We start from the raw sequence: 71,258 nt of genomic DNA on the forward strand, positions 1-71,258 counted from the left end.
TATTTATACATTTGAGAGAGATAATCGACTTGTATTTGAGATCCTGGCTAAGGCCGAAATTCAGAAAAATGTGCAGCCAAAATAAATAGCACAGATCGCCGTCAAGCATAATAATCAGAGGGGAAACCAACAAACTACAAGTTTCAAATTCCTTCCTAGGGTCAGTCAAAGAAACATTGCCCTCTGCTGGGCTCGAAGACTATTTTTATGTCCCAAATTTGGATAGTAGAATACATCATAAATATATTGCTATAAACAAATATTTTAAACGAATCTGCCATGAAATAAAAGCTGGTCTGCTTACAGGAGACGGTGCGTTCTCTCACTTTTAAGAACATAAGAATTAGGAGCAGGAGTCGGCCATTCGGCCCCTCGAGCCATTCAATAAGATCGTGGCTGATCTTCGACCTCAACTCCACTTTCCCGCCCAATCCCCATATTCCTCGATTCCCTTAGAGTACAAATATCTATCGATCTCAGCCTTGAATATACTCAATGACTGAGCCTCCACAGCCCTCTGGGGTAGAGAATTCCAAAGATTCACCGCCCTCTGAGTGAAGAAATTCCTCCTCATCTCAGTCCTAAATGGCTGACCCCTTATTCTGAGACTGTGACCCCTGGTTCTAGACTCCCCAGCCAGATAATCCATATTATTATCTAAGTCCTTTCAGACACCACTCCAAACGCAAAGCACTCAATCTTGTGTACTGGAAATGGGCAAGGCATTTGAAACATAGAAACATAGAAGATAGGAGCAGGAGGAGGCCATTCGGCCCCTCGAGCCTGTTCCGCCATTCAATGAGATCATGGCTGATCATCCAAATTCAGTACCCTGTTCCTGCCTTCTCCCCATATCCCTTGATCCCTTTAGCCTTAAGATGCTTTCCCCAGAAAGGTCTTCAAAATGAGCTGGAACCGTTAAATATTTATGCATGCAAACTGCGCGTTTTTTGGATAAAAGTTGCATCGCTCAACCACTTCAGATCAATTCCAGTCTCGACGTGAGCTGGGGGCGGGGGGGGGAATCGCCCAGTGTTCCTGCTCCTCATTGAAGCCCAACCATTCATGTGGGAAGCGCAGTTATATGGACATTGGGCGAGAACAGGAATGGCTCACACGCACACCCACTCCTCACCCCCACGGCCCCACCAGTTGAAGCCTCTGCCAACATTCAACCAATGTGCTTTACCCATGGGAATCTACCCTAGGAAGGAGGGGAGAATAGACAAAATTATCCAGGAAAATTCAAGGAAGGGATCAATGTCCTCGGGAGAGGAGGCAAAATTATCCGGGAGAAAGCATTTTTCACAGTAAACAGGGCTGTTTGTCTCTGCAATAGGTAGCACTAGTGCATTAGTAGCTGAGGGTGGCCCATAATACTAGCATCACTATCATCATTTAGTGGCTTTAATTTAAATACTTTAAATACTCTGGAATTCCCTCCCTAAACCTCTCCGCCTCTCTTTCCTCTTTAAAACCTCTCTCTTTGGTCATCAGCCTGTCTCCCTATGTGGCTCAGTGTCAGATTGGTAATCGCTCCTGTGAAGCGCCTTGGGATATTTTACTACGTTAAAGGCGCTGTTTAAATGCAAGTTGTTGTTGAAATGAATGGCGGTGTTTCGCAATAAAGAAGGCTGTGAAATGTTGTGTCTGGAGGTAGTGTGTTCAACCCCAGGAATGACTCTTTACACTCAATTTTTCCTGGATTTTTTTCAACGCCAAGGTACAGCGGTTGATTCTTGGATCTGTTCTTCCTGCACCTGTAATATTAAAAAAATTGCACAGTATTACATAGTCATTAAGGACAGAGGGCTGGATTTTCAATGAGGAGGCGGGTAGGAGGCGGGACTACAACTTTCGGGGTTGTAGTCCTGTCTCCATCGGGTTGTGGCCAACCCACGTGATTTTGACTTGATTGACCTTGTTGAGCCCGCCCAGTGGGCTCAGCAGGCCAATTAAGGGCCACCTGGCAACAGGTGATGTCACAGATTGACATTTCATCTGTCAAGAGCTTTTGACAGATGAAATATCAGCGTTTGACAGCTCTTTGAAGCTGTCAAACACTGACAATCTGCACTCTAAGTTAATTCCTTCCTCTCAGGATGATTTAGAGATCTCTCCAGAACAGAAAGCTGAATGCTGGAACTTTTGACAGATCACGGCCATTCTGCTTTCTGTGCCGGTGAGATGAGGGACTCCCGAGACCTGAAGGAAGGAAGGCTGTAAAGGTAAGTACATGTAAGTAAAACTTCTTTAAACACTTTACACACACCAAACACACTTACCTCTGCACTCATGCACCCATCACTCACCTGAACACCAGACATCTCGAACCCTCTAAGCCCTTCAGCCCGACGGTCCGCCTCGCTAACTTGGCGTGGTTTGGAGCCGTCAGGAATCCCACACTTCAACAATGAAAATAGGGATTAGGCTAAAAACTGCCTGTTAACTACCTGTTAACAGGCAGTTAATTGGCACTAATCTCCTTCCCGCCTCGGGGAGGTGGGTCCCAGTGCGGGGCGGGTATCCGCCTCCTTTGAAACTGGCATGGAGGCGGGTTGGGGGCGGGATGGGTTCGTGCCCCCCGATTTCGGGATTTTAACCCCCCACACGCCTCCAATCCCGCCTCCACGGCCCAATGAATATCCTGCCCATTGTGTATACATATAATAACTGCTGTCTGTGTAGGGTATTCAACTGGGGTGAAGGGGATGCCCTTGCATGAACCTTTGTGCATTGTTTTTCACAGAATCATAGAATAGTACGGCACAGAAGGAGGCCATTCGGCCCATCGAGTCTGCACCGGCTCTTTCGAAGAGCAATCCAGTTAGTCCCACTCCCCCGCTCTTTCCCCAGATCCCTGCAATTTTTTCTCCTTTATTGATCCAATTCCCTTTTGAAGGCGACTATTGAATCTGTTTCCACCGCCCGATCAGGCAGCGCATTCCAAATCCTCACCACTTGTTTTGCCAATCATCTTCAATCTGTGCCCTCTGGTTATCGACCCTTCAGCCATTGGAAACAGTTTCTCTTTATTTACTCTATCTAAATCCTTCATGATTTTAAACACCTCTATCAAATCTCCTCTTAGCCTTCCCTGCTCCAAGGAGAACAACCCCAGCTTCTCCAGTCTATCCCCGTAACTGTAATCCCTCATCCCTGGAACCATTCCAGTAAATCTCCTCTGTACCTTCTCCAAAGCCTTCAGATCCTTCCTAAAGTGCGGTGCCCAGAAATTGGACACAATACTGCAGCTGGGGCCAAACTAGAGAAAGAACTTGCCAGGAAGTTACGCTAAACCTTTATAAATCACTGGTTAGGCCCCAGCTGGAGTATTGTGTCCAATTCTTGGCACCACACTTTAGGAAGGATGTCAAGGCCTTGGAGAGGGTGCAGAGGAGATTTACCAGAATGGTCCCAGTGGATGAGGGACTTCAGTTATGTGGAGAGACTGGAGGAGCTGGGGTTGTTCTCCTTAGAGCAGGGAAGGTTAAGGGGAGATTTAATAGAGATGGAATGCGAAAGGGAGGAAGTTATGCTTCAGTCGTATAGAGTTCTGATCAGACTCCATCTGATAAGGAGAATCAAGAACAAGGGGACATAATCTTAAAATTAGAGTTCGACCATTCAAGAGATGAAGTCAGGAAGCACTTTTTCACGCAAAGTGTAGTAGAAATCTGGAACTCTCACCATTGGAGCTTTCAAGACTGAGATGAATAGTTTTGGTCAGGGAAGAGTATCAAGGGATACAGGTCAAAGGCGGGTAAACAGAGCTGAGGTGCAAATCAACAATGACCTGAATGAATGGCAGAGCAGGCTCGAGGGGCTGAATGGTCTACCCCTGTTCCTAATGTTCCTATGTTCACAGGCCATGAAAAAGTTTTAATCAGTCTTCCCTTTGATATGTATTTATACTAATAGATACCAATCGATCTTTTATTCTCGGGATGTGGGCATCACTGTTGATTGCCCATCCCTAGTTTCCCCTTGAGGTGAGCCGCCTTCTCCTTGAATCGCTGCAGTCCGTGTGGCGGAGGTGCTCCCACGGTGCCGTTGGGTAGGGAGGTCTAGTATTTTTTGACACAGTGGCGATGAACGGCCGATATATTTTCCAGCCAGGATGGTGTGTGTGTGACTCAGTGGTGATGGTGTTCCCATGCAGCTGCTGCCTTTGTCCTTCGAGGTGTTGGAGGTCGTGGCTTTGGGGCAACAGCGCTAAGAGCAGCCCTTTCTAGACCCCCTGGCCCATGAAATTCAAACAAGAGAGTATGAAATATAAGCCCCAAAAGAACTGGCTGTGTGCGTCAGACTGCCGGGTTTATGTGCGAGATGTAACCCACAAGCTGTAATTAGGATGCCCCTGCCCAAAACTAGGGGCCATCAATATCAGACAGTCACTAATAAATCAAATAGGGAATTCAGGAGAAACTTCTTTCCCCAGAGAGTGGTGAGAATGTGGATCTCGCTGCCACAGGGAGTGGTTGAGATGAATAGTATTAATGTATTTAAAGGGAATCTAAACAAGTACATGAGGGAGAAAGGAATAGAAGGATATGCTGATGGGGTGAGATGGAGAGGTGGGAGGAGGCTGGTGTGGAGCATAAACACCGGCACGGACCAGTTGGGCCGAATGGCCTGTTTCTGTGCTGTAAATACTTTGTAATCCTTCAATTTTTCTGTGTGCACAATTAAACAAAGCAAGGCATTGGTATGTTCTAGATTTCGAAGACTGCACAAAATAAATATACCGCATGTAGATCAAGTAAGAGGCGATCAGCAAGCCCACGAGAACAAAGAACGTTACAGCCACTGTCAGCGCCACATCCTCCTCACTCATTGGTTGCTCTACCAGTTCAAAGTGCATACATCTGGCACCGCTGTAACCCTTCGCACACCTGAAGAAGGAGAATGTGGAATTAGCCAAAGGTGTGAAGGTGTGCATGTCTGTCGCACAAACACCTCTGGCTCCATCCGTAGGTACCAAGGCGGGTGGATGGAATTAAGATACAGATCAGCCGTGATCTCATTGAATGGCGGAACAGGCTCGAGGGGCTGAATGGCCTCCTCCTGTTCCTATATTACAGGCTCGAGGGGCTGAATGGCCTCCTCCTGTTCCTATATAACAGGCTCGAGGGGCTGAATAGCCTCCTCCTGTTCCTGTGTAACAGGCTCGAGGGGCTGAATGGCCTCCTCTTGTTCCTATATAACAGGCTCGAGGGGCTGAATAGCCTCCTCCTGTTCCTGTGTAACAGGCTGGAGGGGCTAAAAGGCCTCCTCCTGTTCCTATATAACAGGCTCGAGGGGCTGAATGGCCTCCTCCTGTTCCTTTATAACAGGCTCGAGGGGCTGAGTGGCCTCCTCCTGTTCCTGTGTTCCTAAGTACTAGAGGATTATAGTGCCTCAAAGCGAGAGGGCATCGGAATAATGAACGATTTCATGGACATTACAATGTGATAAAAAAAATAAGACATTCAGTAATGACAGCTTCATGAGGCAATGTGTTAGACCAGGGCTTTTCAACCGGGGGGGGTCCGTGGCACCCCAGGGGTCCAGGGGAAGGTTTCAAGGACTCCGCTAGTGCCTCCCTGTCTCCACCGCGCAGACACTTTAAAGCTGATTTAATGCCGATCTCCGGAGGTTACAGTGACGGAGGCACTGAGTTTTACCTCCCGCCCCCCCCCCCCCCCGAGCCACCGGTAAAGGACACTTGAGTCCCCAGTCCCACACACAGGACGCGAGGAACCAGAAACCGCCGCTTGGCCCCAGAGGCTCATGATCATGGGCCCTCCGTGTTGTCAAGGAGATGGTGTCCAGTCTCAGCGGGCGCGCTCCGCCCGGCCCATCGGTAAGAAACAAGAGGTGAAGCGAGAGCTGGTACCACCCTCAACACCATCGGTCAGCTCCAGTGACACTTTACCAACCTCACAGACAGGCTCAACTTCATGATAATTAAGCAGGTAAAACAAAAATAATTATAAATATATATGTTTATAGAGTCATAGAGTTATACAGCACAGAAAGAGGCCCTTCGGCCCATCGTGTCCACGCCAGCCATCAAGCCCTGTCTATTCTAATCCCATTTTCCAGCACTTGGTCCGTAGCCTTGTATGCTGTGGCGTTTCAAGTGCTCATCTAAATGCTTCTTGCATTGTTGTTTAATTGTATAACTAATTTTATACGGAAAAAATACTTGTGTTGTGTTACGGGGGTTCGGTGGAATTTTCGTAACACGGGAGAGGGCTCCAGAAGCAAAAAGGTTGAGAGCCCTTTAATTGTGGTAAGTTAACAGCAAGTTACAAGGATAAATGTTACGATGCTTCTCTCCTGGTGGGGAGCCTTACTGGACAGGCCTGGAGGTTGTAGATCAATCACATCACAACACGGGCTGATTCTGCAAGCCATGCTCTCATCGATCAAGGATCACATCACAAAATTTGCCCGTTGGTATTTTTCCACGCAAGTGAAATAATCTTCATCATTCAACAATCCCTCGGTGGAGAATTACCTTCTCTTCTGTGATTGAGCATTCCCTAGAACTACCTCAACTCCCCAGAATATCACGTCTGCGTACTTCCTATCTACAGCACTTTACCTCCTGTTGTCACGTCTTTGTTGCGCATTTGTAACAACTCTTTTTTCATTTAAGACGCTCTGACGTAAGAAAACTACTAGGCACTTGGTCTAAGCGTTAAACAAAGCTTTAATCAACTGTTTTACAACATGGAGGTCTGGTTGTGTCCTTCACTAGTTCCTGTTAAGAATGTCCTGCGCAAGCTGGGCCTGTGCCCGAGTATTTATACTCTCCCTGGACAGCGCCACCCGCAGGCCGCTCAGTGTTATTTCATAAGTCTTTCTTTCATGAATGACTGATTCATGTCACTCTCCTTAAAGCCCACCTACATCTGTCCTAATATCTCTTTATGTGGCTCGGTGTCAAATTTTGTTTGATAATCGCTCCTGTGAAGCGCCTTGGGATGTTTTACTACGTTAAAGGTGCTGTACAAATGCAAGGTGTTGTTGTTATGAATCCCTATATCTACATTTATTGGGAACGATCTATTTAATCTTTTTCTGCAGCAATTACAACCAACAACAACTACTTGCATTTATACGGCACCTTTAACATAGTAAAACATCCCAAGGTGCTTCACAGGAGCAATTATCAGACAAAATTTGACACCGAGCCACATTAGGAGATATTAGGGCAGGGAGGTAGGCTTTAAGGAGCGTCTTAAAGGAGGAGAGAGAGGCGGAGAGGTTTAGGGAGGGAATTCCAGAGTTTGGGGCCCAGGCAGCTGAAGGCACGGCCACCAATGGTGGAGCGATGGAAATCGGGGCTGCTCAAGAGGGCAGAATTAGTGGAGCACAGAGATCTCGGAGGGTTGTGGGGCTGGAGGAGATTACAGAGATAGGGAGGGGAGGCGAGGCCATGGAGGGATTTGACAACAAGGATGAGAATTTAACCTCCCACCAGTGGTGACGCTGCAGTGTCTCAGTTGTTGTGAAGCCCCAGCTCCTTCGCCTGGACTCAAAAAAACTCCAATGAAAGAACGGAAGAAAGACTTGCATTTCTATAGCGCCTTTCACGACCACCGGACGTCCCAAAGCGCTTTACAGCCAATGAAGTACTTTTGAAGTGTAGTCACTGGTGTAATGTGGGAAACGTGGCAGCCAATTTGCACACAGCAAGCTCCCACAAACAGCAATGTGATAATGACCAGATCATCTGTTTTTGTTACCTTGGTTAAGGGATAAATATTGGTCAGGACACCGGGGAGAACGCCCCTGCTCTTCTTCAAAATAGTGGCCCTGGGAACTTTTACTTCCACCTGAGAGAGTAGACGGGGCCTCGGTTTAACGTCTCATCCGAAAGACAGCACCTCCAACAGTGCAGCACTCCCTCAGCACTGCACTGGGAGTGTCAGCCTAGCTTTATGTGTTAAAGTCCCTGGAGTGGGACTTGAACCCACAACCTTCAATGCTCCAATCAACTCTACTTCATCGCTTCCCAAACTGCCATCAAGTTTTGCCATTTAACTATAAATAATAACATAAAATCATAGTGTTAAGTAAAAATACAAACAGACTATATGAATTTAAAATGGAGACTGATAAGGGTCTGGCCATCCTCGGTCAATTAATCCCCATCCTTACCCCACTTCACCTGAAGGCTACACGATCTCGGCTGCCTCTGGGGAACAAGAACATAAGAATTAGGAGCAGGAGTCGGCCATTCGGCCCCTCGAGCCTGCTCCGCCATTCAATAAGATCATGGCTGATCTTCGACCTCAACTCCACTTTCCCGCCCAATCCCCATATCCCTTGATTCCCCGAGAGTCCAAAAATCTATCGATCTCAGCCTTGAATATACTCAACGACGGAGCCTCCACAGCCCTCTGGGGTAGAGAATTCCAAAGATTTACCACCCTCTGAGTGAAGAAATTCCTCCTCATCTCAGTCTTAAATGGCCGACCCCTTATCCTCAGACTATGACCCCTGGTTCTAGACTCCCCAGCCAGGGGGAAACAACCTCTCAGCATCTACCCTGTCAATCCCTCTCAGAATCTTGTATGTTTCAATGAGATCACCTCTCATTCTTCTAAACTCCAGAGAGTATCGGCCCAATCTACTCAATCTCAATGCCACGGGGTATCAATGAGTGTTTCTTAATGAACACCGAGGTTGCTGTGAAATGATGGTGTGGAACAAAAGAATAACAGGCGCTGCGGACAATGAGCGCACACATGTCGAATGCTGCACCTGCCCCAAGACCACTTGGATTAGCAAAATAAAAGCGCACATAGAAATCTAAGCCCCAATTTTAACCTAACCCGCTCCACGAATGCCTGTCTTATACCCAGTCCAATTTTACTCTTTGTTAACTTCAGTAGAGACTGGGGTGTCAAACGGACCTCCAACTCAAAACCAAATCAGGGCTCGAATTTTGAACCTAGGCATTGGGAAGACCGAAGCCATTGGGGGGGAATTTTCACCTGAGAAAACGGGTGGGGTGAGACCCGACCCCAACCCGCCCACTTTCACCTTTTACTCAGGTGGGACGGGAGACGGGCAGCTAACACTTCAACCTCTCCGCCTCTCTCTTCTTCAAGATGCCCCGTAACACCTCCCTCTTTGGCCAAGCTTTTGGTCATGTGGACTGGTGTCAAATTTTTATTGTTAATGTTCTTGTGAAGCGCCCTGGGAAGCTTTGCTACATTAGAGATGCCATATAAATACAAGTTGTTGTTGTTGTTGAAATATACGCAAACTTTGCCATTTAGAATTTCTCCCTCCTGTGTGTGTCTAAGGCAGATGCCCACAAACTGTTATGCCAATCTAACAAATACCTTGAGGCTTTAGACAACTTCAGTTTCTTCTTATATTTTAATGGACTGAATTTTCAGAAGTGTCACAGCTTCTGTGACTTCATTTGCCACAGCTCCATGGTAACCACAGTAAACTATAGGGGACAGGACTTCAGCACCCCTGCTCTACTTTTTAAAAACATTTTTATTCGTTCACGAGATGCCCATCCCTAGCTTGCCCTCAAGAAGGTGGCAGTGAGCCACCTTCTTTAACCGCTGCAGTCCATGTGGTGAAGGTGCTCCCACATTGTTGACTTTGTCGTCGTGGCTTTATTACAACTAAGTGGTTTGCCGGGCCATTTCAGAGGCAACCAGACAGCAGATTTCCTTTCCTAAAGGGCATTAGTGAACCAGATGGGTTTATTACAACAATCCGATAGTTTCATAGTCACCATTACTGACACTAGATTTTTTAATTCCCCAGCTGCTAGTGGGGGGATTTGAACTTGTATTACCAGATCATGAGTCCAGGCCTCTGGGATTACTAGTCCAGTAACATAACCACTATGCTACTGTAGCCTGTATAATAGACACAGTAAAATACAGGGGACAGGACTTCAGCTGTGGCTCAGTGGGCAGCACGCTTGCTTCGGAGTCAGCAGGCTGTGGGTTCAAGTCCCACCCCAGAGACTTGAGAACAAGGCCCCGATTTTCGGCTTGTGTGGGAAATGGTCGGGTTTCCCCGAATGTGGGGTTTCTGACACACATAAAAAAGTGTCAGCCAGCTCCACGCAATTTTCCCTCAAGTGGCCAATTAATTCCCAGCATGTGGGCAGCCTTGCTAATTGTCCAAATCGAGTCAGAAATCCCCACAGTATGATGTCATCATTCGTGGTGCTTTCAAGGTCCATAGCAAGCACTGCATCCTCTGAAGGCTTCCAAATGAACCATACAGGATGGCAGAGGAGCCTGCAGCAGCTGTGGCCAGTGCCAGACCCCGAGCTGCCCCCAAATTCGACGAGGCTTCACTGCAGGCATTATTGGATGGGGTTAGGGCCCACAGGGAGGTCCTCTTCCCTAGGTCAGGGAGGAAGAGGCCTCCCACTGAGACCAATGCTGCATGGATGCAGGTGTCAGCAGATGCCAACTCGCTGGGAGTCACCAGAAGAACCTTGGCATTACATCTCTAACTCCTTCCTTTACTCCCCCACAGTACCATCCAGAGCCCCCGTCCTCACTGTGGAGGAGGAAGAGGCTGTGCAGCCAGACTCCTCAGAGGAAGCTCCAGCCTCTGAGGGCACAGCGTCAGCAGAAGTAAGTGCACCCAGCACCAGCGCAGACACTCACACCTTGGGGGGACCTTCGGGACATAGAGTAGTGTTGTCACCTGGTGTTTCACAGCTCACAAGTGAGCCTCAGCAGATTCTGGAGACAGGGACAGCAGTGGAGAGTCCTCGTCGGAGGGCGCAGGACTCTGCCAGCTCAGCTCAGCTGCGCTGCATGTCGACCCTCTGCCTCTGGGTCCATCCGCAAGAGAAGAGGTGATGGATCTCCATGCACAGATGCAGGAGCCTCTGGCAGGTTTTGTCTCCAGGGTCGCTGCGAGTGTGGAGTGAATGGAGGAGTCCATAGCGACCATGAGCAGAGCCTTAGTGGAGTCATTGGCGCATGAACGCATCACCATGGAAAAGTTGGCAACCTCCATGGAGGAGATAACTCGCCAGGGTACGAAAAACATGGTGAGTGCTGATAAGAGAATGACATCTCTTGAGGAGCGTTGGCCATCTGTTGAACAGAGAAACCAGATCTTCATGGAAGTCCTTCGGAGTAGGACTGCCAGTGCAGAAACGGGTCCCACTGGCCCCCTAAAGCGCAGCAAGGTGCTCTCAAGCCACTTCCAAGCGCTGGCCCCTTCTGGCCTGTGCAGCTTCAGGTGAGTGAGCAGCAGCCTGGTGCTCCTGGTGCTCATCCTGCTGTTCCTGGTTCTGCTGCTGCCGCCTCTGCTGCTGGAGATCCTGTAATGGCAAGAAGGGAAGGAAAAAAAGGCGTCCCATGCTTCTCGTAGATGCCTCCGCTGAGGAAGCGCTGAGTGAGGGTGGCGAGAGGGGCTTCCCAGGAGATCGCATTGGAGAAGTGTGTGAGGCTCCAACCTTCCACAGCTGTGCCTAAGCCTTGAAGAAGTAGCCCCAAGCCTGCAACAACAAGGTCCTTCAACATACAAATGCTGTCCCTTTAAATCGCAGCTTCTCCGATTGACCTGCAGCTGACAGCAAGCAAGCCGGCAAGCTTCACGCCAGGTCTCATCAGCGGGTTCCCCGCAGGCGTGTTTGATGTGGGGAAAGCCCCAAAGTCGCAATGGCCCCGGAAAATCTACTTCAACAAGATAATTATTGGTCATTAGTGTGCCGACAACCAGTCCCGCCAGCGGCGGCCGGGACTGAAGCGGGTCGTGGAGAAACGGCGGTCCAAAAGTCGGACGGGGCGGGGAATCAGGCGGTGGGGGGGGGTCCCGACCCGCTTTTTTGGCGATTTTCGGCCCCCGGCCGCATGAAAAGCCGCCCGACGGCTGCCAGAAAATTGACCCCCAAGAATCTAGGCTGACACTCCCAGTGCAGTACTGAGGGAGTGCTGCAATATTGGAGGTGCCGTCTTTCAGGTCAGACGTTAAACTGAGGCCCCGTCTGTTTGTTCAGGTGGATGTAAAAGATTCCGTGGCACAATTCAACAGACGAGTAGAGTCGTTCTCCCGGTGTCCTGGCCAACATTTGTCCCTCAACCAACACTGGCAAAAAGCAGATTATCTGGTCATTTATCTCATTGCTGTTTGTAGGACCTTGTTGGGTGCCCATTTACCTACATCATAACAGGGACAACACTTCTAAAGTAATCGTATTAGCTGTGGGTGCTCAGTCGTTGAGTATACTCAAGGTAGAGATCGATAGATTTTTGGAATCAAGGGATACGGGGAAGGTGGAGTTGAGGTCGAAGATCAGCCATGATCTTATTGAATGGTGGAGCAGGCTCGAGGGGCTGAATGGTCGACTCCCGCTCCTGATTCTTATGCTCTTATCATTCATCCTTTCTTACCTGCAGTAGTGTAAATTTTCATGTGCAATATACACACAGTCTCCATTAAGACAATAGCTTTCTATTGAAGTGGGGCACTTCAATCTCCTCATCTCAGCTGCCTGGGGAATTACAACTGTGGCCTCTGTTTGGAAAAGAACACAGTTTAACAGCATGGTAAAGGACTTTGAAGTAATACATCCTAAATATTTGAAATTAAGTTGCAGGTGAAAGACATTTATATAAATGACTAGTCCAACTGTACGAGCATCAGGAAACGGCCAATGTCTTTGGCGTATATTTCCCACCACAGGTTTTCTGGGAACGTAGCAGTCAATTTGTGCACAGCAAGCTCCCACACCAGCAATGACAGGGGTACGGTAGCATAGTGGTTATGTTACTGGACTAGTGATCCGAAGACATGAGTTCCAAGCCCACCACAGCAGCCGGGGAATTAAAATTCAGTTAATTAAATAAATCTGGAATTAAAAAACTAGTATCAGTAATGGTGACCATGAAACTAGTGGATTGTCCTAAAAACCCATCCAGTTCACTAATGTCCTTTAGGGAAGGAAATCTGCTGTCCTTACCCGGTCTGGCCTATATGTGACTCCAGACCCACAGCAATGTGGTTGACTCTTAAATGGCCCTCCTAAATGGGAGCAAGCCACTCAGTTGTTTCAAGAAGGCAGCTCGCCACCACCTTCCCAAGGCCAATTAGGTATGGACAATTAAAGCTGGCCTTGACAGCGACGCCCACATCCCGTGACTGAAAAAATATGAGATAATGAGCAGATAATCTGTTTTAGTGATGTTGGTTGAGGGATAAATATTGGCCCAGGACACCGGGAAGAACTCACCTGCTCTTCTTCGAAATAGTACCACGGGATCTTTTACATCCACCTGAGAGAGCAGACGGGGCCTCGGTTTAATGTCTCATCCGAAAGGCACCTCCGACAGTGCGGCACTCCCTCAGCACTGCACTGGAGTGTCAGACTGGATTTTGTGACAGGCGGAGAGGTAGCCAATGAGACAGGACGGAGAGATAGCCAATGAGACAGGGCGGAGATATAGCCAATGAGACAGGGCGGAGAGATAGCCAATGAGACAGGGCGGAGAGATAGCCAAGGAGACAGGGCGGAGAGATAGCCAAGGAGACAGGGCGGAGAGATAGCCAATGAGACAGGACGGAGAGATAGCCAATGAGACAGGGCGGAGATATAGCCAATGAGACAGAGCGGAGAGATAGCCAATATGACAGGACGGAGAGATAGCCAATGAGACAGGGCGGAGATATAGCCAATGAGACAGGGCGGAGATATAGCCAATGAGACAGGGCGGAGAGATAGCCAATGAGACAGGGCGGAGAGATAGCCAAAGAGACAGGGCGGAGAGATAGCCAATGAGACAGAGCGGAGAGATAGCCAATATGACAGGACGGAGAGATAGCCAATGAGACGGAGGAAAGATAGCCAATGAGACAGGGCGGAGAGATAGCCAATGAGACAGAGCGGAGAGATAGCCAATGAGACAGAGCGGAGAGATAGCCAATGAGACAGGGCGGAGAGATAGCCAATGAGACAGGGTGGAGAGATAGCCAATGAGACAGAGCGGAGAGATAGCCAATATGACAGGACGGAGAGATAGCCAATGAGACGGAGGAAAGATAGCCAATGAGACAGGGCGGAGAGATAGCCAATGAGACAGAGCGGAGAGATAGCCAATGAGACAGAGCGGAGAGATAGCCAATGAGACAGGGCGGAGAGATAGCCAATGAGACAGGGTGGAGAGATAGCCAATGAGACAGGGCGGAGAGATGGTCTGTGCTTTGGCAGTTCCAGATCCAAATTGCTTTCCAAAGGGTTGTACTGGATTCTTCTATCAAAGGAAACTATGAAATGAATGAGGAAAAAGAATTGAGCTAAGCATAACAATGTGGCAGAATAAATTTTTTTACCTGTGGTGTTGCATTCACTATCCAGCTGTCCTGGGACACATCGTGTGACTATTGTTGTACTTTCACTGGTGTGATATATGCAAAATTCTGTTGAAAAAAGGGGCAGGATTGATGATAAGCTTACTTTGATACTGTACCTGATCATGTCCTTAGCATATCCCAAAGCACTTCCCATAGAATCTTACAGCACAGAAGGAAGCCATTTGGCCCATCGTGCCTGTGCCGGCTCTTTGAAAGAGCTCTCCAATTAGTCCCACTCACCCCTGCTCTTTCCCCGTAGCCTGCAAATCTCTCCTTTTTAGGTGTTTATCCAACTCCCTTTTGAAAGTCACTATTGAATCTGCTTCCACCGCCCTTTCAGGCAGCGCATTCCAGATCACAACAACTCGCTTCGTAAAAGAAATTCTCCTCGTCTCCCCTCTGGTTCTTTTGCCAATTACCTTAAATCTGTGAGACTTGAACCCACCAGGGGAGAAATTCGGTGGGCTGTGCCACCAGTTAGCGCCTAAAGAGGGCACTCAGTGGCTTTAGTGCCACTGGCCGCGCCTCCCGCGATATTTAGCTGGGGCGCTAATGGCGGCGTTAGCCTGTTGCGCTACGCCGCCACCGATGACGTCATCGGTGTGCGCCGCGCCCCGCTACCGCCCCGATCGCGATATTTGGCAGCGACCGCCTCTGTAGCGCCGCTCGCTAATCGCGGTTCACGGGGCCTACCTGGGGCGGCAGTGGCGCAAATTAAGGTGGAGGTGCGGGGCGGCCGTTTTTTCCGGCGGCCGCCTGCCAGCACCTCCGTCCCCGGCCTCCTGTTCTCTCCTCGCGGCATTGCCGGCTGTTTTCCAAGAGCCCGGCACTTCTCCTCGGTGCCGGGCTCTTTTGCCGGCACTCGCGATCGGTCATCGTGCTGGTGCAGGCCCCTCCCCCTTAAGAATGGGAGGAAGGCCTGCAGTACCGCAGCGCGCCGTGCCGCAGCGTGTGGCGCTGTGGCACGTTGCGCTGCGATATTCAGTTTCAGCGCCCTAAGAGGGACGCGGAGCGCCTCGAGCCTCGCCCCGTCTCCCTCTTGGGGCGCTCAAGCTGAATTTCCGGCGATCGCTGCTGCTCCGATCGCAGCGCTAAATCTGGCGCCCAGGCGAGCTTGGCGCCCCGTTTGTGGCTCCACCCAATTTCTCCCCCACCATCTTCTGACTCAGAGGCGAGAATGAGACCCACTGAACCAAGGCTGAGCCGGCACTCCCAGGTAAATGACGGAAGTAAGGTTTGAATGTTACAAAATCATTTCACTGTCACAGGCCGTAATACTAAAGCTGCTTGGAGATACCACAAAGTATTTGCATACAAGCAGTTTGCTTACAGCTGGCCATTTATGATTCAGCCTATGACCTGCCGCATGATACTTGCTTCGTGTTTTTAAGACATGCCTGTAGGAGGAGAAAGTCTTAAGTCTCAGTACTAGTCACATACCAGTTTATCCAGTCATGTGGCCTCAATTCATAAGAACATAAGAACATAAGAATTAGGAGCAGGAGTCGGCCATTCGGCCCCTCGAGCCTGCTCCGCCATTCAATAAGATCATGGCTGATCTTCGACCTCAACTCCACTTTCCTGCACTATCCCCATATCCCTCGATTCCCTTCGTTCCCCAAAATCTATCGATCTCAGCCTTGAATAGTCTCAACGACTGAGCCTCCACAGCCCTCTGGGGTAGAGAATTCCAAAGATTCACCACCCTCTGAGTGAAGAAATTCCTCCTCATCTCAGTCCTAAACCCTTATTCTGAGACTGTGACCCCTGGTTCTAGACTCCCCAGCCAGGGGAAACATCCTCCCTGCATCTACCCTCTCAAGCCCTGTAAGGATTTTACATATTTAGCCCCCTGAAATAACACGTCCTGTTTCTTTCAAAGGTTCCAGTTCAATGCATCTTCCTTACTACAGCGCTTCCAAATGTAGCGTCAAAACTATTAGAACCAGATATTGATGTTTGTTTTATTACAGTTTGCAATGAGGGAAGCACCGCCGGTAGTAACCGACACTTTGGGAAGAAAATGATGGAAAATTGGTCATCATCCCATTCTGAGCTGGAGCAATTCCTACATTACAACAGTGACTACACTTCAAAAAGTACTTAATTGGCTGTAAGGCGCTTTGGGAAGTCCTGAGGTCGTGAAAGGTGCTATAGAAATGGGAGTCTTTCTTTTAACCACTTACAGCGCCTTTAACATAGCAAAGCGTCCCAAGGCGCTTCACAGGAGCGCTTATCAGACAGAATTTGACACCGAGTCACGTAAGCAGATATTAGGGCTGGTGACCAAAAAGCTTGGTCAAAGAGTGAGGTTTTAAGGAGCGTCTTAAAGGAGGAGAGAGAGGCGGCGAGGTTTGGGGAGGGGAGGCCCGAGCTTGGGGCCGGTAAATGTACACGTAGAATTGGCTGTTTTGAAATAGTTTGGGAAGTCATCCACAACTGGAAGAGATGCTCTAGCATGTAGAGAATTGTCGCAAGAATGTGTCACTATAAATAAACACCCACAAAAGATTTCCTGAATTCTGAAAGAGAGTTTTGAATAATTGACCTATATAGTTAGTGAAACCCTCGAGGCATTCTGGAATGCAAAACACAATGGGCCGGATCTTGCTGGAAAAGCACCAGCATGTTAACAACGCATGGAGGTCGGTTTACGCAGCTCCGACATTTGCTTTGTGCAAACGGCTTCTCGTTCTTAGCCTCCCCGTTACTTTTAAGAACTTTCTGATTTTCCACATGAAATTGCCCAGTATACTCGCCACAGAAAGAAGCTCGACACCATCCAGGGCAAAGCAGCCCGCTTGATCGGCACCCCATCCACCACCTTAAACATTCACTCCCTCCACCACCGGCGTACCGTGGCTGCAGTGTGCACCATCTACAAGATGCACTGCAGCAACTCGCCAAGGCTTCTTCGGCAGCACCTCCCAAACCCGTGACCTCTACCACCTAGAAGGACAAAGACATGGGAACACCACCACCTCCAAGTTCCCCTCCAAGTCACACACCATCCTGACTTGGAAATATATCGGCCGTTCCTTCATCATCGCTGGGTCAAAATCCTGGAACTCCCTCCCTAACAGCATTGTGGGAGCACCTTCACCACACGGACTGCAGCGGTTCAAGAAGACGGCTCACCACCACCTTCTCAAGGGGCGATTAGGGATGGGCAATAAATGCCGGCCCTGCCAGCGACGCCCACATCCCATAAACGAATTTAAAAAAAAGAAAGCTAGGTCCAGTAATTAAGAGCCTAAGTACCTTTTTAACAATGTCATAATTGTAATACAATGCCAATCAACCTCTCGTAAATTAGTGCAAGCGAGAATGAGGGCTGCAGCGCTTAGGATGAGCTGAAGGTTGTTCAGAGAATAGGACCGTGGAAGTGTCCAGCAGAGGAGAGACACTGGGGAGGATGGAGAGGTCAATGGTGTTGAAGGGGGTAGAGAGGTCAATGGTGTCAGAGCCTTGCCTGCTGGGAGTGCGCATCAGAAATTGTGGCTGCGCCTGTTTTTTCTGACAATTTCCGATTTGCGCGTAGAGTGACCCCAAAAATCTGTCAATTGCATTGACCGGGAGTCGGCAGGAGCGCACATCTGGAGCTGGTTAGGGTTGTAATTACACAAACTCGGGTTGTATTCCCTGGAATTTAGAAGGTTAAGGGGTGATTTGATTGAAGTTTTCAAGATAGTAAGGGGAACAGATGGGGTAGAGAGAGAGAAACTATTTCCGCTGGTTGGGGAGTCTAGGACTGGGGGGCATAGGCCTAGAAATTCAGTGGGCTGCGCCACCAGTTTGCGCCCAAAGAGGGCACTCAGTGGCTTTAGCGCCACTGGCCGCAACCACCGCGATATTTAGCGGGGCGCTAATGGCGGCGTTAGCCTGTAGCGCTGCGCCACCACCGATGACGTCATCGGTTTGCGCAGCGCCCCGCTATCGCCCCGATGGCCATAGTTGGTGGCGCGCGCCTCTTCAACGCCGGCCGCAAATAGCGACCGGTACACAGGGGCCTACCTGTGGCGGTAGTGGCGCTAGTTAAGGTGGAGGTGCGGCCGGCCGTTTTTTCGGCGCCCGCCTGCCCGCACCTCCGTCCCCGGCCTCCTACACCCCCCCCCCCCGCGGCATTGCCGGCTGTTTCCCGAGAGCCCGGCACTTCTCCTTGGTGCCGGGCTCATTTGCGGCACTCGCGAGCGGGGATCGCGCTGTTGCAGGCACCTCCCCCTTAACAGTGGGAGGAAGGCCTGCAGTACCGCAGCGTGTGGCGCTGCGGCCCTTAGCGCGCCGATATTCAGTTTCAGCGCCCCAAGCGGGGCGCGGGAAGCCTCGTTTAATGGCCCGCTTCCATTTGGGGCGCAGAAACTGAATATCCGGATGGCGCTAGTGGCTCCGCACGCAGCAGTAATTCCGGCGCCCAGGCGAGCTTGGCGCCCCAAACTGAATTTTTAGCCCATAGTCTATAAATTAGAGCCAGACCTTTCAGGAGTGAAGTTAGGAAACACTTCTACACACAAAGGGTGGTAGAAGTTTGGAACTCTCTTCCACAAATGGCGGTTGATGCTAGATCAATTGTTAATTTTAAATCGGAGATTGATAGATTTTTGTTAACCAAAAGGTATTAAGGGATATGGGGCAAAGGCGGGTATATGGAGTTAGGGCACAGATCAGCCATGATCTCATTGAATGGCAGAAAAGGCTCGAGGGGCTGAATGGCCTCCTCCTGTTCCCATGTTCCTCTGGTGGCTGGCCACTCCACCTCAGGCACATCGACAGCATCCGCCAGTCCTAAACTGACACAAAATTTGGCGTCCGCATTAGACTCCTCATCCCCACCGCCCGCCCCACAGATCCCCATCCAGCTACCTCTCAGGGGAGATTCATTTCTCTTAAAATAAACACTTTCCTGTTCTTTGGATCTCCGCCTCCCCCGCACCCACACACCAATTTAGCCCATCTGAACCCAGTAAAGACTCGCATTTGTACAACACCTTTCACCACATCAGGACGTCCCAAAGCGCTTTACATCCAATGAAGTACTTTTGAAGTGTAGTCACTGTTGTAATGTAGGAAACGTGGCAGCCAATTTGCACACAGCAAGATCCCACAAACAACATTGTGATAATGACTCAGATAATCTGTTTCATAGTGATTTATGGTTGAGGGATAAATATTGGCCAGGACACCGGGGAGAACTCCCCTGCTCTTCTTCGAAATAGTGTCATGGGATCTTTTACATCCACCTGAGAGGGCAGATGGGGCCTCAGTTTAACGTCTTATCCGAAAGACGGCCCCTCCGACAGTGCGGCGCTCCCTCAGTATTGCCCCTCCGACAGTGCGGCACTCCCTCAGTACTGCCCCTCCGACAGTGCGGTGCTCCCTCAGTACTGCCCCTCCAACAGTGCAGCGCTCCCTCAGTACTGCACCTCTGACAGTGCGGCGCTCCCTCAGCATTGCCCCTCCGACAGTGCCGCACTCCCTCAGTATTGCCCCTCTGACAGTGCGGCGCTCTCTCAGTACTGCCCCTCCGACAGCGCGGTGCTCCCTCAGTACTGCCCCTCCGACAGTGCGGCGCTCCCTCAGTACTGCCCCTCCGACAGTGCGGCGCTCCCTCAGCATTGCCCCTCTGACAGTGCAGCGCTCCCTCAGTAATGCCCCCCTGACAGTGCGGCGCTCCCTCAGTACTGCCCCTCCGACAGTGCGGCGCTCCCTCAGTACTGCCCCTCCGACAGTGCGGCGCTCCCTCAGTACTGCCCCTCCGACAGTGCGGCACTCCCTCAGTACTGCCCCTCCGACAGTGCCGCACTCCCTCAGTACTGTCCCTCCGACAGTGCGGCGCTCCCTCAGTACTGTCCCTCCGACAGTGTGGCGCTCCCTCAGTACCGCCCCTCCGACAGTGACGCGCTCCCTCAGTACTGCCCCTCCGACAGTGCAGCGCTCCCTCAGTACTGCCCCTCCGACAGTGCCGCACTCCCTCAGTACTGTCCCTCCGACAGTGTGGCGCTCCCTCAGTACTGCCCCTCCGACAGTGCGGCGCTCCCTCAGTACTGCCCCTCCGACAGTGCAGCGCTCCCTCAGTACTGCCCCTCCGACAGTGGAGCGCTCCCTCAGTACTGCCCCTCCGACAGTGGGGCGCTCCCTCAGTACTGCCCCTCCGACAGTGCAGCGCTCCCTCAGTACTGCCCCTCCGACAGTGGAGCGCTCCCTCAGTACTGCCCCTCCGACAGTGCGGCACTCCCTCAGTACTGCCCCTCCGACAGTGGAGCGCTCCCTCAGTACTGCCCCTCCGACAGTGCCGCACTCCCTCAGTACTGTCCCTCCGACAGTGGGGCGCTCCCTCAGTACTGCCCCTCCGACAGTGCAGCGCTCCCTCAGTACTGCCCCTCCGACAGTGGAGCGCTCCCTCAGTACTGCCCCTCCGACAGTGCGGCACTCCCTCAGTACTGCCCCTCCGACAGTGGGGCGCTCCCTCAGTACTGCCCCTCCGACAGTGCGGCGCTCCCTCAGTACTGCCCCTCCGACAGTGTAGCACTCCCTCAGTACTGCCCCTCCGACAGTGCGGCGCTCCCTCAGTACTGACCCTCCGACAGTGCGGCGCTCCCTCAGTACTGACCCTCCGACAGTGCCGCACTCCCTCAGTACTGCCCCTCCGACAGCGCGGCGCTCCCTCAGTACTGCCCCTCCGACAGTGCGGCGCTCCCTCAGTACTGCCCCTCCGACAGTGCGGCGCTCCCTCAGTACCCCTCTGACAGTGCGGCGCTCCCTCAGTACCGCCCCTCCGACAGTGCGGCGCTCCCTCAGTACTGCCCCTCCGACAGTGCGGCGCTCCCTCAGTACCCCTCTGACAGTGCGGCGCTCCCTCAGTACTGCCCCTCCGACAGTGCGGCGCTCCCTCAGTACTGCCCCTCCGACAGTGCGGCGCTCCCTCAGTACCCCTCCGACAGTGCGGCGCTCCCTCAGTACTGCCCCTCCGACAGTGCAGCACTCCCTCAGTACTGCCCCTCCGACAGTGCGGCGCTCCCTCAGTACTGCCCCTCCGACAGTGCGGCGCTCCCTCAGTACTGCCCCTCCGACAGTGCGGCGCTCCCTCAGTACTGCCCCCCCGACAGTGCGGCACTCCCTCAGTACTGCCCCTCCGACAGTGCAGCACTCCCTCAGTACTGCCCCTCCGACAGTGCGGCGCTCCCTCAGTACTGCCCCTCTGACAGTGCGGCGCTCCCTCAGTACTGCCCCTCTGACAGTGCGGCACTCCCTCAGTACTGCCCCTCTGACAGTGCAGCACTCCCTCAGTACTGCCCCTCTGACAGTGCAGCACTCCCTCAGTACTGTCCCTCCGACAGTGCAGCACTCCCTCAGTACTGCCCCTCCGACAGTGCGGCGCTCCCTCAGTACTGCCCCTCCGACAGTGCGGCGCTCCCTCAGTACTGCCCCTCCGACAGTGCGGCGCTCCCTCAGTACTGCCCCCCCGACAGTGCGGCACTCCCTCAGTACTGCCCCTCCGACAGTGCAGCACTCCCTCAGTACTGCCCCTCCGACAGTGCGGCGCTCCCTCAGTACTGCCCCTCTGACAGTGCGGCGCTCCCTCAGTACTGCCCCTCTGACAGTGCGGCACTCCCTCAGTACTGCCCCTCTGACAGTGCGGCGCTCCCTCAGTACTGCCCCTCTGACAGTGCGGCGCTCCCTCAGTACTGCCCCTCTGACAGTGCGGCACTCCCTCAGTACTGCCCCTCTGACAGTGCGGCGCTCCCTCAGTACTGCCCCTCCGACAGTGCGGCGCTCCCTCAGTACTGCCCCTCTGACAGTGTGGCGCTCCCTCAGTACTGCCCCTCTGACAGTGCGGCGCTCCCTCAGTACTGCCCCTCCGACAGTGCGGCGCTCCCTCATTATTGCACTGCGATGATCTGCCGAGATTATTGTGCTCAAGCCTCTGGGCTTGAACCCATAACCTTCTGACTCAGAGGTGAGAGAGCGCTGCCCACTGAGCCACGGCTGACACTTGCATCTGTGCATCTATGCAATTCAAAAGGATATTTCCTGTAATCCATGAAATCAAAGGTTTCATTCACAACATAATCCCCTTTCTGTCATAGACAATATCTCACTGCCAAGTATGTTCATGTATATTGTTTTGTTAATAATTAACACTCAACAGCTGGTTCAACCCTATGTCAGCTCTCCTCTTTGTTGAAGCCTGCAAATAGTTTAGTGTGGGCACCACCCTGCATTCCTTGTAGACGTCACGGCAGCGTAAATGGGGCATTTTTTTATTAGCTTAATACACATAGCAACAAGGCTATTACATACAGTGATGTGACAATTGAAAACCCCATAAATAGACAGTGATATCCCGCCCAGGTATGTACAGGTGCATACTCTTCCCTGCATTTACAATCATCATAGAATCATACAGCACAGAAGGAGGCCATTCAGCCCATCGTGCCTGTGCCTGTGCCGGGGTAAAAAAATATTCTCCTCATCGCCCCTCTGGTTCTTTGGCCAATTCCCTTCAATCTGTGTCCTCTGGTTACCGACCCTCCTGCCACTGGAAACAGTTTCTCCTAATTTACTCCATCAAAACCCCTCCTAATTCTGAACACCTATTAAATCTCCCCTTAACCCTCTCTTCTCTAAGGAGAATGCAGTGGGGAAAGAGTTAAACTGACATCGCTGGCAGTTTCACTGAATGGTGTAATAAAGACAATAATCTCAGTAGTAAGCTTTTTCTAAGTTGCTGAGCTGGCAGCTGAGATAACCTAGCCGAACATGGAACCACAAAGAGGCCTAGAGGATGTAAGTTCTGTTCTGGCAGGAAAGTAAAACAATGAGTTGGAAGTAAAGAGGCCTTGGGAGGCAGGAAAGGAGGACAATGAGTCAGAAATACAATGTTGATGAGACCCCATTTGGCATAAACAAAGGTCATAGGTGCAACAACAGCTTGGGGGATAACGGACATATACTTTTCCGATAATAAAGGCGGTGCTTTAATGTAACGCGGCATAGGCAACCAATCAGTGAAGATGCATGTGGGCCAAGGTCCAATCAGGTGGCAGGAATGAATTTTGACGTGTGTGTTGTAATGTATAAAAATGTAGTGTTTGCTGCACCAGTTTGGAGAAGTCTGGCTAAGACAGAACAGACTGTCTCCCCACCGGTGCAATGAAGACAACTTGACTATCGATCTAAAACCTTGTGTCGAGTGTTGGTTTAAAATATTCCACAACAGAGAACAATCCCATCTTCTCTAGGCTCTCCACATAACTGAAGCCCCTCATCCCTGGTGCTATTCTAGTAATTTGGGGGAATTGGAGGAAAACCAAAAAAATGGGCCTTTTTTCTAGAAAAGAGAAGAGAGTTGACCTGATTGAGGTCTTCATGATAAGGAAGGGTTTCTGTAGGGTAGATGTAGAGAAGATATTTCCACGTGAGGGAGTCCAATCATTAACAAATCCAGTAAGTAATGCAGGAGAATTTTCTTTACCCAGAGAGTGGTTAGAATGTGGAATTTGCTACCACAACAACAACTTGTATTTATATAGCGCCTTTAACATAGTAAAACATCCCAAGGCACTTCACAGGAGTATCATAAGACAAAAAATTTGACACTGAGCCACATAAGGAGAAATTAGGGCAGGTGACCAAAAGCTTGGTCAAAGAGGTAGGTTTTAAGGAGCATCTTAAAAGAGGAAAGTGAGGCGGAGAGGTTTAGGGAGGGAATTCCAGAGCTTAGGGCCGAGACGGCTGGAGGCACGGCCACCAATGGTTGAGCGATTATAATCAGGGATGCTCAAGAGGGCAGAATTAGAGGAGCGCAGATATCTCAGGGGGGTTGTGGGGCTGAAGGAGATTAGAGAGATAGGGAGGGGCGAGGCCATGAAGGGATTTGAAAACAAGGATGAGAATTTTGAAATCGAGGCGTTGCTTAACCTGGAGCCAATGTAGGTCAGCGAGCACAGGGGTGATGGGTGAACGAGACTTGGTGCGAGTTAGGACACGGGCAGGATGACTTCAAGTTTACATAGGGTGGAATGTGGGAGACCACCCAGGAGTGCGTTGGAATAGTCAAGTCTAGAAGTAACAAAGGCATGGGTGAGGGTTTCAGCAGCAGATGAGCTGAGGCGGGGCGGAGACGGGCGATGTTACGGAGGTGGAAGTAGGCGGTCTTAGTTATGATGCGGATATGTGGTCAGAAGCTCATTTCAGGATCAAATATGACACTGTAGGAGTCTCTGCACTCCTAGCAAAGAATCTATAAACTCACTGGAAGTTAACAAACTGAGTTTAATGTATTAAAACTTTACAAAACAAGAAAATGCAGGAGAAGCTCTAAACAGGTCTTTTCTCTATCACTCCACACGAGGACTGGCTGGCCATGCCCTCTACCTCTGACGTCATGGCGTCATCACGTTTCCCGCCGTTGGGGACATCACATGACCCACGTGATGACATCATCGCGTCAGATCGCGATTTTGTCGATCTAGCTCTGTTTAACCAGAGCCAACTTTGAAAGGTAATAAACATGATTAAAGGCAATTATACAAGTCACTGTGAGAGTCTCTTAGTGGCTTTGCCACAACACCAAGGTTGTGAACAGTGTGGTTCAGCCTCAGACAGATGTTAGGGAGAGGGATGGAGTCAGTGGCTCGGGAACGGAGTTTGTGGCGGGGACCGAAAACAATGGCTTCGGTCTTCCCAATTTGCTTAACCACTTCTCAAGGAGTGCTTGAGGCAAGTATCACCAGCACGGACCAGTTGGGCCGAATGGCCTGTTTCTGTGCTGTAAGTACTGTGTCATTCTATGTAAACCTCCTCTGCACCCTCTCTAAGGCCTTGACATCCTTCCTAAAGTGTGGTGCCCAGAATTGGACACAATGGCCCAGAAATTCGGGTCGGGGGCTTCCCGCGGGTACAAGCCCCCGACCTGCACTTACCTAGCGCGCCGGCCGTTGAGCTGTGGGCCCCCGTGGAATTCCGATCCTGGGCCTCCTCCAACTGCCGGCGCGCAGTGCTTGCGTATCCCAGGGGCGCAGTTAGTTCGAAGCGTCCCCTGTGATCACGTGGGCCATGGAGAGCCAATGGTAGCAGAGAATGCCCATTCATAAATTTGACAGGAAGAGCTGTCAAACTTATAAATACTATAAGCCCCAAAACATCACTAAACCTTCAAATAAATTTTTTTTAAATCACATTTTTTAAATAAATTATAAATTACATGAAATAATTATTTTAAACAATAATTTATCTTTTTGAAAAAAATAATTTTGTTTTCTAACGGGGCTAAAAATAAACTTAATAAACCTGTGGAAAAAATGTTTTAATTTTAATTAATTCACCACTTACCTTGTAAAAAGCAGGCCTTGCGCCTCCTGCTTTTTACATGTGTAACTTCTGGAGACTTGAAGGCTTGTAGAGCTGGAGGAGGCGACAGAGATAGGGAGGGGTGAGGCCACTTCAGGTGCATATCCAAGTACTTTTTAAATGTGATGAGGGTTTCTGCCTCTCCCACCCTTTCAGGCAGTGAGTTCCAGACCCCCACCACCCTCTGGGAGGGCAGAAAGACGGAGAAGTTTAGGGAGTGAATTCCAAAGTTTAGGGACAAGGCAACTGAAAGCATGGCCGCCAATGGCCCAACTGGTCCATGCCAGTGTTTAACCATTCGATGGTCTCCTGAGATACCGAGTGGAGAAATGAGGCGCCTCCCACAACAGATCTCAGTGGGCAGGTTGATGAGGTGTGTTCCATGGTCTGGGACTCGTGGCCTCAGTCGCACTTCGGGTCATCCCCTCATCTTCCACTTGTGGAGCAGGTGGCCACATCGTGCCCTGTGCAGATTGGGTTCAGCCTGTCCACTGTCTTCGAGGGAGGTCGAAGCCAGAGACCTCTGCTGTTTGGTCAGCGATGAGGGGTTGGTTCTTTATGGTGGTAAAATGGTACAACAAAAAGCAAAGCATGCAAGAGTTTTCTGACCGCTGTGAGTGCTTTACTCAATTGGTTACTGAATGGTGGTCGATGTTTGTTCAATGAATATACACATGTGAAGTACATTTACCCGAGAGTATGTAAGGCGTTATATACTCAAATTAGTGCTTGTAGCCACACCTGTGTCGAGTCAGCGATTTCTACTTGACAACAATAACTTATTAACAAACAGCCAGCAGAGATATAGAAGATCGACAAACCTCCTTGACTTCTTCACAGATAAAGCTGATAGAGAACTTTCAGAAAGCTTCTGACAAAGTTCCACATGAAAGTATAGAAAGAAAGACTTGCATTTATATAGCCTCAGGATGTCCCAAAGTGTTTTACAGTCAATTAAGTACTTTTGAAGTCTAGTCACTGCTGTAATGTAGGAAATGCGGCAACCAAATTGTGCATAGCAAGCTCCCACAAACAGCAAAGTGAAAATGACCAGATAATCTGTTTTAGTGATGTTGGTTGAGGGATAAATATAGGCCCCAGGACACCGGGGAGAACTCCCCTGCTCTTCTTTGAGACAGTGCCATGGGAACTTTTACATCCACCAGAGAGAGCAGAAGCGGTTTTGGTTTAATGTCTCATCCGAAAGACGGCACCTCCGATAGTGCGGCGCTCCCTCAGTACTGCCCCTCCGACAGTGCAGCGCTCCCTCAGTACCGCCCCTCCGATAGTGCGGCGCTCCCTCAATACTGCCCCTCCGACAGTGCAGCGCTCCCTCAGTACTGCCCCTCCGACAGTGCAGCGCTCCCTCAGTACTGCCCCTCTGACAGTGCGGTGCTCCCTCATTACTGCCCCTCCGACAGTGCAGCACTCCCTCAGTACCGCCCCTCCGATAGTGCGGCGCTCCCTCAGTACTGCCCCTCCGACAGTGCAGCACTCCCTCAGTACTGCCCCTCCGACAGTGCAGCGCTCCCTCAGTACCGCCCCTCCGATAGTGCGGCGCTCCCTCAGTACTGCCCCTCCGACAGTGCAGCACTCCCTCAGTACTGCCCCTCCGACAGTGCTGCGCTCCCTCAGTACTGCCCCTCTGACAGTGCGGTGCTCCCTCATTACTGCCCCTCCGACAGTGCAGCACTCCCTCAGTACTGCCCCTCTGACAGTGCGGTGCTCCCTCATTACTGCCCCTCCGACAGTGCAGCACTCCCTCAGTACTGCCCCTCCGACAGTGCAGCGCTCCCTCAGTACTGCCCCTCCGACAGTGCGGTGCTCCCTCAGTGCTGCCCCTCCGACAGTGCGGTGCTCCCTCATTAGTGCCCCTCCAACAGTGCAGCACTCCCTCAGTACTGCCCCTCCGACAGTGCAGCGCTCCCTCAGTACCGCCCCTCCGACAGTGCGGTGCTGCCTCAGTACTGCCCCTCCGACAGTGCAGCACTCCCTCAATACTGCCCCTCCGACAGTGCAGCGCTCCCTCAGTACTGCCCATCCGACAGCGCAGCGCTCCCTCAGTACTGCCCATCTGACAGTGCGGCGCTCCCTCAGTACTGCCCCTCCGACAGTGTGGCGCTCCCTCAGTACTACCCCTCCGACAGTGCGGTGCTCCCTCAGTGCTGCCCCTCCGACAGTGCAGCACTCCCTCAGTACTGCCCCTCCGACAGTGTGGCGCTCCCTCAGTACTACCCCTCCGACAGTGCGGTGCTCCCTCAGTACTGCCCCTCCGACAGTGCAGCACTCCTCAGTACTGCCCCTCCGACAGTGCGGCGCTCCCTCAGTACTGTCCCTCCGACAGTGTGGCGCTCCCTCAGTACAGCCCCTCCGACAGTGCAGCGCTCCCTCAGTACTGCCCCTCCGAAAGTGCAGCGCTCCCTCAGTATTGCCCCTCTGAAAGTGTGGCGCTCCCTCAGTACAGCCCCTATGACAGTGCGGCGCTCCCTCAGTACTGCCCCTCCGACAGTGCGGCGCTCCCTCAATACTGCCCCTCCGACAGTGCAGCGCTCCCTCAGTACTGCCCCTCCGACAGTGCGGTGCTCCCTCAGTACTGCCGCTTCGACAGTGCAGCACCCCTTCAGTACAGCCCCTCCGACAGTGCAGCGCTCCCTCAGTGTTGCCCCTCCGACAGTGTGTCGTTCCTTCAGTACTGCCCCTCTGACAGTGCGGTGCTCCCTCAGTACTGCCCCTCCGACAGTGCAGCGCTCCCTCAGTACTGCCCCTCCGACAGTGCAGTGCTCCCTCAGTACTGCCCCTCCGACAGTGCAGCGCTCCCTCAGTACTGAACCTCCGACAGTGCAACATTCCCTCAGCACTGCCCCTCTGACTGTGCAGCGATCCCTCAGTACTGTCCCTTCCGACAGTGCAGCGCTCCATCTGTACTGCCCCTCCGACAGTGCAGCACACCCTCAGTACTGCCCCTCTGTCAGTGCAGTGCTCCCTCAGCACTGCCCCTCCAACAGTACGGCACTCCCTCAGTACTGCCCCTCCGGCAGTACGGCACTCCCTCAGTAATGCCACTCCAACAGTGTGGCGCTCCCTCTGAACTGCCCCTCCGACAGTGCGGTTCTCCCTCTGTACCACCCCTCCGACAGTGTGGCGCTCCCTCAGTACTGCCCCTCTGACAATTCGGCGCTCCCTCAGTACTGCCCCTTTGACAGTGCAGCACTCCCTCAGTACTGCCCCTCCGACAGTGCAGCGCTCCCTCAGTACTGCCCCTCTGACAGTGCGGTGCTCCCTCATTACTGCCCCTCCGACAGTGCAGCACTCCCTCAGTACTGCCCCTCCAACAGTGCAGCGCTCCCTCAGTACTGCCCCTCCGACAGTGCGGTGCTCCCTCATTACTGCCCCTCCGACAGTGCAGCACTCCCTCAATACTGCCCCTCCGACAGTGCAGCGCTCCCTCAGTACCGCCCCTCCGACAGTGCGGTGCTCCCTCAGTACTGCCCCTCCGACAGTGCGGTGCTCCCTCATTAGTGCCCCTCCAACAGTGCAGCACTCCCTCAGTACTGCCCCTCCGACAGTGCAGCGCTCCCTCAGTACCGCCCCTCCGACAGTGCGGTGCTGCCTCAGTACTGCCCCTCCGACAGTGCAGCACTCCCTCAATACTGCCCCTCCGACAGTGCAGCGCTCCCTCAGTACTGCCCATCCGACAGCGCAGCGCTCCCTCAGTACTGCCCATCTGACAGTGCGGCGCTCCCTCAGTACTGCCCCTCTGACAGTGTGGCGCTCCCTCAGTACTACCCCTCCGACAGTGCGGTGCTCCCTCAGTACTGCCCCTCCGACAGTGCAGCACTCCCTCAGTACTGCCCCTCCGACAGTGTGGCGCTCCCTCAGTACTACCCCTCCGACAGTGCGGTGCTCCCTCAGTACTGCCCCTCCGACAGTGCAGCACTCCCTCAGTACTGCCCCTCCGACAGTGCGGCGCTCCCTCAGTACTGTCCCTCCGACAGTGTGGCGCTCCCTCAGTACAGCCCCTCCGACAGTGCAGCGCTCCCTCAGTACTGCCCCTCCGAAAGTGCAGCGCTCCCTCAGTATTGCCCCTCTGAAAGTGTGGCGCTCCCTCAGTACAGCCCCTATGACAGTGCGGCGCTCCCTCAGTACTGCCCCTCCGACAGTGCGGCGCTCCCTCAATACTGCCCCTCCGACAGTGCAGCGCTCCCTCAGTACTGCCCCTCCGACAGTGCGGTGCTCCCTCAGTACTGCCGCTTCGACAGTGCAGCACCCCTTCAGTACAGCCCCTCCGACAGTGCAGCGCTCCCTCAGTGTTGCCCCTCCGACAGTGTGTCGTTCCTTCAGTACTGCCCCTCCGACAGTGTGGCGCTCCCTCAGTACTGCCCCTCCGATAGTGCAGCATTCCCTCAGTATTGCCCCTCCGACAGTGCAGCACTCCCTCAGCACTGCCCCTCCGATAGTGCAGCATTCCCTCAGTATTGCCCCCCGACAGTGTCATCCTCCCTCAGTACTGCCCCTCCGACAGGGCAGCGCTCCCTCAATACTGCCCCTCCGACAGTGCAGCGCTCCCTCAGTACTGCCCCTCCGACAGTGCGGTGCTCCCTCAGTACTGCCGCTTCGACAGTGCAGCACCCCTTCAGTACAGCCCCTCCGACAGTGCAGCGCTCCCTCAGTGTTGCCCCTGCGACAGTGTGTCGTTCCTTCAGTACTGCCCCTCCGACAGTGCGGTGCTCCCTCAGTACTGCCCCTCCGACAGTGCAGCGCTCCCTCAGTACTGCCCCTCCGACAGTGCGGTGCTCCCTCAGTACTGCCCCTCCGACAGTGCAGCGCTCCCTCAGTACTGAACCTCCGACAGTGCAACATTCCCTCAGCACTGCCCCTCTGACTGTGCAGCGATCCCTCAGTACTGTCCCTTCCGACAGTGCAGCGCTCCATCTGTACTGCCCCTCCGACAGTGCAGCACACCCTCAGTACTGCCCCTCTGTCAGTGCAGTGCTCCCTCAGCACTGCCCCTCCAACAGTACGGCACTCCCTCAGTACTGCCCCTCCGGCAGTACGGCACTCCCTCAGTAATGCCCCTCCAACAGTGTGGCGCTCCCTCTGAACTGCCCCTCCGACAGTGCGGCTCTCCCTCTGTACTGCCCCTCCGACAGTGCGGTTCTCCCTCTGTACCACCCCTCCGACAGTGTGGCGCTCCCTCAGTACTGCCCCTCTGACAATTCGGCGCTCCCTCAGCACTGCCCCTTTGACAGTGCGGCGCCCCCTCAGTACTGCCCCTCCAACAGTGTGGCGCTCCCTCAGTACTGCCCCTCCGACAGTGCAGCGCTCCCTCAGTACTGCCCCTCCGACAGTGCAGCGCTCCCTCAGTACTGCCCCTCCGACAGTGCAGCACTCCCTCAGCACTGCCCCTCCGATAGTGCAGCATTCCCTCAGTATTGCCCCCCGACAGTGTCATCCTCCCTCAGTACTGCCCCTCCGACAGGGCAGCGCTCCCTCAGTACTGCCCCTCCGACAGTGCAGCGCTCCCTCAGTACTGACCCTCCGACAGTGCGGCGCTCCCTCAGTACTGACCCTCCGACAGTGCGGCGCTCCCTCAGTACTGCCCCTCCGCCAATGCAGCACTCCCTCAGTACTGCCCCTCCGACAGTGCGGCGCTCCCTCAGTACTGCCCCTCCGTCAGTGCGGCGCTCCCTCAGTACTGCCCCTCCGACAGTGCAGCGCTCCCTCAGTACTGCCCCTCCGACAGTGTGACGCTCCCTCAGTACTGCCCCTCCGACAGTGCGGCGCTCCCTCAGTACTGCCCCTCCGACAGTGCGGCGCTCCCTCAGTACTGCCCCTCCGACAGTGCAGCGCTCCCTCAGTACTGCCCCTCCGACAGTGCGGCGCTCCCTCAGTACTGCCCCTCCGACAGTGCGGCGCTCCCTCAGTACTGCCCCTCCGACAGTGCAGCGCTCCCTCAGTACTGCCCCTCCGACAGTGCGGCGCTCCCTCAGTACTGCGCTGGAGTATCAGCCAGTATTTTTGTGCTCATATCTGTGGAGTGGGTAATTCTAGTTAATCTGGAATGCAGAGTAGAACACGGAACAGGATAAAAATTAAGTTAACAAAAATAGGAAAGAGGGTATTCGTGAGAGGGTTAAATCAGACTTTGTGGGGAGCTACTGAATGTAGTTCGTTAATTGAGGCCATATTGTTTGCAATCTGCATTAATGATCAAACGCTGCATATTGCTAATTTGCTGGCCATTTAAATTTTCCCCAGAGGATACAGCCAAAGATTCACAGAAGCATATGGATTTGGTTCTGCAATTGTGTGGACAAATGGCAATTGAAAGTTTCCACATGGAAGACTTCTGATTAATGTAATGTAATGCACATTGTCGAACACAGTGAGTCATAAATCTACAACGAAACAATTTTAATTAGCATGGAGAGAGTTGTAAAAATATCTGGGTGTAATAGTGGACTTATAATTTTCAGTGTCTAGACAATGGGGGAAAGCACCTAAGGTGCGGGCATGTAGAGCGAAGCACAGTCGGAGTCGGCAAGTGGCTGTGCTGAGGCTTCACTGAGCGTGGGGCAATCCAGAGTTAGAATGCTGCGTTCAACTCTGATCACCATCTCGCAAGATGATGCACAGACATTGAAGAGGCTGCAGAGAAGAGCAACGACACTAGTCCTGTGTATAAAGGGAATGGGTTAGGAGGCAAGGTTAAAAAAACTCAAGCTTTACACTCTCGGATGAGACGTTAAACCGAGGTCCCGCCTGCTCTCTCTCTCGTGGACGTAAAAGAGCCCAAGGCCACTATTTCGAAGAAGAGCAGGGGAGTTCGCCCCAGTGTCCTGGGGCCAATATTTATCACTCAATCAACCCGATTATCTGGTCATTATCACATTGCTGTTTGTGGGAGCTTGCTGTGCGCAAATTGGCTGCCCAGTTTCCTACATTACAACAATGACTCCACTTCAAAAAGAGGTACCTCATTGGCTGTGAAGCGCTTTGGGATGTCCGGTAGCTGTGAGAGGCGCTGGAGAAATGCAAGTCTTTCCTTCCTCTTTCTTTTGAAGGAAGGTAGCTAGGGGAGAACTCATCAAGGTTTAAAAATGTTAGATAAGATAAGCCCAGGATATTATTTTGAGCTAAATGAGGAAAGGAGGATAAGAAGTGATAACATTAATTTAGTGAAAAGTACATTAGAAAAGAAAGGATGAAACTGCATTTCTATAGCGCCTTTCACAGCCTCAGGATGTCCCAGAGTGCTTCACAGCCAGTGACGAGACTGCAGAACCGATTATTTTCGTGGTGAATTTAATTTTTCCCTTTTCACAGATTATTGCCCCTGCTGTCACTGTTAATCCCCCTATTTTAGCATTGTTAGCAAGTTTGCAAACCAAAGCTTTGGCTCAGTATGCAGATCACATGTCCATTGGAAATAACACCAGCACAAATTCAAAATGCAGTTGAATGTTGAGACAACAACAACTTGCATTTAAATAGCACCCTGAATGTAGTAAAACATCCCAGGGTGCTGTACAGGAGAGTTATTGGACAGAAATTGGAGACTGAGACACAGAGCGAAATATTAGGACAGGTGACCAAAAGCTTGGTCAAAGAGGTGGGTTTTAAGGAGCGTCTTAAAGGAGGAGAGAGAGGCGGAGAGGTTTAGGGAGGGAATTCCAGAGCTTAGGGCCCAGGCAGCTGAAGGCACGGTGGCCAATAGTGGGGCAAAGGAAATCGGGGAATCTGCAAGAGGCCAGAATTAGAGGAGCGCAGAGATCTCGGAGGGTTTAGTACTGAGGGAGTGCTGCACCGTCGGAGGCGCTGTCTTTCAAATGAAACGTTAAACCGAGGCCCCGTCTGCCCTGTCGAGTGGACATAAAAGATCCCATGGCATTACTCGAAGAAGAGCAGGGGTGTCCTGAGGCCAATATTTTTACCCCTCAACTAACCTCACTAAAACAGATTATCTGGTCATTATCACATTGCTGTTTGTGGGAGCTTGCTGTGCGCAAATTGGATGCCGTGTTTCCTACATTACAACAGTGACTACACTTCAAAAAGTTCTTCATTGGCTGTAAAGCGCTTTGGGATGTCCTGAGGGTGTGAAAGGCGCTATAGAAATGCAAGTCTATCTTTCACTGGTGGGCAGCTGGGCAGAGGAGAATTTGTGTATTTTTTTTAAGCAAAGTATTGGCCTAGAATTTGCGGTCCTGACAGTGAACTAGCAGCGTCCGCCGTCATTTCACCTTTGAAACTGACCGCAACTTCAGGATTTTGCGCTTGTGCAGCTTAACACGGAAATCCTGAAGTTACGGTCAGTCAGTCATTCACCGACTGTGCTGTTTAAAAATTAAAAACTTAAAAAAAAATTTTTTTAAGTTTGTTCATCTTTATTTCAGGTTTGCCTTTTCCCCGTGTGAGAGCCCCACTCTTTGTTTTGCTCTCTCTAACATTTTTAATAAGTTAGAATTTTAAGAGCTTACTCACTTCCTGTTTCGCTGTCTGTGAAAATTCTGCGTTTTGATTGGCTGCTTAGACAGCCTGTTGATGGCACAGTAGCTCGCACTAGGGATTCCCCACTGTACTGCGCTGATTTGAATTACGCGTCGGAAAACCTGAAGTTCTTGGTACAAGGATTGCGAGATCCTCGTGCGAAGCGTACTTCAGGGCGAGCGGCAATCGTCTTCACTTCACCACTGACCGTAAATTCCGGGCCAATATCTCAAGGGTAAACTTTATTAAAAATGTGGTATCACTAAACAGTCTCTTAGAAAAATGACCATGAGAACGATAGCAAAATACTGCGGATGCTGGAAATCCGAAATAACAACAGAAAACGCTGGAAAAACTCAGCAGGCCAGGCAACATCCGTGGAGAGAGAAACGGAGTCAACGTTTCAGGTCGAAACCCTTCGTCAGGACTGAGAAAAAACACAGGAAATGAAACAGATTAAAAGGCCAGTTTGGGGGCTGGGAAATGGGGGATGAAAGAACAAAAGAGAAGTGAAGAGACAAAGCCTAGAAATTCGGTGGGCTGCGCCACCAGTTAGCGCTCAAAGAGGGCACTTAGTGGTTTTAACGCCACTGGCCACACCTCCCGCGAAATTTAGCGGGGCGCTAATGGCGGCGTTAGCCTGTAGCGCTGTGCCGCCACCGATGACGTCATCGGTGTGCTCTGCGCCCCGCTACCGCCCCAATCTCGATATTTGGTTGCGCCCCCCGCTGTAACGCCGGTTGCAATTTGCGACCGGTTCAGGGGGGCCTACCTGCGGCGGTAGAGGCGCAAATTAAAGGAGAGGTGCGGGGCGGCCATTTTTGTTGCTGGCTGCCTGCCAGCACCTCTCCGCGCTGCTGCCCCCAGCCTCCTGAGCCCCCACCCCGGGTAGTGCCGGCTGTGTCCCAAGAGCCCGGCACTTCTCCTCGGTACCGGGCTCTTTTGCCGGCACTCGCGATCTCCGATCACGCTGTAGCAGGCCCCTCCTCTTTAAGAAGGGGAGGAAGGCCTGCAGTACCGCAGCGCGCTGTGCCGCAGCGTGTGGCGCTGCGGCACGTAGCGCTGCGATTTTCAGTTGCTGTGCCCCAAGAGGGATGCGGGGCGCCTCGAGCAGCGCCCCGCTTCCGTTTGGGGCGCTGAAACTGAATATCGGGCTGGCACTCACGGCTCCTTCTGGGGCGCAACTTCCGGCGCCCAGGCGAGACTGGCGCCCCAAACGGGGCGCCACCGAATTTTTAGCCCATTAAGAGGTATTCAAAACGAGACGAGATGGTAATAGGACTGGTAAAGAGACAAAAGACGGCTCTAGATGAGGTGTGAAATGCGCTGGCAGAATGAGAGACAGCTGCCATGTGGGAGAGAGAAAAAGGGGGGGCCAAAACAAAGGCGTGGATAAAAAATATATATAAAAATGTAATAAGGGCCAAGGTTATGATCTGAAATTGTTGAACTCGATACTGAGTCCGGAAGGCTGTAAAAGCCTAATCGGAAGATGAGGTGCTGTTCCTCGAGCTTACGCTGAGTTTCCGTGGAACAATGCAAGAGGCCGAGGACGGTGAGGTCTGAGTGGGAGTGAAGCGGTGAATTAAAGTGACAGGCGACCGGAAGCTCGGGGTCATCCTTACAGACTGAACGGAGGTGTTCCGCAAAGCGGTCACCCAATCTACGTTTGGTCTCCCCAATGTAGAGGAGACCGCATCGTGAGCAGCGAATACAGTATACTAGATTGCAAGAAGTACAAGTAAATCGCTGTTTCACCTGGAAGGGGTGTTTGGGGCCCTGGACAGTGGGAAGGGGGGAGGTATAGGGGCAGGTGTTGCATCTCCTGCGCTTGCACAGGAAGGTGCCAGGCGAAGGGGAAGGGGTGCTGGGGGTGATAGAGGAGTGGACTTGGGTGTCTCGGAGGGAGCGGTCCCTATGGAATGCTGAAAGGGGAGGGGAGGGGAAGATGCGTTTGGTGGTGGGATCACGTTGGAGGTGGTGGAAATGGCGGAGGATGCTCCGTTGAATGTGGAGGCTGGTTGGGTGAAAGGTGAGGACAAGGGGAACCCTATCGTGGTTCCGGGAGGGAGGGGCAGGGGTGAGGGCAGAAGTGTGGGAGATAGAACGGACACGGTCGAGGGCCGTGTCAACCATGAGAACTTGTTGAGTATTCCAGGTTAACAGGATGAATACATGTTTTTGCCTGGTGGATTCATGTGTTAAACAGTCGGATAGCCCTTCCCTTAAATCCCATCCATTTGGGGTCACATCTCCTCCAGTAATCCCGTCCCAATCTGCAGGATGCCTTTGAGTAAAAGACCCTCTTGTAGCAACCCATTAATCTCTCAGCACAGTTAACAACGGACAGTAAAACATTCACCATTTCAATAAAGACGGGAGATGGTCCAGCCTGACAGTTCAGGGTCAATTTCTGGAGTTTAACGCTCCCGGTGAGAACTTCAGTCGACAGGAGGGCTCATTCGGAATTCCAGCTCACGCCCTTGTTGCGCCCCAATTATTCCCTGTCCATTAGTTTAAGTTCAATGGAAAATTGTACGTACTGTGTCCACATTCTGTGCCCACACGTGCTCCAGCCGCACAAAGCTCCTCTCCGGGAGCATCGTGCCCTAAAATTTCACCCTCTTTGACCACCCCCACTTTTCACAGTATCTCATCAAAACCATCTCAGATACGGTACTTACCCAGAAGAAGGAGCAAGGTCCAATAGTGTCTGTTGCTGGCCATAGCTCAGGGGCATAAGGTGGTCTTCAGGTAAACACTGGAGCAGACGACAGTTCACAGACTCGCTGCTAGATCCAGGAAGCGCCTTGCCTCACTGAGTCTGGAGCAGAAACCCAGTTCTAATTGCCCTGCCCACTCTGGCTGAAGGTTTGTGCAGGTATTTATAGAGGCAGCTCAAGCCTGCACTTGCAACAGCAAGAGCAATAGAACATTATACTAATAATGATGGTGTCAACCCCACAGCGAGGGAGACTGCTTAGTTCCTTCAAATATTTGCCAGCAAAGTATGCCAATATGAAATCCCACCCCAAAGTGTCAGCCATGGCTCAGTGGGTAGCGCTCTGAGTCAGAAGGCTGTGGGTTTAAGTCCCACTCCAGTACTGAGGGAGCGCTGCACTGTTGGCGGGGCAGTACTGAGGGAGCGCTGCACTGTCGGAGGGGCAGTACTGAGGGAGCGCTGCACTGTCAGAGGGGCAGTACTGAGGGAGCGCTGCACTGTCGGAGGGGCAGTACTGAGGGAGCGCCGCACTGTCGGAGGGGCAGTACTGAGGGAGCGCCGCACTGTCGGAGGGGCGGTACTGAGGGAGCGCCGCACTGTCAGAGGGGCAGTACTGAGGGAGCGCTGCACTGTCGGAGGGGCTGTACTGAGGGAGCGCTGCACTGTCAGAGGGGCAGTACTGAGGGAGCGCCGCACTGTCAGAGGGGCAGTACTGAGGGAGCGCCGCACTGTCAGAGGGGCAGTACTGAGGGAGCGCCGCACTGTCGGAGGGGCGGTACTGAGGGAGTGCTGCACTGTCGGAGGGGCAGTACTGAGGGAGCGCCGCACTGGCGGAGGGTCAGTACTGAGGGAGCGCCGCACTGTCGGAGGGGCAGTACTGAGGGAGCGCCGCACTGTCAGAGGGGCAGTACTGAGGGAGCGCCGCACTGTCAGAGGGGCAGTACTGAGGGAGCGCTGCACTGTCAGAGGGGCAGTACTGAGGGAGCGCCGCACTGTCGGAGGGGCTGTACTGAGAGAGCGCTGCACTGTCAGAGGGGCAGTACTGAGGGAGAGCCGCACTGTCAGAGGGACAGTACTGAGGGAGCGCCGCACTGTTGGAGGGGCAGTACTGAGGGAGCGCCGCACTGTCGGAGGGGAGGTACTGAGGGAGCGCTGCACTGTCGCACGGGCAGTACTGAGGGAGCGCTGCACTGTCGGAGGGGCAGTACAGAGGGAGTGCTGCACAGTCGGAGGGGCTGTACTGAGAGAGCGCCGCACTGTCAGAGGGGCAGTACTGAGGGAGCGCTGCACTGTCAGAGGGGCAGTACTGAGGGAGCGCCGCACTGTCGGAGGGGCTGTACTGAGAGAGCGCCGCACTGTCAGAGGGGCAGTGCTGAGGGAGCGCCGCACTGTCGGAGGGGCAGTACAGAGGGAGTGCTGCATAGTCGGAGGGGCTGTACTGAGAGAGCGCCGCACTGTCAGAGGGGCAGTACTGAGGGAGTGCCGCACTGTCGGAGGGGCAGTGCTGAGGGAGCGCCGCACTGTCGGAGGGGCTGTACTGAGGGGGCGCTGCACTGTCGGAGGGGCAGTACTGAGGGAGCGCTGCACTGTCGGAGGGGCAGTACTGAGAGAGCGCCGCACTGTCGGAGGGGCTGTACTGAGGGAGCGCTGCACTGTCGGAGGGGCAGTACTGAGGGAGTGCCGCACTGTCGGAGGGGCAGTACTGAGGGAGCGCCGCACTGTCAAGGGGGCAGTACTGAGGGAGCGCTGCACTGTCGGAGGGGCAGTACTGAGGGAGTGCCGCACTGTGAGAGGGGCAGTACTGAGAGAGCGCTGCACTGTCGGAGGGGCAGTACTGAGGGAGAGCTGCTTCACAGGAGCGATTATCAAACAAAACTTGACACCGAGCCACATAAGGAGACATTGGGACAGGTGACCAAAGTCACAGAGGTCGGTTTTAAGGAGCATCTTAAAGGAGGAGAGAGAGGCGGAGAGGTTTAGGGAGGGAATTCCTACGAAACACCTTGGGACATTTTAATACGTTAAAGGCACCAAATAAATTCAAGTTGTTGTTGTTGAATTGAAGGTTATACCAATAGGGTGAGATAAAGAGGGGGTGGGAGGAGGCTGGTGTGGAGCATAAACACCAGCACGGAGCAGTGGGGCCGAATGGCCTGGCATGTCCTGTACATTCTATGCAAGAGCTTGGTTTTTGCTTTGGTTTTGGCCAATTTTCCCTCTTTTTCTTTTTCCTGAAGGAACTTTACCCAAGTGACAGTTCTCCACGAGTGAGCCAGAGCAATGAGTGTCAGTGGGCTATTCTGCCATGGTGGGTGGGTCATTGGCTGAACCAATGTGTGTAAAGCAGAATGGCCACAGATTTTCAGCTCCCATATACACAAAAGGGGTCAATTTACTGAATCCCTGCTCCAGTCAATAAAAGTTCAGTCTGCTTACTTGAAGCTTAGTCCATCTATAATAGTAGGAAGAGAAGAAAGCGCTTGCATTGATACAGTGCTTATAGAATACTCAGTTCTGCGGGAGGTGGGACCAGTACAAACTGGACGGTTTGCACCTGGGCAGGATCGGAACCGATGTCCTAGGGGGAGTGTTTGCAAGTGCTGTTGGGGAGGGTTTTAAACTAAAATGGCAGGGGGTTGGGAACCTGTGCAGGGAGACAGAGGAAAGGGAAGCAAGGATAGAAGCAAAAGACAGGAAGGAGAAAAGCAAAAGTGGCAGTCAGAGAAATCAAGGGTGTAAATCAAACATGGCCACAGTAAATAATGATTCAAAAAGATCGAAGAGTGTTAAAAAAACAAGCTTGAAGGCTTTGTGTCTTAATGCGAGCAGCATTCGTAATAAGGTGGATGAATTAGCTGCACAAATACATGTAAACGGATATGATATAATTGGGATTACGGAGACATGACTCCAGGGTGACCAAGGCTGGGAATTCAACATCCAGGGGTATTCAATATTCAGGAAAGACAGGAGAAAAGGAAAAGGAGGTGGGGTAGCATTGCTGGTTAAAGAGGAGATTAACACAACAGTAAGGAAGGATATTAACTCTGATGATGTGGAATCTGTATGGGTAGAACTGAGAAATACCAAGGGGCAGAAAATGTTGGTGGGAGTTGTATACAGACCCCCAAACAGTAAGGTGGAGGTTGGGGATGGCATTAAACGGGAAATTAGAGATGCGTGCAATAAGGGCACAGCAGTTATCATGGGTGACTTTAATCTACATATAGATTGGGCTAACCAAATTAGTGACAATACTGTGGAGGAGGAATTCCTAGGGGGAGAAATTCAGTTGTTAGCACCACCCGTTAGCACCTTAAGAGGGCGATAAGTGGGGCGCGATGCGGCTAGCGCCCGGGCGCGGCGAGACCTGCGCCTCTCGCGAAATTGAGCGGACATTTAGTGGCGGCGCTAATCCGCAACGCCCGCTCAGCTGCGCGCGCAGATCCTGACGTCATTTCATGGTGCAACGTCCTTGGGGCGCCCCGAACCGGAAATTCAGTGGCGCCCCCCTCCTTTCCGCCTGTCGCTCCCAGCGACTGGTTGACTGGAATGGTTCCCAGTCGCTGTGGGGCTGGGAGGGGGCGCTATTTAAAGGGGGCTCTTCCTGGCTTCTTTGTGGTAGCCATTTTTGGATCACTCCTTCTGTGAGAGAGAGAGAGATTTGCAGAGAGACAAAGGGAGAGAGCTTTCTGCATTGAGTCAGCGCTCGCACAGGTACTTCTGGCTTCGGCCCAGAACTTTGTAGTTGGTTTGATTTTTCACTGGCATAACCTTGAGTGGCCACATAACTATGGGGGCTGCAATGGGTGGAAACGTTGGGCTTCTCCATTGCATTGAGAGGGCTCAGAGACGCCGAGAGAGAGTGCCAATCATGGCCAGACGGAGGAGGGCCAACAGGCGTCGGCACAGGAGGCCTTACCCTCCCAGGGTATTCGGCCAACAGTTCTCATACCTCAACATGTCTGAGGAGCAGTGCTTGCGAAGGCTGTGATTCAGCAGGGAGGTGGTCACTGAGCTCTGCCACTTGCTTCAGCCAGATCTGCACCCGCAACTGAGGAGCAGGATGTCTCTGTCGGTGGCAGTGAAGGTCACAGTGGCTCTCAACTTCTATGCCACCGGCTCCTTTCAATCCGCTACTGGGGACATTGCCAATATCTCCCAGTTCGCGGTGCATTGCTGCATCCGTCAAGTCACGGATGCCCTCTTTAAAAGGAGACGTCAGTACATTTCCTTCCCCATGACCCCGGACAAGCAGCAGGAGCGCGCAATGGGAGTTGCAAGAATAGCGGGCTTCCGCATGGTCCAGGGCGCCATTGACTGCGCGCATGTGGCTTTGCGGGCGCCGCAAGAGAATGCCGAGGATTACCGCAACCGGAAGGGGTTCCATTCGTTGAACGTCCAGTTGGTCTGTGACCACAGACAGCTGATAGTCGCTGTCAATGCCCGCTTTCCAGGCAGCAGCCACGACGCCTTCATCCTGCGCCAGCCTTCTGTGGCAGACCTTTTCAAGGCCCCGGCTCACCCAGGAGGTTGGCTTCTCGGGGACAAGGGCTATCCTCTGTGCATCTGGCTGATGACCCCGCTCCGTTTGCCCAGCACCCCTGCTGAAGAACGATACAATGAGAGCCATCAAGCGACCAGGAACATCATTGAGCACACAATCGGCGTGCTCAAGCAACGGTTCCGCTGTCTGGACCATTCCGGGGGAGCCCTTCAGTACTCACCTGAGCGAGTCTCCCATTTCGTTGTTGTGTGCTGCATGCTGCATAACCTGGCAATCCTCAGGACTCAGCCACTGCCACCAGACATTGGAGCACCAGCAGAGGAGGAGGAGGAGGAGGAGGAGGAGCACCAAGACGGGAGGGAGGCACAAAGTGCAAGGGCCGTCCGTCAGCGGCTTATAGCAAGTCGGTTCTAGGCCCCCTCTGAGGGAATGGCTTCTGCCATTGAAAGAACATGAATGGAACCGTTCCGCAACCCCTGAGCCGGTCAAGGCAACAAATACTTCAAAGAGCAAACATGCACATTCTGAATAAAGACACTTCTTTATTGAACAAACTGTGTGCCCTTCCCGCATGACAAAGTAATAGAAACCCGAAAAAAAAGCAGTCAGTCACATAACTGGCTTTCACAACCTGGAGACAATGAACAAAAGAATAACCAAAAAATGACCACGATCCTCGGCCTTCAATAAAAAATTTAACAGCATTTTGCCACACCTCCTACTTTTTGCCCTTCGAGGGTGATCTGCTTAGCTGGCGAGATTGGCCCCTTCCCACCCTGCAGCTCCTCCGCAATGGGACCCCAGTGGCTGCAGCAAGGCTGGGGTAAGGCTGCTGAGTGTCAGAAACTGAGACTGCAGATGCCCTTGAGGGATGGCCTGGACCAGTTCTGGGCCTGGAGGGCCTGGCTGCTGACTGCTCCAACTCTGCATGGGCGGCAGCAGTCTGTCCTACAGGTGATGGCAGCTGCAGTGGAGAAGTGACAGTGTTGGCAGCAGGAATGCTGTCATCCTGACAGAGGACAGCAACTCCCTGGTCGGACGACACACTGGCACTCCCACGGGGCAGCACTGCAGCATGCGGAGCAATCTGCTGAAGCACAGACTGCTGGCCTGCTGCGGCGCGGCGAGGGCCCCGGCGATTCATGCCCGATCCAGCGAGGGTGGCAGCAGTCAGTGCTCGTGTGGCCTCAATCTGCGTCTGCATGAGACCAGCCACTGACTGCATTGCAGCACTAAGCACTTGCGTGGCAGCCGCCTGTGCTGCGCCGAAGTCCTGGACACTCCTTGCCAGTGACGCGCCGAAGTCCTGGACACTCCTTGCCAGTGACGCGCCGAAGTCCTGGACACTCCTTGCCAGTGACTCAATGGATTCGGGCATCCTTGCCACTGCAGCCATGAGCTCAGTGTGCCTGTGCTATGCCTGGGCGCTCATTTCAGCGAGGAGCCTCTTCTGCGCTCACTGTAGCAGGACTCGAGGCCAGACTCTCACTCCGGGGAGAAGGCCGCCGAGCTTCCCTACCCCCCTGTGTTGCTGCAGCCTGCTGGGCCCCGGAGCTTCACCCTCCTCAGACCATTCCCCCCTGCTCCCCTCCAGGGAAGATGTGTCCCCATTATGGCCATGGGCTGCCTCGGCTGAGGGTGGCACTGATGGTCTGGCTTCCTCCTCGTCGTCGCCTTCAGAATCACTCACAGTGGCAGCTTGAGGGCCCGCCTCCTCACCTGGCGAATCAGCATCTGAAAGCAGGGAGGTACAAGAGTTGCTTTAGCGTGAGGACAGGGTGGCAGCGAGGGAAGCATGAGTGCTGCAATGTACTGTATTGGTTCGATAGTGGCAAAGGATGCTGGTGTGAGGCACAAGTGGAAGAAGAGAGGTCAAAAAGGTGATGACCTTACCATTGCTGTCCAGAACGGAGTCGGCATCTCCAGTGGTGATGGGGCCAATCATCCGGCCTGCCATAATCCGCTGGACTCGCTGCTCCAGATCGGTGAGGGCTTGAAGGTGAGACCGGCCTCCCCCGGGCCGTTGCTGCTGCCTCCTGTTATGGGCCAGCTTGCCCTGCAAGAGAAAGGACGGGCTCTGAGTACAGTGTGAAGCCCTGATCTAGGCTGCACTGCCTCCCATGGTGGAATAGCCCTTACAGTGTGGAGCCCTGATCTTGGCTGCACTGCCTCCCATGGTGGAATAGCCCTTACAGTGTGAAGCCCTAATCTTGGCTGCACTGCCTCCCATGGTGGAATAGCCCTTACAGTGCGGAGCCCTGATCTTGGCTGCACTGCCTCCCATGGTCGAATAGCCCTTACAGTGTGGAGCCCTGATCTTGGCTGCACTGCCTCCCATGGTCGAATAGCCCTTACAGTGTGAAGCCCTGATCTTGGCTGCACTGCCTCCCATGGTCGATTAGCCCTTACAGTGTGTAAAGTGCTGAATGTGCGTGTGAGTTTCATGAAAGGCCCATAGGTATTGGAAGAGGGCTGGGCATTGGGGCTTTCAGGACCCTTTGGCCATAAAGTGAGGTGGACATGCAGGGATGAAGAGGATTCTGAAAAGGGTACTCATCCTGACGACCCGAGTGAGGTCGTTGAACTTCTTCCTGCATTGCACAGGGGTCCTAGGCACCATGCTGCTGGAGGTCACTCGGTGAGCCACCTCCCTCCAAGCTTTGCGATAGTCGTTGGGCAGCGGCCTCCTGCCACTGTCCGGGAACAGGATAGATCACCTGCGCTCCACCGCTCCAATCAGAACCTGCAAGGCCCCCTCGATGAACCGCTGCGCTCGCTCCCTGGCCCACTCCATGGTCCTAGGCGTAACAATGTGGCAGCAGGTCTGTCAAGGCCGAGAATCAGGGCTCCGATGCGCTGGGTGTGGCTGCAATCCAAGATCAAACCTCCCCTTTAAGAGCTGACCGGCGCCAGCGCGTCTATGTGCAATCGCTAACTGGCCGCACCTGCACTGCGCCCGCCCTCGGTGGTAGCGCCTTGCTTCTCAGGCTTAGCGCCTTAAGACAGTCATGCAGCGCCTGTTTTAGCGCTCCAAGCACCTCCTGGGGCGAAGCAGGTCAATTTAGCAGTAGGTGGCAATAATTTGCGCCGGGCGCAAAATTTCGCACCCACGCGATACTTACGCCCCAAACGGGGCGATACTGAATTTCTCCCCCCTAGAGTGTTTACGGGATGGTTTCCTGGACCAATATGTCGAGGAACCAACTAGAGATCAGGCCATCTTAGACTGGGTATTATGTAATGTGAAAGGATTAATTAGCAATCTTGTTGTGCGAGGCCCCTTGGGGAGGAACGATCATAATATGATAGAATTCTTCATTAAGATGGAGAGTGAAGTAGTTGACTCAGAGACTACGGTCCTGAATTTAAATAAAGAAAACTACGATGGCATGAGGCGCGAGTTAGCTAGGATGGATTGGGGAATGTTACTTAAAGGGTTGACGGTGGATAGGCACTGGCAAACATTTAAAGATTGTATGGATGAACTACAGAATTTGTTCATCCCTGTTTGGCATAAAAATAAAACAAAAAATGTGACTCAACCGTGGCCAACAAGGGAAATTAGGGAAAGCATAAGATACAAGGAGAGGACATATAAATTGGCCAGAAAAAGTAGCAAATCTGAGGATTGGGAGCAGTTTAGGATTCAGCAAAGGAGGACAAAGGGATTAATTAAGAGGGGGGAAATAGAATATGAGAGTAAGCTTGTAGAGAACATAAAAACTGACTGTAAAAGCTTCTATAGATATGTGAAGAGAAAAAGATTGGTGAAGTCAAGTGTAGGTCCCTTGCAGTCAGAATCAGGGGAATTTATAATGGGGAACAAAGAAATGGCTGACCAATTAAATACATACTTTGGTTCTGTCTTCACAAAGGAGGACACAAATAACCACCCAGAGATGTCGGGGAACATAGGGTCTAATGAGAGGGAGGAACTGAATGAAATCAGTATTTGTAGGGAAATGGTGTTAGGAAAATTGACAGGATTGAAGGCCGATAAATCCCCAGGGCCTGATAATTTACATCCTAGGGTACTTAAGGAAGTGGCCCTAGAAATAGTAGATGCATTGCTGGTCATCTTCCAAAATTCTATAGACTCTGGAATAGTTCCCATGGATTGGAGGGTAGCTAATGTTACCCCACTATTTAAAAAAGGTGGTAGAGAGAAAACGGGGAATTATAGACCGGTAAGCCTGACATCGGTAGTGGGGAAAATGCTAGAGTCCATTATAAAAGATGTAATAGCAGAGCACTTGGAAAATAGTGTCAGGATCGGACAAAGTCAACATGGATTTACAAAAGGTAAATCGTGCTTGACTAATCTACTGGAATTTTTTGAGGATGTAACTGGTAGAATAGATAAGGGAGAACCAGTGGATGTGGTGTAATTGGTATTTCAGAAGGCTTTCAATAAGGTCCCGCATAAGAGATTAGCGTGCAAAGTTAAAACACATGGGATTGGGGGTAAGGTACTGACTTGGATAGAGAACTGGTTGGCAGACAGGAAGCAAAGAGTTGGAATAAACAGGTCTTTTTCCGAGTGGCAGGCAGTGACTAGTGGGGTACCGCAGGGATCGGTGCTAGGACCCCAGTTATTCACAATATATATTAATGATCTAGACGAGGGAACTAGATGTAATATCTCCAAGTTTGCAGACGACACAAAGCTGGGTGGGCGTGTGTGCTGTGAGAAGGATGCAGAGAAACTCCAGTATGATTTGGACAGGTTGGGTGATTGGGCAGATGCATAGCAGATACAGTATAATGTGGATAAATGCGAGGTTATCCACTTTGGTGGCAAAAACAGGAAGACAGATTATTATCTGAACGGCAATAGGTTGGGAAAAGGGGAAATGCAATGAAACCTGGGTGTCCTTGTGCACCAGTCGCTGAAGGTAAGCATGCAGGTGCAGCAGGCGGTTAAGAAGGCAGATGGTATGTTGGCCTTCATAGCGAGAGGATTCGATTACAGGAACAAGGATGTCTTGCTGCAGTTGTACAGAGCCTTGGTGAGACCACACCTTGAATATTGTGTGCAGTTTTGGTTGCCTTATCTGAGGAAGGATGTTCTTGCCATGGAGGGAGTGCAGCGAAGATTCACCAGACTGATACCTGGGATGGCAGGAATGATGTATGAAGAGAGAGTGGGTTGATTAGGCTTATATTCGCTGGGGTTTAGAAGAATGAGAGGGGACCTCTTTGAAACTTATAAAATTCTAACAGGACTAGACAGACTAGATGCAGGAAGGATGTTCCCGATGGCGGGGGAGTCCAGAACCAGGGCTCACAGTCTAAGGATAAGGGATAAGCCATTTAGGACAGAGATGAGGAGGAATTTCTTCACCCAGAGAGTGGTGAACCTGTGGAATTCTCTGCCACACAGGACAGTTGAGGCCAATTCATTAAATATATTCAAGAAGAAGTTAGATATATTTCTTAAGACTAAAGGGATCAAGGGATATGGGGAGAAAGCAGGGACAGGGTACTGAGTTTGGATGATCAGCCATGATCGCATTGAATGGCGGAGCAGGCTCGAGGGGCCGAATGGCCTACTCCTGCTCCTATCTTCTATGTTTCTATGTTTCTATGACATCCCAAAGCGCTTTAGAGTATAGGCATTGTTATTATGCAGGCAAACTGGCAGCCACATTGTGCAGAGCAACGTCCTGCATACAGCAGTGAGATAACTGACCAGATACCCTGTACTTAAAAGTAATGGTTGAGCGGCTTTCAAAAGGGAGTTGGATAAGTACCTGAAGGAAAAAAATTTGCAGGGCTACGGGGAAAAGGCGGGGGAGTGAGACGAGCTGAGGTGATCTTGCAGAGAGCCGGCACGGGCTCGACGGGCCAAATGGCCTCCTTCTGTTCCGTAACCATTCTATGATTCTACGGTTTAACGTCACAGCCAAAAGACGGCTCCTCTGACAGCGTGGCACTCCTTCAGCACTGCACTTTAGTGCCAGCCTGAATTTTGTGCTCAAGTCTCTGGAGTGGGGCTCAGCCGCCTGCTCACTCCCAGGACACTCGTATTGTGACACCGCAGCCAGCCACCTCACACCGTCCTGCCACTGAGCTAGCAGTTGGTAGAAGTCCAAGGCTCGGGTTAAGAACACATTCTTCATAAACTGGCATTAAAGGGGAGTACCACAGTACCATGGCACACACCCCACTATGATATCATATTTAAAAATTACTCATTCCACTAAAGTTATTGAGCAAACATTGTCCTCACAAAGGTGTGGAAGATGCTTTATTGTACTGACACGACTGAGAGCTTGGTGTGTTGTTGAACCCCAGCCCCCGCTCACAGTTTGCGGCCTCTCCACTTTAAAGATAAGCCCGCCATCCCTGTTTGCGAACCTCGCCCCAAACTGTAGACCTATCGCGACCAAAAGTCGACGGTACAGTTCGGAAGATAAAAAATTTATAAAAGAAGAAGTAGGAAGGCTACAGCGGGAGGGTATCATCGAAAATAGTAATAGCCCGTGGCGTGCTCAGGTAGTGGTGGTTAAAACTAACGAAAAGAAACGGCTCGTGGTCGACTACAGCCAGACCATCAACATATATACGCAACTAGACGCTTATCCCTTGCCTCGCATCTCCGAGATGGTGAACCAGATTGCCCAGTATCGTGTGTTTTCCACTATTGACTTAAAGTCTGCCTATCACCAGCTCCCCATAAAAGTGGACGACCGTCCTTATACGGCTTTTGAAGCAAATGGGCGCCTGTACCAATTCCTTAGGGTACCCTTCGGGGTCACGAATGGAGTTTCCGTTTTCCAACGGGAAATGGACCGTATGGTAGATGAGAATGCGTTGGAGGCAACATTTCCGTACCTGGACAATGTTACTATCTGTGGACGCGACCAACAGGAGCATGACCGGAATCTCGCTAAATTTCTAGAGACTGCCCAAAAGCTAAACCTGACCTATAACGAGCACAAATGTACTTTCAACACTACTCGTTTGTGTATTCGCGGCTGTGTGGTAGAGAATGGGGTAATTGGGCCAGACCCTGAACGATTACGGCCGCTTAAAGAACTACCACTGCCACATAACCCTAAGGCCTTAAGAAGGTGTCTGGGATTCTTCTCTTATTATGCTCAGTGGGTGGCCAACTATTCGGACAAAGCCCGAGCCCTTATCAAGTCGACGTCCTTCCCTCTATCAGTAGAAGCGCAGGAGGCATTCACCAACATCAAACGGGACATTGAAAAGGCCGTGGTATGTGCTGTAGATGAGAGGATACCCTTCCAGGTAGAGAGCGATGCTTCTGATTTCGCATTGGCTGCAACCCTCAACCAGGCCAGGAGACCGGTAGCCTTCTTTTCCCGTACACTACAGGGTCCTGAAGTCAGGCATTCTTCCGTTGAGAAGGAAGCACAAGCAATTATCGAGGCGGTCAGACATTGGAGACATTATCTCGCCGGCAAACATTTCACACTCCTCACTGACCAGTGGTCTGTGGCCTTCATGTTTAACACGAAGCAGAGAGGCAAGATAAAAAATGACAAGATCCAAAGATGGCGGATAGAACTGTCCACTTACGACTACGATATTATGTACAGGCCAGGAGCACTCAACGAGCCACCCGATGCCCTATCTCGAGGGGTATGTGCCAGCCTTAGTACTGACAAGCTCCAAAGTCTCCACGACGCACTCTGCCACCCAGGAATCACCCGATTGAATCACTTCATCAAGTCTCGCAACTTACCCTACTCCATTGAGGAGGTCCGAACGATGACCAGAGCCTGCCGCGTTTGTGCGGAATGCAAACCCCGCTTCTACAGGCCCGAACAAGCTCACCTCATCAAGGCAACTCGGCCATTCGAGCGCCTAAGCCTTGATTTCAAAGGTCCTCTCCCATCGGTTGATCGTAATGTCTATTTCCTCAACGTTATAGACGAATACTCTCGTTTCCCCTTTGCCATTCCCTGCCCGGACATGACCAGTGCTACGGTAATCAAAAGCCTCTGCAACTTATTCTGTCTGTTCGGTATGCCCAACTATATCCATAGCTGTTGTGTATGTACCTTTAAGAAAATAACTGGTATCAGACTGCAGTACCGGCAGTGACCACCCCTGTATAAAAGGCGCTATTGAGCCTCTGTGTTTTTAGTTTCACTATTGACTTCCACCAGTAAAGACTTACTTTGTTCACTCCTGCTGTCCGTGTCTCAATTATTCACGGACGTGACACTGGTGACGAGTAAGAAACGAACTTACCTGCAACTCGGCAGCACCTCAGATGACGTTATTGAAGGTCGAAGCCAGAAGAAAGAAAAAAAAAATAATAAAATCCAAAGAAACTCGAGAAACGGGCGTCGACCGTGGGCAACCGCCCTCCAAATCGTCGGATTGGAAACTTGCAGGAGAGACTGTCCAGAGCCAGGCTTGGTTCCTCGGTCTGTGGTTTCCCAGCTAATCGGGCTGGTGGCAGGTAGTGCACTGATCCTTCCTGGGCTGTGGCGGGCTGAAGCTCGATCGGGTGGCTTTTCAACGGGGCCGGGCAGCGAGTTGGGAAGCAAAGAGAGAGAGAGAGGGTGGAGCACACAGGGCGCGGCCGGTGCTTCGGAGCCGGGCAGCGTTCGGACCTAAGAAGAGGGAGGGAAGTGTCCCAGAGGGTCCGCTCCACGACGGGAAAATAATAAAAGAAAAAAAAAATCAATATTAAACGCGCAAGAAACCGTGGAAAGCAGCGCTAACAACAGCGGGGAAGAAGGCAAAGCGCGGGAGGCGCCATTTTGTTAAATCGGGGAAGAAGGCAAAGCGCGGGAGGCGCCCTTTTAGATTTGCAAGATGCCAAAGACTGGCTGTATCACTGCTTTTGATAATAAAATAGAGGACTGGACCACGTATGTGGAAAGAGTCGAGGTATATTTCGAGGCAAACGAAATAGCGGAGGGGAAAGAGGCATCGATATTGCTAAACTTAATGGGCGCTAGAACGTACGGCCTATTGCGGGACCTGATTACTCCAGCCAAACCGAAGGTGAAGAGTTTTAACAAAATTGTTGCTGTCCTACAGGAACACTTAAACCCTGCACCGCTGTTGATAGCAGAAAGATTTAAATTCCACAGGAGAACTCAGCACAAAGATGAGAGCAATGCTGAGTATCTTACGGAACTACGCAAGCTATCAAAGCACTGCCAGTTCGGAGCAGGACTGGCAGATACCCTACGGGACAAATTTGTCTCTGGACTCCTGAGTGAAGGAACACAGAAGAAGTTACTCTCAGAGAAAGAGCTGACACTAGATAAGGCTTTCAGCGTGGCAGTATCGTATGAAGCAGCAGCCAGGGGAGCTGCAGAAATTCAACAAAAACCACAGGAATACGGCACCCATGAAATGACACGGGGATTTGCAAAATGTTATCGCTGCAGCAGAACTAACCATGACCAGAAGGACTGCTGGTCCAAAGACAAAATATGCAGGCAATGCGGGAAGATGGGACACATTGCACGAGTTTGCAGGTCTGGGAAGAAGACCAGCGGCAACAAAAAGGCTACTAAGGAACCGTACAAGAAAGTACAAAAGATGACGGACAGTAGTTCCGAAGACCAGATGAGCGATAGTGAATCCGGGAACAGGAGACTAAGCTGTCTCAAACTTCACAATGTAATCGCAAAAGAGGATCACCGAACCATTTGGGTCACCCTCACGATAGCAGGGTCCCAAGTTAAAATGGAATTGGATACAGGATCAGCGCTAACCGTCATGAATCGATGAGACTACGAGCGGCTATTTTCGCACATACCCTTGAGAGAGACATCCATTGTCTTGACGACGTATACGGGGCAAAAAGTATACACCAGAGGAAAAATAAGGGTGCCTGTCAAATACAACGGCAAGAAAATACGGAAATTGTATCTCTACATACTGCCAAATGGTGGACCACCGTTATTGGGACGGGAATGGATCAGGAAGATAAACTTAGATTGGCACTCCATTCATGCAATGATGGTGGACGGTAAAAAAGATGAAGACGTCACTCCTGGACGATTGTCAACAATCTTAGCTAACGCCAAAGAGGTATTTCAACAAGAACTGGGCACGCTTAAAGGCGTAACCGCCTCGATAAAAATAGAAGAGAATGCAGTTCCCAAGTTTTTCAAAGCAAGACCGGTACCATATGCAATTCGCCCAGCCGTCGAGGCAGAGCTGGAGAATCTGGAGAAGGCGGGCGTGTTGTCTAAGGTCGACTGGAGCGAGTGGGCGACACCCATTGTTCCTGTCATGAAGAAAACGTTAAGCAATAAGTCCGGAGAGCCAAGGAAGATTCGCATCTGTGGGGATTTCAAGGTGACGGTGAACCCGGTCCTTCACACAGTACAATATCCTCTTCCAAGGATAGAAGACATATTCGCCTCACTGTCTGGAGGGAAGCGTTTTACAAAATTGAACTGGCACAAGCATATTTGCAGATGGAGGTTGAGGAGTCCTCTAGGAAGTATCTCACGATAAACAGTCACAAAGGTCTTTACCAGTATCATCGATTGGTATTCGGAGTAGCATCGGCTCCGGCGATATGGCAAAGAGCGATGGAACAAGTCCTGCAAGGGATTCCGGGGACTCAGTGTTACTTGGACGACATCCTTGTAACAGGTGAAGATGACAGTGAACACCTTAACAACCTAGAAAAGGTGCTCACTAGACTACGGGAACATGGGCTGCGAGCCAACCGCCCCAAGTGCGAATTTTTTAAGAAACAGATATCGTATTGTGGCCACGTGATTGATGAAGAGGGGTTACATAAGTCCCCTGACAAAATTGAAGCGGTTGTTAAGGCCCCAGCGCCTGAAAATGTGTCGCAACTGAGGTCATTCCCCGGATTGGTGAATTACTATCATAAGTTTTTGCCGAATTTGTCGACAATTCTGCACGCACTGAACGCCCTGCTACGAACGGGGGTAGCATGGAAATGGAGCGATGATTGTAAGCGTGCTTTTCAGAAGAGTAAGGACTTAATCACTTCAAGGGAAGTATTGGCTCACTACAACCCAGCACTGCCAATCAGGCTGGCGTGTGATGCGTCTCCCTACGGCATTGGGGCGGTACTGACACATAAATTCCTTGATGGTTTAGAGAGGCCGATAGCTTTTGCGTCATGCTCGTTAACTTCTGCCGAGTGTAACTACGCCCAGATTGACAGAGAGGCCCTCAGCCTAGTGTGGGGGGTGAAGAAGTTCAATCACTACCTGCACGGTCAAAAATTTACTCTACTAACCGATCATCAACCTCTTGTCTCCATTTTCAACCCTCAGAAGGGCGTACCGATAATGACAGCACAATGGCTGCAGAGATGGTCCCTTTTCCTAGGGGCACACCAATATGACATCGAGTACAAAGGAACTAAACAGCATGGAAATGCTGATGGATTGTCACGTCTACCGTTGCCGACGGTGGAAGAAGAAGACCTTGCAGTGGATCCAATGGAGTTATTCCACTCGACCATAGTCGAATGTCTCCCTGTGACGAATGCAAACATAGAAAAGGAAACACAGAATGACCCGACACTATCACGGGTCTATGATTTAACGGTGAAGGGATGGCCAGCACATGGCGAACCACTGCTGCCAGCATTCTCGCCGAGAAGAGAACAGCTGTCAGTGTGCAGAGGAACCTTGATGTGTGGATCCAGAGTAGTAATTCCACCTAAGTTGATGGATAGAATGCTCAATGAGCTTCATGAGGGTCATCTGGGTGGGGTAAAAATGAAGAGCTTAGCCAGAGCGTTTGTGTGGTGGCCGGGAATCGATAGAGAAATCGAAGAGATGACCAAGAGCTGTGCAGGATGCCAGAAGGTCCAAAACGCCCCACCACAAGCTCCTCTGCATCCATGGGAGTGGCCCTCATCTCCATGGCAAAGGGTGCACATTGATTTTGCTGGTCCCTTCATGGACTCGATGTTTTTAATTGCGGTGGATGCACATTCAAAGTGGCCAGAGGTAATAAAAATGTCCTCAACCACCACGGAAAAAACTATCACAGTTTTACGAACCATATTCGCCAGGAATGGGCTGCCTGAACAGATTTGCTCCGACAATGGACCACAGTTTGTGTCTGAAGAGTTCCGGAGGCTCTTAAAGAACAATGGTGTTAAGCATTACACATCTGCCCCATATCATCCAGCCACTAATGGATTGGCCGAGAGGTTTGTCCAAACATTCAAGAAGGTTATCAAGGCAATGTGTAATGAAGATATACCCCTACAACACAAGGTGGACAACTTCTTGTTTGCCTACCGGAATGCGACACATGCGGTTACCAACCAAACTCCAGCCATGATGTTCTTCAATCAAAGACTACGATGCCGCTTGGATTTGGTTAAGCCAAACGTCCGAAGAGATGTGGAGAACAGGCAGTTTCAGAATATGAATGAAAGGCCGACCAGGAGTTTTAAGATAGGTCAACCAGTTTTGGCCCGGGACTACTGCACTGAGAAATGGCAGCCAGGAACGATTTGTACACGACAAGGACCTCTCATGTATACCGTGGACATTGGGGAGAGCATTGTAAGACGCCATGCTGACCAGATTCTAGAGTCACGGGAAAACGTCAACTCCACACCACGATCTGATACACCTGGTAATGAAATCGACGTTCCAATTGCAGATACCGCAGAACCGGTAATATTGGAAGCAGATGAACCAAACAACGACATTGATCCCGACTCAACATTGCCAGAAGAACCTGATACCCCAAAGAGGCGTTATCCAGACAGAATCAGGAAGCTTCCTCAAAGACTGAACTTATAATTGCTTAAACTTAACCAATGTATCTAGCAACAGTAATTGTGATTGTAACTAGTTATCATTTAGTTGTTAAATGAATGTTATGTACTGTTTGTCTAAAAGGGGAGGAATTGTTGTGTATGTACCTTTAAGAGAATAACTGGTCTCAGACTGCAGTACCGGCAGTGACCACCCCTGTATAAAAGGCGCTATTCACAGAATCACAGAATCCTCACAGTGCAGATAGAGGCCATTTCGGCCCATCGAGCCTGCACCGACACATATCCCACCCTATCCCCATAACCCCACGTATTTAATCCCCTAACACTAAGGGTCAATTTATCATAGCCAAATCAACCCAAATCAACCTAACCTGCACATCTTTGGACTTTGAGCCTCTGTGTTTTTAGTTTCACTATTGACTTCCACCAGTAAAGACTTACTTTGTTCACTCCTGCTGTCCGTGTCTCAATTATTCACGGACGTAACAATAGCGACAGAGGGACGTCGTTTATGAGTGATGAGTTACGCCGGTTCTTACTATCAAAAGGGATTGCTACTAGTAGAACCACTAGCTACAACCCCCGGGGCAATGGGCAGGTTGAGAGGGAGAATGCGACAGTGTGGAAGGCAGTCGTTCTGTCTTTAAAATCGAAAGGCCTACCGACCTCACGCTGGCAGGAAGTTCTTCCCGATGTACTGCATTCCATAAGGTCTCTGCTGTGCACTGCAACAAATGCTACTCCTCATGAGAGGATGTTCGGTTTCCCCAGGAAATCTTCCTCAGGTATTTCACTACCCGGGTGGTTGATGTCCCCGGGCACTGTACTGCTACGAAAACATGTGAGAGGTCATAAGACTGAGGAAGTACGGCTCCTTCACGCCAATCCTCAGTACGCATATATTCAATACCCTGATGGACGTGAGGATATTGTTTCAATAAAGGACCTAGCTCCGGCAGGAGAAAAGAGAGAGAGCGATGCTGCTAGCGAAGATGCGGGTGTGGAGCACCGTGATGCGCCGCCTGTGGGGGTGGGATGCCCGGAGGTACAAGACATACAAAACGTCGTTTTGGAAAACCCAGCAGACGCCGGGACGGCGGAGGAACCTGAGCAAGTCCCCCAAGAGGTTCCTCGGCCGACGCTCCGTCGCTCACTACGAACTGTAAAACCTCCGGTCAGACTTAACTTCTAGGAGGGGTGAATGTGGTGAAATAAGTCTTATAAGTATATACCTTATTCTACCTGTGTATAGTTTCCTATTGTAATCTATTGTAACCCTGCTGTTTTCTTGGTTGGCCAGGAATGCTGATGTACTGTATACCACTCTGCTGTGCCATTGATTGTCCTGATCTGTTACTTCACCCCTGGCTCCGCCTCCTAGTTCACTTCTAAGAAGCTGGTCAGAAGGCTAACATGTGTGTTCTGTTCTGTCCAGTTCTAAGCTATTAAAAGCCAACTGTTTGAGTTATAACTACCAGTCTCTGTAGCTATTTAAGGTATATCAACGCCTTTGTGGAATGAAGTATCTGCAGCTCGATTCCTAACTGGCACCGTGTCCCGTTCACCCATCAACCCCCGTGCTCACTGAGACCCGTTCACCCATCACCCCTGTGCTCACCGAGACCCGTTCACCCATCACCCCTGTGCTCACCGAGACCCGTTCACCCATCACCCCCTGTGCTCACCGAGACCCGTTCACCCATCACCCCTGTGCTCACCGAGACCCGTTCACCCATCACCTCCTGTGCTCACTGAGACCGTTCACCCATCACCCCCTGTGCTCACTGAGACCGTTCACCCATCACCCCCTGTGCTCACTGAGACCCGTTCACCCATCACCCCCTGTGCTCACCGAGACCTGTTCACCCATCACCCCCTGTGCTCACTGAGACCCGTTCACCCATCACCCCCTGTGCTCACCCCGAGTCCCATTCACCCATCACCCCCTGTGCTCACTGAGACCTGTTCACCCATCACCCCTGTGCTCACTGAGACCGTTCAGCCATCACCCCCTGTGCTCACCGAGACCCGTTCACCCATCACCCCCTGTGCTCCCCGAGACCCGTTCACCCATCACCCCCTCTGCTCACTGTGGTAAACCACTGTTTGTATTCCACTGTGTACATGCCTGGACATGCCTCGGCTGACTCCTCCCACAAGTCCTAGTATAAAGGTGACTGCTCCCCAGCCCTTTGTATTTCTGGACCGGTCGACCACTCGAGGCAGACCTTCATTCTTTTGTTAATAAAAGCCTTTAGTTACTCTCTTAACTCTCAGTCTTTTATGAGTAATTGATAGCGCATCAATTTTATTAACAAAATTTTTATAATGGGGAAGATCCTCACACCAGCATGCCTGGACTTAGATCATCGGGAGGCGGACTCATCCACCAAGTTTACTCACTGGCTTAAGTGTTTCGAAAAATTCCTGACCGCCTCCGCAGCAATCAAATCGGACGAGGACAAACTGGATGTCCTGACCTCCAAAGTGAACCACCGAGTGTACTCGGTCATCCAAGACGCGACCTCGTACGCGGACGCTATCAAGCTCCTGAAGGACCAGTACACGCGCCCAGTGAACGAAGTGTACGCCAGGCACCTTCTGGGGAGTCGTAAACAACAACCTGGGGAATCGACCGTGGAATACCTTCAGGCACTGTCTGTGCTTGGCCGGGCCTGTGGTTGTAAGGATGTAAAGGCCGCCGTGTACACAGAGGAACTTATCCGGGACGCTTTTGTAGCGGGCCACAGATCCAATTACACCCGACAGCGACTGTTGGAGCAGAGTGACCTCGACCTCAACAAGGCCTCTGAACTCGCACTATCATTGGATGCAGCCTACCGGGGCATGGATGCCTACTCCTCTGCACCGTGGACGCCGCGGGGAATGACAGCCTGGGACACGGTAGGACCGCCTCATAGCGCCGTGCCACCCCAGCCACACCCCAGCAACGGCCCAACTACCGCAGCAGTGTCCCAAGGCCAGACAGCAGTGCCCCAAGGCCAGAAATGCTACTTCTGTGGCCAGGCAAAACACCCCAGAGCGCGCTGCCCGGCGAAAAACGCGATCTGCTCGGGCTGCGGGAAGAAGGGACACTACGCTAGCGTCTGCAGGGCCAAAGCCACCCCGAACCCCAGCAGCGCCGCGTGTGGGCCATGCGGGCCGCCATCTCAGTCTCCATAAGAGACCTTGCACCCTCGGGGGCCGCAGTAACCCACTACTCACTACCACCCCCCCCCACAATCCGATATCCAGCCCCAGCAGACGGCAGGCCTGGGCCCCGCGACCCGCTCGACATCTACGAGGACGACACGCCTGTGCCACAGCCTACGCAGGACTTGACGCCGGAAGCTCCACTACCCCTGCCGTCGCCACGCCGATCACAGCGGCAGACAAGACCTCCGGAGAGACTCCAATACACTAACTTTTAATACACTTCACCCCGCCGGACTCAATTTTAAACAAGGGGTGAATGTGGTAAACCACTGTTTGTATTCCACTGTTTGCATGCCTGGACATGCCTCGGCTGACTCCTCCCACAAGTCCTAGTATAAAGGTGACTGCTCCCCAGCCCTTTGTATTTCTGGACCGGTCGACCACTCGAGGCAGACCTTCATTCTTTTGTTAATAAAAGCCTTTAGTTACTCTCTTAACTCTCAGTCTTTTATGAGTAATTGATAGCGCATCACTCACCCCGAGTCCCGTTCACCCATCACCCCCTGTGCTCACTGAGACCCATTCACCCATCACCCCTGTGCTCACTGAGACCGTTCACCCATCACCCCCTGTGCTCACTGAGACCCGTTCACCCATCACCCCCTGTGCTCACTGAGACCCGTTCACCCATCACCCCCTGTGCTCACTGAGACCCGTTCACCCATCACCCCCTGTGCTCACCCCGAGACCCGTTCACCCATCACCCCCTGTGCTCACCGAGACCCGTTCACCCATCACCCACTGTGCTCACCCTGAGACCCGTTCACCCATCACCCCCTGTGCTCACCCCGAGACCCGTTCACCCATCACCCCCTGTGCTCACTGAGACCCGTTCACCCATCACCCCCTGTGCTCACCCCGAGACCCGTTCACCCATCACCCCTATGCTCACCCCGAGACCCATTCAATCATCACCCCCTGTGCTCACCGAGACCCGTTCACCCATCACCCCCTGTGCTCACTGAGACCCGTTCACCCATCACCCCCTGTGCTCACTGAGACCCGTTCACCCATCACCCCCTGTGCTCACCCCGAGACCCGTTCACCCATCACCCCCTATGCTCACCCCGAGACCCATTCAATCATCACCCCCTGTGCTCACTGAGTCCCGTTCACCCATCACCCCCTGTGCTCACTGAGACACGTTCACCCTTCACTCCCTGTGCTCACTGAGACCCGTTCACCCATCACCCCCTGTGCTCACTGAGACACGTTCACCCATCACCCCCTGTGCTCACTGAGACCCGTTCACCCATCACCCCCTGTGCTCACTGAGACCCGTTCACCCATCACCCCCTGTGCTCACTGAGACCTGTTCACCCATCACCCCTGTGCTCACTGAGACCGTTCACCCATCACCCCCTGTGCTCACCGAGACCCGTTCACCCATCACCCCCTGTGCTCACCGAGACCCGTTCACCCATCACCCCCTGTGCTCACTGAGACCCGTTCACCCATCACCCCTGTGCTCACTGAGACCCGTTCACCCATCACCCCCTGTGTTCACCGAGACATCGTTCACCCATCACCCCCTGTGCTCACTGAGACCCGTTCACCCATCACCCCCTGTGCTCACTGAGACCGTTCACCCATCACCCACTGTGCTCACTGAGACCCGTTCACCCATCACCCCCTGTGCTCACCCCGAGTCCCGTTCACCCATCACCCCCTGTGCTCACCCCGAGACCCGTTCACCCATCACTCACTGTGCTCACCCCAAATCCCGTTCACCCATCACCCCCTGTGCTCACTGGCCTACATTGCTTGCTGGCCCGTCAAGGCCTCGACTTTAAAATTCTCATCCTCCCTATCTCTGTACTCTCCTCGAGTGGCAAAACCCTCCGAGATCTCTGCGCTCCTCCAATTCTGGCCTCTTGCGCACGTCCCCGATTTTAGTCGCTCCACCATTGGCAGCCGTGCCTTCTGTTGCCGAGGCCCTAAGCTCTGGAATTCCCTCCCTAAACCTCTCCTCCTCTCTACCTCTCTCTCCTCCTTTAAGACGCTCCTTAAAACCTCCCTCTTTGACCAAGCTTTTGGTCACCTGTCCTAATATCTCCTTATGTGGCTCGGGGTCAAAGTTTTGTCTGGTTACGCTCCTGTGAAGTACCTTGGAACGATTTACTGCGCTAAAGGCGCTATATAAATGCAAGTTGATGTTGTTATGGCTCCTTGCACCGCCAAGAATCCTATCACTCTGCTGCCAATGGGGGGAAGATGATGAAATGCATCTGTCCACAGTTATCCGGCTAATATTAGTGCCAACCTGGAAAGATGTTGTAAGATCAGAGTTAAGGATGGTTCTGACCACAACAGCCCCTAGTAACATAACACCTATGGTGGAGTTAAACTGTAGGTCAGGTTGGAACAGGCTGCATAACTCAGTAAAGCTTCCTTTGTGAAGCAAAGCTTGCACAGGCACTGTTCCTCCGACAGACGTGTGCATTACTGCTGTGATATTCTAGTGTGGGGTGCCGTTATACCTCCCGCCCTGCCTGACCTGCCAGGTGTATCCTCCATTGCTCCTCCAGTTCTTCCAAAACCCAAAGATACGGGGTATGTCCCGCTGGGAAACCCATTGTGCCCTGTCGGATGGGGTGACGGAGACATAGAAACATAGAAGATAGGAGCAGGAGTAGGCCATTCGGCCCCTCGAGCCTGTTCCGCCATTTAATGAGATCATGGCTGATCATCCAAATTCAGTACCCTGTCCCTGCTTTCTCCCCATATCCCTTGATCCCTTTAGCCTAAAGAAATATATCTAACTCCTTCTTGAATATATTTAATAAGTTGGCCTCAACTGCCTTCTGTGGTAGAGAATTCCACAGGTTCACCATTCCCTGGGTGAAGAAATTCCTCCTCATCTCTGTCCTAAATGGCTTACCCCTTATCCTTAGACTGTGACCCTTGGTTCTGGACTCCCCCGCCATCGGGAACATCCTTCCTGCATCTAGTCTTTCTAGTCCTGTTAGAATTTTTTAAGTTTCAATGAGATCCCCTCTCAATCTTCTAAACTCTAGCGTATATAAGCCCAATCGACCCAATAGAGCAAGGTAGCAGTGGGGGAATTAAAAACCAGAGCGTGTCAGGAAGGGACAGAATATATAAAGATAAAGGTAAAGTAGTAAAGGGGGTAAAAGCAGGAATAAATTGTCACAAAACATATTTAAAAGTTCTTTATCTGAATGCACGCAGCATTCGTAACAAAATAGACGAGTTGACGGTACAAATAACTACACATGGGCATGATCTGGTGGCCATTACGGAGACATGGCTGCAGGGTGACTATGACTGGGAACTAAACATCCAGGGGTATTTGACTATTAGGAAGGACAGACAGGAAGGAAAGGGAGGTGGGGTGGCTGTGTTAATCAAGGATGGAATCACTGCAATAGTGAGAAATGAAATTGGGTCAAAGGATCAGGATAGTGAAATGGTTTGGGTGGAGATAAGGAATAATAAGGGGAAAAAGTCACTAGTGGGCGTAGTCTATAGGCCTCCTAACAGTTGCAACTCTGTTGGACAGAGTATAAATCAGGAAATAGTTGGGGCTTGTAATAAGGGAACAGCTATAATCATGGGAGATTTTAACTTTGATATTGACTGGACACATCAAATTGGGCAGGGCAGCCTTGAGGAAGAGTTCATAGAGTGCATTAGGGACGGGTTCCTTGAGCAGTATGTTACAGAACCAACCAGGGGGCAGGCAATCTTAGATCTGGTCCTGTGTAATGAGACAGGATTTATAAAAAATGTCCTAGTAAAGGATCCCCTTGGAATGAGTGACCATAACATGGTTGAATTCCAAATTCAGTTGGAGGGTGAGAGAGTTGGATCTCAAACCAGCATACTAAGCTTAAATAAAGGAGACTATGAAGGTATGAGAGCAGAGTTGACTAAAGTGGACTGGGAAAATAGATTAAGGTGTAAGACGGTACATGAGCAGTGGTGTACATTCAATGAGATATTTCACAACTTTCAAGAAAAATATATTCCACTGAGGAAAAAGGGGCGTAAAAGAAAAGACAGCCATCCGTGGCTAAGTAAAGTAATAAAGGATAGTATCCAACTGAAAACAAGGGCATATAAAGTAGCCAAATCTCAATTCAATTCAATTCAATTTTATTTGTCATATATGCAGCAGACGTGTGTACTGCACAATGAAATGTTGATTTTTACGAGTCCTCCCAACATTGGAATAAATATGGCATAACAATGATAAAAATACTAATAGAAATACTAATAGAAAGACAGTAATAATAAATAAAACAACAGTAATAAATAATAATAAATTAATCATTCATGAGTCTTATGGCCTGGGGGTAGAAGCTGTTTCGAAACCTGTTGGTACAAGACCGTATGCTTCGGTATCTCGGGAGCAGGGCGAAGAGGTTGTGGCTGGGGTGACTCGCGTCTTTAATGATTCTCAGGGCCTTCCCCCGGCACCTCGTGGGAGGATAGAAGATTGGGAAGCATTTAAAAGCCAGCAAAGAATAACTAAAAGATTCATTAAGAAAGGGAAGATAGATTATGAAAGTAAACTAGCAAAAAATATAAAAACAGATAGCAAAAGTTTCTACAGTTATATAAAAAGAAAAAGGGTGGCTAAAGTGAATGTTGGTCCCTTAGAGGACGAGACCGGGAAATTAGTGGTGGGGAACATGGAGTTGGCAGAAACACTGAACAAATATTTTGTATCAGTCTTTACAGTAGAGGACACTAAAAATATCCCAACACTGGACAAACAGGTGGCTATAGGGGGGGAGGAGCTAAACACGATTAAAATCACTAAGGAGATGGTACTTGGTAAGATAATAGGACTTAAGGCGGATAAATCCCCTGGACCTGATGGCTTACATCCTAGGGTCTTGAGAGAAGTAGCGGTAGGGATTGCGGATGCATTGGTGGTAATTTTCCAAAACTCCCTGGATTCAGGAAAGGTCCCGGCAGATTGGAAAACTGCTAATGTAACACCCTTATTTAAGAAGGGAGGTAGACAAAAGGCTGGAAACTATAGACCAGTTAGCCTAACAGCTGTGGTTGGTAAAATGTTAGAGTCCATTATTAAGGAAACAGTAACAGGACATTTGGATAAACATAATTTAATCGGACAGAGTCAGCATGGTTTTATGAAGGGGAAGTCATGTTTGTCAAAATTGCTCGAATTCTTTGAGAATGTAACAAACAGGGTGGATAAAGGGGAACCAGTGGATGTGGTGTATTTGGACTTCCAAAAGGCATTTGACAAGGTGCCACACAAAAGATTACTGATCAAGATAAGAAATCATGGGATTGGGGGTAATATACTGGCATGGGTGGAAGATTGGCTATCTAACAGAAAACAGAGAGTGGGGATAAATGGTTCATTCTCGGGTTGGCAATCAGTAACTAGTGGTGTTCCGCAGGGGTCAGTGCTGGGACCCCAACTCTTTACAATCTATATTAACGATTTGGAGGAGGGGACCAAGTGCAACGTATCCAAGTTTGCCGACGATACCAAGATGGGAGGGAAAGCAGTGAGTGAGGAAGACATAAAAAACCTGCAAAAGGACATAGACAGGCTAAGTGAGTGGGCAGAAATTTGGCAGATGGAATATAATGTTGGAAAGTGTGAGGTTATGCACTTTGGCAGAAAAAATCAAAGAGCAAGTTATTATCTAAATGGAGAGAAACTGCAAAGTGCTACAGTACAAAGGGATCTGGGGGTCCTGGTGCATGAAACACAGAAGGTTAGTATGCAGGTACAGCAGGTGATCAGGAAGGCCAATGGAATCTTGGCTTTTATTGCAAAGGGGATGGAGTATAAAAGCAGGGAAGTCTTGCTTCAGTTATACAGGGTACTGGTGAGGCCACACCTGGAATACTGCGTACAGTTTTGGTTTCCATATTTAAGAAAAGACATACTTGCTCTCGAGGCAGTTCAGAGAAGGTTCACTCGGTTGTTTCCGGAGATGAGGGGGTTGACTTATGAGGAAAGGTTGAGTCGGTTGGGCCTCTACTCATTGGAATTCAGAAGAATGAGAGGCGATCTTATCAAAACATATAAGATTGTGAGGGGGCTTGATCGGGTGGATGCGGTGAGACTAGAACTAGGGGGCATAATCTTAGAATAAGGGGCTGCCATTTCAAAACTGAGATGAGGAGAAACTTCTTCACTCAGAGGGTAGTAAATCTATGGAATTTGCTACCTCAGAGAGCTGTGGAAGCTGCGACATTAAATAAATTTAAAACGGAGATAGACAGTTTCCTAGCTGATAAGGGAATTAGGGGTTACGGGGAGCGGGCAGGGAAGTGGACGTGAGTCTAGGTTCGGATCAGCCATGATCCTATTGAATGGCGGAGCAGGCCCGAGGGGCCGTATGGCCTACTCCTGCTCCTACTTCTTATGTTCTTATGTTCTTATGTTCAATCTCTTTTCATACGTCATTCCTGCCATCCCAGGTGTCAGTCTGGTGAATCTTCGCTGAACTCCCTCCATGGCAAGAACATCCTTCCTCAGATAAGGCAACCAAAACTGCACACAATACTCAAGGTGTGGTCTGACCAAGGCCCTGTACAACTGCAGCAAGACATCCTTGCTCCTGTACTCGAATCCTCTCGCTATGAAGGCCAGCATACCATTTGCCTTCTTAACCGCCTGCTGCACCTGCATGCTTACCTTCAGTGACTGGTGCACAAGGACACCCAGGTCTCGTTGCACTTCCCCTTTTCCCAATCTATTGCCCTTCAGATAATAATCTGCCTTCCTGTTTTTGCCACCAAAGTGGATAACCTCGCATTTATCCACATTATACCCACATCAAGCAGCACAAAGCAGATACCAAAAACCTTCCACAAATGAGTCTGAATCATGAAGGGTTTAGACAGAGTAAATAAAGAGAATCTCTTTCCCGTGATGGAAGGGTCGAGAACCAGAGGACACAGATTTAAGGCGATTGGCAAAAAGAACCAGAGGCGACATGAGGAAAAACATTTTTATGTAGCGAGTGGTGAGGATTTGGAATACGCTGCCTGATAGGGCGGTGGATACAGACTCAATAGCAGCCTTCAAAAGGGAATTGGATAAATACTTGAAGGAGAAAAGTTGCAGGGATATGGGGAACGAGCGGGGGAGTGGGACTGACTGGATTGCTCTTCGAAAGAGCCGGCGCAGACTGGATGGGCCGAATGGCCTCCTTCCGTGCTGTGCCATTCTATGATTCTATGATAAACAGAGACCAAATTACCTCTTTGTAATGTCTGTTTTTACGGATGTTTATCAGAGTCGGGTCAAATGTTGACTCTTATATTGCAATCTGGGAATGTGAGTGTGTGGGTTTGCCTGACTCATCTGGCTTTGTGACGCAGTTTGGTCAATGTTACGATGCACTTCAGGATTTCTGCTAGTAAAACATCCGCTTCTCTGGTCTACAAGCGGAATAAACGGATGTTCCCTGTCTGACTAATTGAAGCTCCCAGTAAACAGATTTTGATTCAAAAGACATGATTTTCTTTGTCTAACCTGGAGTGACATCTGTCAGCAGAGATCGACCACAGCGGACGAAAAATTCAGCAGATATAGTTGGTGGAGCGGGGCATCTCGTTAAGCCAATAGTTGGACTTTCTTCCTCCCGCACCCTTCATCTCACAATTGTTTTGCGCCGTGACTTGCTGGGAGTGCGAGCTGATAGCGGCACAGCGCGGCACAGCGCGGCACAGCACAGCACAGGCGGCACAGCGCGGCACAGCGCGGCACAGCACGGCACAGCACAGCACAGGCGGCACAGCGCGGCACAGCACAGGCAGCACAGCGCGGCACAGCGCGGCACAGGCAAGGAGGCGTCTGGGACATCAGTGAACGACGGGACCAACAGTCTGTCTCCTCAACCAATTTAGTGCTGGACGTATACCGGCCGTTCCCTCTTCGTCGGTGGGTCAAAATCCTGGAACTCCCTCCCTAAGAACATTTTGGGAGCACCTCCACCACACGGGACCCGCAGCCGTTCAAGAAGAAGGCGGCTCACCGCCACCTTCTCAAGGGGCGACTCAGGGTAGGCAATAAATGCCGGCCTTGCCAGCGACGTCCAATGAATTTTTAAAAATATATTGTTGCAGAAATGCCCTTCTTTCAAAACTGCACAGAGCCCAAAAACTAGAACTAGATACAGCTTCCACCGATATAAACAGTGTTCATTCAAACAGAATCAACTTTGTAAAAATGTTATTAGAAATATATTGAAATATAGTTTTTACAGCAATAGATTTAACCTGATGCATAGTGGATTATACAATAGGATAAAAAATAATTTATTTGCATTAACGAATAAATATCAACAATGTATATTGTTTGTTGCACCGCTACCACGGACTTCAATTTGATATAATAGCAAAATACTGCGGATGCTGGAAATCTGATATAACAACAAAAAACTCTGGAAACACTCAGCAGGCCAGGCAGCATCCGTGGAGAGAGAAATAGAGTTAACGTTTCAGGTAATTGTGGTCGGGCAGCTAGTCCTGAGACTGTAAGGGACAGAGGACGGGACTTCTCCGGAAGGGTGAGAAGGCTTCAGAGTAATCCGGTCATTGAGCTAGTCGCTTAAACTTCAGAGCAGGCTCCAGTCCTCTCCCCTCTTCACCGGAAGGTGTGGACTCAGGCAGCAGGTACAATCATCCAAGTGGGGCGTCCCTTGAAAACCCACACGATGGTTGAGGGATCTAGGGCACGATAGCAGAGGTGGGAATTGAGGCACGATCCTCTCAAAGAGGTGCCCCTTCGCCCCTCCCCCCCCCGCCCCCCGCCCTTTAGATCGTCACTGGGATATTACTGCGGAGGGCAGTCAGTACTTGCAGCTGACGGAACTCCCAGCTCCTGGTGCCCCCCCGCGCCCCCCCCCGCCCCGCCGCCCCACACAAACGCAATGTTATGCCTGTTTGCAGACGGTCCAAACAGGACCACCTGAATCTTAAAGGGTGTCACGCCAGGTCTCAGCAACGGTCAGCTGTTGTCAGTAAAGCAGCCTTTCTGGAAAAGCACCAATCTTTCATCATTTCCTCTGCCTCAGTTTTAGAATTCTCATCCTTGTTTTCAACTCCCTCCGTGGCCTTGCCCCCCTCCTTATCTCTGTAACCTCCTCCAGCCCCACAACTCCCCAAGATCTCTGCGCTCCTCTAATTCTGCCCTCCACTTCCTTCGCTCCACCATTGGTAGCCGTGCTTTCAGCTGTCGAGACCCTCATCTCTGGAATTCCCTCCCTAAACCTCTCCACCTCTCTCTCTCTCCTCCTTTAAGACATTCCTTAAAACCTCCCTCTTTGACCAGGCTTTTGGTCGCCTGTCCTAATATCTCCTTAAGTGGCTCGGTGTCAAACTTTGTTTGATAATCGTTCCTGTGAAGCGCCTCGGGACGTTTTACTACGTTAAAGGCGCTATATAAATGCAAGTTGTTGTTGTTGCTGGACCTGCTCCCCAGGTTTGACACTGTTGATATTTTCACCCTCCCACACCAAGCGTCCCTGCTCTGTCGCTTCGATCACCAGCGGCCCACCCGCTTTACTTAAAGAGTCTGACCCCGGGAATTCTGACTGGCACGTAACTGTGTCGCACATAAGTCCAGCTCCGCCTTTCTTACGGCAGCAGAGCGGAATCGCAAAGTTTCTGCCCATGAGTGTCAGCGGGATTTTCGACCATGCGAAGAGATATGGCCGAGCTCCACATACCCGCCGAGTATTGAAGATTAAGGGGTGATCTAATCGAGGTGTTTCAGGTGATTAAAGGAGTCGATGGGGTCGAGAGAGAGAAACTATTTCCTCTGGTGGGGGGAGTCCAGAACAAGGGGGCAGAACCTTAAAATTAGAGCCAGGCCGTTCAGGGGTGATGTCAGGAAGCACCTCTTCACACAAAGGGCAGTGGAAATCTGGAACTCTCTCCCCCAAAAAGCTGTTGAAGCTGGGGGTCAATTGAAATTGGCAAAACTGAGATCGATGGATTTTTGTCGGGCGAGGGTATTAAGGGTTAGGGAACCAATGTGGGTGGATGGAGTTCGGATACAGATCAGCCCTGATCTCACTGAATGGCGGAACAGGCTCAAGGGGCTGAATGGCCTCCACCTGTTCCTGATGTTCTAGCCTGTCCTCACTCAACACCCTGAGTGCTCCTTGCTAATGTCAGGACAGTTGTGTTACATACACCCTCTCCAGCTTTCTGTAGCAAGAACCATGGTGGTGGGTTTTTTTTGTCCCTGCACTCTCCCTAAGTCCAGGAAAGAGGTCAATTGGAAACACCGCTACCCGTGCCCTGCATCTGTAAGCCCGCTAACTCAGCGCCGACCGGGGAATCAACCCTTGGCCCTCACAGCTCAACCTCACCTGTCATGCCCCACGTGCGTAGTTTCGAGCAGAATCACCGGACAGTGATTGGGAATGGGTTCCAATCTGGTGTGGCTGAATTTCACCAGCCCCAGGCCAGGAATCCCGTGGCCCCTTCAGGCAACCCGGCTTAAATCAACTAGCTCAGTACAGACCAGGGAAACAAACCTATCAGAGGTCTGATCTGGGTGGACAGATTTCTGTTTGCGGGGGTGGGGGGGGGGGGGGGCGGCGGGGGGAGATATGTAGAGTGTAATCCAGCCTATTATTATTTACATATTGGCTTATATTACCTCCGTAACATCGCCCGTCTCCGCCCCTGCCTCAGCTCATCCGCTGCTGAAACCTTCATCCATGCCTTTGTTACCTCTGGACTTGTCTATTCCAACACTCTCCGGGCCGGCCTCCCACATTCTACCCTCCGTAAACTTGAGCTCATCCAAAACTCTGCTGCCCCGTGTCCTAACTCGCACCCAGTCCCGTTCACCCATCACCCCCTGTGCTCACTGCCCCGTGTCCTAACTCGCACCCAGTCCCGTTCACCCATCACCCTCTGTGCTCACTGCCCCGTGTCCTAACTCACACCCAGTCCCGTTCACCTATCGCCCCCTGTGCTCACTGCCCCGTGTCCTAACTCACACCCAGTCCCGTTCACCTATCGCCCCCTGTGCTCACTGCCCCGTGTCCTAACTCACATCCAGTCCCGTTCACCCATCACCCCCTGTGCTCACTGCCCCGTGTCCTAACTCACACCCAGTCCCGTTCACCCATCACCCCCTGTGCTCACTGCCCCGTGTCCTAACACACACCCAGTCCCGTTCACCCATCACCCCCTGTGCTCACTGCCCCGTGTCCTAACTCACACCCAGTCCCGTTCACCCATCACCCCCTGTGCTCACTGCCCCGTGTCCTAACTCACACCCAGTCCCGTTCACCCATCACCCCCTGTGCTCACTGCCCCGTGTCCTAACTCACACCCAGTCCCGTTCACCCATCACCCCCTGTGCTCACTGCCCTGTGTCCTAACTCGCACCAAGTCCCGTTCACCCATCACCCTCTGTGCTCACTGCCCCGTGTCCTAACTCACACCCAGTCCCGTTGACCCATCACCCCCTGTGCTCACTGCCCTGTGTCCTAACTCGCACCCAGTCCTGTTCACCCATCACCCCCTGTGCTCACTGCCCCGTGTCCTAACTCGCACCCAGTCCCGTTCACCCATCACCCCCTGTGCTCACTGCCCCGTGTCCTAACTCACACCCAGTTCCGTTCACCCATCACCCCCTGTGCTCGCTGACCTACATTGGCTCCCGGTTAAGCAACACCTCGATTTCAAAATTCTCATCCTTGTTTACAAATCCCTGCATGACTTCGCCCCTCCCTATCTCTGTAATCTCCTCCAGCCCCACAACCCCCCCGAGATCTCTGCGCTCCTCCAATTCTGCCCTCTTGAGCATCCCCGATTTTAATCGCTGAACCATTGGCGGCCGTGCCTTCAGCTGCCTGGGCCCTGAGCTCTGGAATTCCCTCCCCAAACCTCTCCACCTCTCTCTCCTCCCTTAAGACGCTCCGTAAAACCCCTACCTCTTTGACCAAGCTTTTGGTCACCTGTCCTAATATCTCCTTATGTGGCTCGGTGTCAAATTTTGTCTGATAATCGCTCCTGTGAAGCACCTTGGGACATTTTACTACGTTAAAGGTGCCGTATAAATACAAGTTGTTGTTGTTGTTAAACATCGCTGCATTGCATTCAAGGAACTCAAGGCCATGGGACCTTATAGGCGACGCTTGGTAATGTGTTACATTCTTCCATAGTTAGGAAAATACACTGTGTTTGTGTGGTGATGTGGATGCCCAGAGTTCACTTCCAGTTCAGTACTTGGTGCCAGTGTGGGTTTCTCTAAAAGGTAATGCTGCTCGGTAATAAGACCGCTGAGAATTCGTTTGCCGGTTGTCATCAGCATCAGTCTCACAGAGGGTCAAACTCTTGCCTCGACGGAACACTTGCTATACGTTGTTTTTGATCGCTGGCACCTGAAAACAAATACAATCGCTGTCAGAATGATAAACGTTCAACAGTAGAGGTTTACCCCACACGAAAGAGACCGTTTGCCAGTGCCGCCTCTTTGCTAGGGCAATCCCCAAAACAGATCCCCCTGTCCGCCTCCCTCCCTGTAACCCTGTCAGTGTCAGCCGTGGCTCAGTGGGCAGCACTCTCGCCTTCTGAGTCATGAAGGTTGTGGGTTCAAATCCCACTCCAAAGACTCGAGCACAAAAATCCAGGCTGATACTCCAGTACTGAGGGGGTGCTGCACTGTCGTAGGGGCAGTACTGAGGGAGCCCTGCACTGTCGGAGGGGCAGTACTGAGGGAGTGCCGAACTGTCGGAGGGGCAGTACTGAGGGAGCGCCGCACTGTCGGAGGGGCAGTACTGAGGGAGCGCCGCACTGTCGGAGGGGCAGTACTGAGGGAGCGCCGCACTGTCGGAGGGGCAGTACTGAGGGAGCACCGCACTGTTGGAGGGGCAGTACAGAGGGTGCGCCGCACTGTCGGAGGGACAGTACGGAGGGACAGTACTGAGGGAGTGCCGTACTGTCGGTGGGGCAGTACTGAGGGAGCGCCGCACTGTCGGAGGGGCAGTACTGAGGGAGCACCACACTGTCAGAGGGGCAGTACTGAGGGAGCACCGCACTGTTGGAGGGGCAGTACTGAGGGAGCGCCACACTGTCAGAGGGGCAGTACTGAGGGAGCGCCGCACTGTCAGTACTGAGGGAGCGCCGCACTGTCGGAGGGGCAGTACTGAGGGAGCACCACACTGTCGGAGGGGCAGTACTGAGGGAGCGCCGCACTGTCGGAGGGGCAGTACTGAGGGAAGGGAGTGCTGCACTGTCAGAGGTTTCCTACATTACAACAGTGACTACACTTCAAAAAGTACTTCATCGGCTGTGAAGGGCTTTGTGACATCCCGAGGTTGTGATAGGCGCTGGAGAAATGCAAGTCTTTTTGAAAACAGTCAGCTCATTTAAGAGGAGCTTTACTCTGTCACTGGGCTTACCTTTCTCGAACACAGTAATAGAGAATGACAGCGAACGCACTGAGCAGCAATCCGATCCCAATCCCCACTGCAATGTACAAGTATCGTTCCGACTCCTGTGTCGCGTGAGAGCTTAGTGTCATGTGCTGGCACCTTTCTCCCGTGTATCCTGGTTTACAACTAGAAAAGAAAACCCAAGAGGTTCACACAATTGAATTTAAAAACCAAAGTGTTGTTTGTGTCATTTTATTTCGCTTTGTTGCTATTGGTTGCTGCAAAACATGGGAACAGGAGGAGGCCATTCAGCCCCTCGAGCCTGTTCCACCATTCAATTAGATCATGGCCGATCTGTATCTTAACTCCATCCACCCGCCTTGGTTCCGTGGCCCTTAATAACCTTACCCAACAAAAATCTGATCGATCTCAGTTTTGACATTTTCAATTGACCCCCAGCCTCAACAGCTTTTTTTGGGGGAGAGAGTTCCAGTTTCCACTCCCCTTTGTGTGAAGAAGTGC

General features: G+C 51.5%; 2 protein-coding genes across 3 annotated transcripts in view; both read right to left on the minus strand.

The window, feature by feature from the left end:
* Positions 1–1,444: 1,444 nt before the first annotated feature.
* Positions 1,445–36,791, minus strand: LOC147122509 (proepiregulin-like). Its single transcript, XM_086005121.1, has 5 exons — positions 36,728–36,791; positions 14,329–14,415; positions 12,393–12,516; positions 4,749–4,895; positions 1,445–1,760 (listed from the first exon to the last, which is right to left on the minus strand). The coding sequence occupies exons 1-5, from the start codon at positions 36,789–36,791 to the stop codon at positions 1,583–1,585; spliced, it is 600 nt and encodes a 199-aa protein (XP_085861247.1). The 3' UTR covers positions 1,445–1,582.
* A 32,676-nt stretch (positions 36,792–69,467) lies between these two features.
* The window catches only part of epgn (epithelial mitogen homolog (mouse)), an 11,573-nt gene continuing 9,782 nt past the window's right edge, over positions 69,468–71,258 (minus strand). For both annotated transcript variants that reach the window (XM_086003347.1, XM_086003355.1), the window contains exons 4-5: positions 70,764–70,922; positions 69,468–69,743 (exon numbers count right to left, since the gene is read on the minus strand). In XM_086003347.1, coding sequence (XP_085859473.1) covers positions 69,689–69,743; positions 70,764–70,922 — 214 coding nt within the window. In that variant the 3' untranslated portion in view covers positions 69,468–69,688. The remainder of the gene's footprint in view (positions 69,744–70,763; positions 70,923–71,258) is intronic.

The sequence above is a fragment of the Somniosus microcephalus genome, chromosome 2, assembly GCF_052327205.1.
Source record: "Somniosus microcephalus isolate GS21.2 chromosome 2, FLI_Smic_1.0, whole genome shotgun sequence".
NCBI classification, from domain to species: Eukaryota; Metazoa; Chordata; class Chondrichthyes; order Squaliformes; family Somniosidae; genus Somniosus; species Somniosus microcephalus.

Excerpts from the sequence above, each read along its gene's own strand:
- LOC147122509 (XM_086005121.1), bottom strand. The coding sequence starts at position 36,791 with ATGCTCCCGGAGAGGAGCTTTGTGCGGCTGGAGCACGTGTGGGCACAG. Across the intron at positions 4,896-12,392 it reads GAAAATTTACACTACTGCAG|GTGTGCGAAGGGTTACAGCG; the intron begins GTAAGAAAGGAT and ends CTCCTTCTTCAG. Across the intron at positions 1,761-4,748 it reads TCTTACTTGATCTACATGCG|GTGCAGGAAGAACAGATCCA; the intron begins GTATATTTATTT and ends TTAATATTACAG.